General features: G+C 47.9%; 1 protein-coding gene and 1 non-coding gene across 4 annotated transcripts; one reads left to right on the forward strand and one right to left on the reverse strand.

Annotated features, from left to right (window-relative positions):
* The first annotated feature begins 19652 nt into the window (after nt 1-19652).
* Nucleotides 19653-60231, forward strand: golga7bb (golgin A7 family, member Bb). Of its 3 annotated transcripts, XM_070876454.1 has the most exons (7): nt 28166-28203; nt 28859-28988; nt 32366-32491; nt 41034-41186; nt 46974-47075; nt 53980-54635; nt 58961-60231. In XM_070876454.1, exons 2-6 carry the CDS (start codon nt 28926-28928, stop codon nt 54067-54069), a joined length of 534 nt encoding a protein of 177 aa, XP_070732555.1. In that variant the 5' UTR covers nt 28166-28203; nt 28859-28925; the 3' UTR covers nt 54070-54635; nt 58961-60231. The 3 variants fall into 3 exon arrangements, with proteins under 3 accessions (XP_070732556.1, XP_070732555.1, XP_070732557.1); XM_070876455.1 differs by lacking the exons at nt 28166-28203; nt 28859-28988 and adding an exon at nt 19653-19719; XM_070876456.1 differs by lacking the exons at nt 28166-28203; nt 28859-28988 and adding an exon at nt 30694-30742.
* On the reverse strand, nt 26192-26280 carry trnar-ucg (transfer RNA arginine (anticodon UCG)). Its single transcript is given in 2 exon segments — nt 26192-26227; nt 26244-26280. It is a non-coding gene; the product is annotated as a tRNA-Arg (tRNA).
* Nucleotides 60232-72089: the final 11858 nt, after the last annotated feature.

The following is a 72089-nucleotide window of genomic DNA, read 5'->3' on the forward strand; positions in this document are numbered from 1 at the left end:
GGCGGGGAGGAAGAGATGAAAATAATATACGCGCGCAATTCTGCCTCTAACGCGGCGGTGAATCATAGAGTCAACATCATCAATGCGATTCAGAGCCCCGCAGGCAGGCTTGGGGCAGTCCAACACTCCCCAGGCAGCAATAGACCCCAAAGTAGTACCTCAACAGAAACAATGGCAGGCTGAACGGACATTCACACCATTACAGTGGACAATGCGGCCCGGGATGGGGCCATTGACACCCACCAATTGGGTACTTAAGAGCAGTCAAAGGGACAGTCAGCGCGGAATGCCTGGCCATAGTCCCTTTGTCCCCAACAATGGAAACTTTAACTTATGCTGGAGGTGTGGGGGAAAATACTCAGCTAGATCTTGCAGATTCCAATAGTTTGTCTGCAGAAACTGCAATCTCAGTGGCCATTTAGCTCGAATGTGCAGAAAGCCTGCAACCAAACTAATATATGAGGCAGATGGACCAGAAGAGGGTTCTGAGAGGCAGGATGACTTTTGGGGCAAATCGATGGACGCCGAGGTTCAGCGGGTCCATGTGGCGAATATTCACAGTTCATACACCAAAACGCCACCAATGATGATGAGGGTTTTATTAAATGGTATCCCAGTACGCATGGAGCTGGACACTGGGCCCAGCCAGTCATTCATGGGCATTCAGCAATTTGAAAAACTATGGCCGCTCAAAGCCAGTAGACCCAAATTAGCACGTATTGAGACACAATTGCGGACTTACACCAAGGAAATCATTCCGGTGCTAGGCAGTGCAATGTTGGCTGTCACACACAACGGGTTAGTGAATCGGCTGCCACTCTGGATTGTCCTGGGCAATGGTCCCGCACTATTGGGGAGGAGCTGGTTAGCCAAGATGAACTGGAAATGGGGGGATGTTCACGTAATGTCATCGGTGGAGCGAAGTTCATGCTCACAAGTCCTACAACAATTCAAGTCACTATTCCAACCTGGCGTCAGGACTTTCAAAGGCACTAAAGTAGTAATACACATCACCCCAGACGCCAGGCCGGTGTACCACAAAGCCAGAGTGATGCCGTATGTGATGCGGGAAAAGATCGAGAGCGAATTGGACCGGCTGTTGAGAGAGGGCATCATCTCGCCTGTTGAATTCAGCGACTGGGCGAGCCCCATCGTTCCCGTCCTAAAAGCGGATGGCTCTGTCAGGATCTGTGGCGACTACAAGGCCACCATCAATCGGGTGTCCCTACAAGACCAATACCCGCTCCCAAGAGTGCAGGACCTTTTCGCCATGCTGGCAGGCGGCAAGCTGTTCACCAAGTTGGACCTCACTACAGCCTATATGACCCAGGAACTGGCCGAGGAATCCAAACTACTGACCACCATCACCACGCACGAGGGACTATTCGCTTATAATAGGTACCCGTTTGGCATTCGATCAGCGGCCGTGATTTTTCAACGTAACGTGGAAAGCCTGCTTAAATCCATTCCTGGAATGATCGTATTCCAGGACGACATCCTCATCACGGGTCGAGACACCGAGGAACACCTCCACAACCTGCAGGATGTGCTACGCCGACTGGACCGGGTAGGCCTGCGACTCAAGAAGTCTAAATGTGTGTTCTTAGCTCCTGAGGTTGAGTTTCTGGGCAGGAGGGTTGCTGCAGATGGGATTCGGCCGACCGAATCCAAAACAGAGGCAATTCGACGAGCACCCAGGCTCTGCAACACATCGGAGTTGCGTTCATTCCTGGGACTGTTGAACTATTTCGGCAACTTTCTGCAGAACTTGAGCACGTTGTTGGAGCCGCTACACATGCTCCTGTGTAAGGGTTGCGATTTGGTTTTGGGGGGACTGTCAGGAATAGGCTTTTGATCGGGCGCAAAACCTATTTTGTTCAAACAAGTTGTTGACCCTGTACGACCCCTGTAAAAAACTGATTCTGACATGTAACGCATCATCCTATGGGGTTGGGTGCGTGTTGCAGCAGGGCAATGCTGAGGGTCAGCTACAACCTGTGGCTTATGCCTCCAGGTCGCTCTCTCAAGCAGAACGGGGATATGGGATGGTTGAGAAGGAAGCGCTTGCATGTGTCTATGGTGTAAAAAAAATGCATCAGTACCTCTTTGGTAGGAAGTTTGAATTAGAGACGGACCACAAGCCATTAACATCCCTGTTGTCAGACAGCAAGGCTGTCAATGCCAACGCATCAGCTCGCATACAGCAATGGGCTCTCACTCTGGCTACTTATGACTACTCCATCCGGCACCGGCCCAGCACTGAAAACTGCGCTGACACGCTAAGCAGGCTCCCACTGGCCACCACTGAGGGGGCAGCTGAGCAAAGCGCTGAGATGGTCATGGCTGTCGATGCCTTTGACAGTGCAGGCTCCCCCATCACAGCCCGCCAGATCAAAATCTGGACAAACAGAGATCCCATCCTATCACTGATTAAGAAATGTGTCCTGACTGGGGATTGGGCGCCCGCACACGGAGCATGCCCTGAGGAGGTCAGACCGTTCCACAGACGGATGGATGAGCTCTCCATCCAGGCTGACTGCCTACTATGGGGCAGCCGGGTAGTTATGCCCCAGAAGGGCAGGGAGGCATTCATCAGGGAACTCCACAGTGAGCACCCAGGCATTGTGCTGATGAAGGCCATTGCCCGGTCACACGTTTGGTGGTCTGGAATTGATGCAGACCTGGAACACTGTGTTCGCAGGTGCACGATGTGTGCCCAGCTGGATAATGCCCCTAGGGAAGCTCCGCTCAGCCAGTGGCCTTGGCCCACCAAGCTGTGGTCACGCATTCATGTTGACTACGCGGGCCCGTTCATGGAAAAGATGTTCCTTATTGTAGTAGATGCGTACTCAAAATGGATCGAGTGCATCATTCTGAATTCATGCACGACATCCACCACGGTGGAAAGCCTACGTGCGATCTTTGCAACCCATGGCTTGCTGGACATCCTGGTTAGTGATAATGGCCCATGTTTCACAAGCTAGGAATTCCGGGAGTTTATGTTGGGCAATGGCATCAACCAGGTCAGGACTGCGCCATTCAAGCCGGCCTCCAATGGCCAGGCGGAACGTGCGGTCCAAATCATTAAGCAAGGTATGCTCAGGACTCAGGGACCCTCCTTACAATGCCACCTATCGCGCCTCCTGCTGGCCTATAGATCCTGACCGCACTCGCTCACGGGGGTCCCGCCCGCAGAGCTACTAATGAAACGGACACTCAAAACTCGGTTGTCCCTCATTTACCCAGTCCTGACCGACATAGTTGAGGGCAAGCGCAATTCACAAAACGAGTACCATGACCGAAATTCGAGAGGGAGATGTATAGAAATAAATGATCCTGTATTCATCCTCAATCACGCCATGTGGCCCAAATGGCTTGAGGGTACTGTAATTGACAAAGAGGGGAATAGGGTCATTGTAGTAAAACTCAACAATGGCCAGATATGCCGCAAACATCTGGACCAAGTTAAAAAAAAGGTTAAGCGTCGACACAGAGGAACCTGAAGAAGACCATGAGATGGAGCTCACACTACCGCTAGTGAACTCTCTCTCCTGCGACAGTTGGAACTGGTGCTCTCCACTCTCTCTCCTGCGACAGTTGGTACTGGTGCTCTCCACTCTCCCGTCATGCAACAGTTGGAACTGGTGCTACGTGTGCGGGAAGTGTGTCCACCTCCAGCTCCTGACAGACCGCGTTGCGGAGCTGGAGCTGCAGTGGATTCACTCTGGAGCATGCACGATGCAGAGAATGACGTGAATAGCACGTTTAGTGAGTTGGTCTTACCACAGGTAAAGGGTCCACAGCCAGATAGGGAATGGAAGACCAACAGGAAGAGCAGTGCAAGGAAGGTAGTGCAGGGGTCCCCTGCGTTCATCCCCCTGCAAAACAGATACACCGCTTTGGGTACTGTTGAGGGGGATGACTCATCAGGGGAGAGCAGCAGCAACCAAGTTCATGGCACTGTGGCTGGCTCTGCTGCACAGAAGAGCAGGAAAAAGAATGGGAGAGCGATAGTGATCGGGGATTCAATTGTGAGGGAAATAGATAGGTGTTTCTGTGGCCGCAACCGAGACTCCAGGATGGTATGTTGCCTCCCTGGTGCAAGGGTCAAGGATGTCTCGGAGTGGGTGCAGGACATTCTGAAAAGGGAAGGTGAACAGCCAGTTGTCGTGATGCACATTGGTACCAACGACATAGGTAAAAAAAGGGATGAGGTCTGACGAGACGAATTTAGGGAGCTAGGAGTTAAATTAAAAAGTAGGACCTCAAAAGTAGTAATATCAGGATTGCTACCAGTGCCATGTGCTAGTCAGAGTAGGAATCGCAGGATAGCTCAGATGAATACGTGGCTTGAGAAATGATGCAGAAGGGAGGGATTCAAATTCCTGGGACATTGGAACCGGTTCTGGGGGAGGTGGGACCAGTACAAACCGGACGGTCTGCACCTGGGCAGGATCGGAACCAATGTCCCAGGGGGAGTGTTTGCGAGTGCAGTTGGGGAGGAGTTAAACTAATATGGCAGGGGGATGGGAACCTATGCAGGGAGACAGAGGGAAATAGAAAGGGGGCAGAAGCAAAAGATAGAAAGGAGAATAGTAAAAGTGGAGGGCAGAGAAACCCAAGGCAAAAAGCAAAAAGGGCCACATTACAGCAAGATTCTAAAGGGACAAAGTGTGTTAAAAAGACAAGCCTGAAGGCTCTGTGCCTCAATGTGAGGAGTATTCGGAATAAGGTGGATGAATTAACTGCGCAGATAGCAGTTAATGGATACGATGTGATTGACATCATGGAGACATGGCTCCAGGGTGACCAAGGCTGGGAACTCAACATCCAAGGGTATTCAGCATTTCGGAAGGATAGACAGAAAGGAAAAGAAGGAGGGGTGGCATTGCTGGTTAAAGAGGAAATCAATGCAATTGTAAGGAAGGACATTAGCCTGGATGATGTGGAATCGGTATGGGTGGAGCTGCGGAATTCCAATGGGCAGAAATCGCTAGTGGAAGTTGTGTATAGACCACCAAATAGTAGTAGTGAGGTTGGGGACAGCATCAAACAAGAAATAAGGGATGTGTGCAATAAAGGTACAGCAGTAATCATGGGCGACTTTAATCTACATATAGATTGGGCTCAACTAACTGTTAACAATGCGGTGGAGGAGGATTTCCTGGAGTGTATTAGCGATGGTTTTCTAGACCAATATGTCGAGGAACCAACCAGGGAGCTGGCCATCCTAGACTGGGTGATGTGTAATGAGAAGGGACTAATTAGCAATCTTGTTGTGCGAGGCCCTTTGGGGAAAAGTGACCATAATATGGTAGAATTCCTTATTAAGATGGAGAGTGACAAAGTTAATTCGGAAACTAGGGTCCTGAACTTAAGGAAAGGTAACTTCAACGGTATGAGGTGTGAATTGGCGAGAATAGACTGGCAGAGGATACTTAAAGGGTTGACGGTGGATAAGCAATGAAAAACTTTTAAAGATCACATGGATGAACTTCAGCAATTGTATATCCCTGTCTGGAGTAAAAATAAAACTGGGAAGGTGGCTCAATCATGGCTAACAAGGGAAATTAATAATACTGTTAAAACCAAGGAAGAGGCATATAAATTGGCTAGAAAAAGCAACAAACCTGAGGACTGGGAGAAATTTAGAATTCAACAGAGGAGGACTAAGGGTTTAATTAAGAAGGGGAAAATAGAGTACGAGAGGAAGCTTGCAGGGAACATAAAAACTGACTGCAAAAGCTTCTATAAATATGTAAAGAGAAAAAGATTAGTAAAGACAAACGTAGTTCCCCTGCAGTTGGATTCAGGTGAATTTATAATGGGGAACAAAGAAATGGCAGACCAATTGAACCAATACTTCGGTTCTGTCTTCACAAAGGAAGATACAAATAACCTTCCGAATGTACTAGGGGACAGTGGGTCTAATGAGAATGAGAAACTGAAAGATATCCTTATTAGGTGGGAAATTGTGTAAGGGAAATTGATGGGATTAAAGGCCGATAAATCGCCGGGTCCTGATTGTCTGCATCCCAGAGTACTTAAGGAAATGGCCCTAGAAATAGTGGATGCATTGGTGATCATTTTCCAACAATCTATCGACTCTGGATCAGTTCCTATGGACTGGAGGGTAGCTAATATAATGCCACTTTTTAAAAAAGGAGGGAGAGAGAAAGCGGGTAATTATAGACCGGTTAGCCTGACATCAGTAGTGGGGAAAATGTTGGAATCAATCATTAAGGATGAAATAGCAGCCCATTTGGAAAGCAGTGACAGGATCGGACCGAGTCAACATAGATTTATGAAAGGGAAATCATGCTTCTGGAATTTTTTGAGGATGTAACTAGTCGAGTGGACAAGGGAGAACCAGTGGATGTGGTGTATCTGGACTTTCAAAAGGCTTTTGACAAGGTCCCGCACAAGAGATTGGTGTGCAAAATCAAAGCGCATGGTATTGGGAGTAATGTACTGATGTGGATAGAGAACTGGTTGGCAGACAGGAAGCAGAGAGTCGGGATAAACGGGTCCTTTTCAGAATGGCAGGCAGTTACTAGTGGGGTGCCGCAGGGCTCAGTGATGGGACCCCAGCTCTTTACAATATACATTAACAATTTGGATGAAGGAACAGAGTGTAATATCTCCAAGTTTGCGGATGACACTAAACTGGGTGGCGGTGTGAGCTGTGAGGAGGACGCTAAAAGGCTGCAGGGTGACTTGGACAGATTAGGTGAGTGGGCAAATACACGGCAGATGCAGTAAAATGTGGATAAATGTGAGGTTATCCATTTTGGGGGCAAAAACATGAAGGCAGAATATTATCTGAATGGTGGCAGACTAGAAAAAGGGGAGGTGCAACGAGACCTGGGTTCATCAGTCACTGAAAGTGGGCATGCAGGTACAGCAGGCAGTAAAGAAGGCAAATGGTATGTTGGCCTTCATAGCTAGGGGATTTGAATATAGGAGCAGGGAGGTCTTACTGCAGTTGTACAAGGCCTTAGTGAGGCCTCACCTGGAATATTGTGTTCAGTTTTGGTCTCCTAGTCTGAGGAAGGATGTTCTTGCTATTGAGGGAGTGCAGCGAAGGTTCACCAGACTGATTCCAGGGATGGCTGGGCTGTCATATGAGGAGAGACTGGATCAACTGGGCCTTTATTCACTGGCATTTAGAAGGATGAGAGGGGATCTCATAGAAACATAGAAGATTCTGACGGGACTGGACAGGTTAGATGCGGGAAGAATGTTCTCGATGTTGGGGAAGTCCAGAACCAGGGGACATAGTCTTAGGATAAGGGGTAGGCCATTTAGGACTGAGATGAGGAGAAACTTCTTCCTCAGAGAGTTGTTAACCTGTGGAATTCCCTGCCACAGAGAGTTGCTGATGCCAGTTCATTGGATATATTCAAGAGGGAGTTAGATATGGCCCTTACGGTTAAGAGGATCAAGGGGTATGGAGAGAAAGCAGGAAAGGGGTACTGAAGGAATGATCATCCATGATCTTATTGAATGGCAGTGCAGGCTCGAAGGGCCGAATGGCCTACTCCTGCACATATTTTCTATGTTTCTATGTTTCTATGAATGAGCAACAAGAGCAATCAGAAGAATGCACAGTCCCTGCGGTCAGCCCGGACAGGCCGGAATCACCACAGGTGACAGACACTCACTTCAGTGTCCAACAACCAGAGTCCCAACTGCGGTGCTCCACGAGGGAGCGTAGACCACCTGAAAGACTAAATCTATGATTCCAATAAGACTTTGGGGGGGAAGGTGATGTCATGTTTGTAACCACAATGTAACACCACTGTATTACTGTATACACTCAACCTAGATGCACACCTTGACCACAAGGGGTGAACTTGTGGGAGACACTCCTTACCTGATGACTCAGGTATATAAAGGGAGATCCCACACAGGGTCATCACTTCTGGAGTCCTGCAATAAAGAGTTAAGGCCACAGAGTGACCTTGTCCCCAGAATGTGCCTCGTGTGGTTTCATGCTGTACAGTAAGGACTTTAGAACACCAACCTCTGTCGTTGAGTTACTGTACGCAGACGATGCCTGCGTTTGTGCACGTTCTGAGGCTGAACTCCAGGACATAGTCGATGTATTTACTGAGGCATACGAAAGCATGGGCCTTATGCTAAACATCCGTAAGACAAAGGTCCTCCACCAGCCTGTCCTCGCCGCACAGCACTTCCCCCCAGTCATCAAGATCCACAGTGCGGCCCTCAACAATGTGGACCATTTCCCATAGCTCGGGAGTCTCTTGTCAACAAAGGCAGACATTGAGGCGGAGATTCAACACTGCCTCCAGTGCACCAGTGCAGCCTTCGGCCGCCTGAGGAAAAGAGTGTTCAAAGACCAGGTCCTCAAATCTACCACCAAGCTCATGGTCTAAGGGCTGTAGTAATACCCGCCCTCCTGTATAGCTCAGAGGCATGGACGATGTACAGAAGACACCTCAAGTCGCTGGAGATATATCACCAACGATGTCTCCGCAAATTCCTGTAAATCCCCTGGGAGGACAGGCGCACCAACATCAGTGTCCTCGTCCAGGCTAACATCCTCAGCATTGAAGCACTGGCCACACTCAAACAGCTTCGCTGGGCAGGCCACATAGTTCGCATGCCAGACGCGAGACTCCCTAAGCAATTGCTCTATGCGGAGCTCCTTCACAGCAAACGAGCCAAAGGTGGGCAGCGGAAACATTACAGGGACACCCTCAAAGCTTCCCTGATAAAATGCAACATCCCCACTGACACCTGGGAATCCCTAGCCAAAGACCGCCCTAAGTGGAGAAAGTGCATCCGGGAAGGCACTGAGCACCTTGAGTCTCAACGCCGAGAGCATGCAGATGTCAAGCGCAGGCAGCAGAAGGAGCGTGCAGCAAACCAGTCCCACCCACCCCTTCCCTCAACAACTATCTGTCCCACATGTGACAGAGTCTGTGGCTCTTACATTGGACTGTTCAGCCACCAAAGAACTCACTTCAGGAGTGGAAGCAAGTCTTCCTCAATTCCGAGGATGATGACGATGACTCCCTCAGTCCTGCTCATCCGACAGTGCAGCGCTCCCTCAGTATTGCCCCTCCGACAGTGCAGCACTCCCTCAGTCCTGCCACTCCAATAATGCCACACTCCCTCTGTACTGCTCCTCCGACAGTGCAGCGCTCCCACAATACTGCCCTTCCGACAGTGCAGCACGCCCTCAGTATTGCCCCTCGACAGTGCAGCGCTCCCTCAGTACTGCTCCTCTGACAGTGCAGCGGAGCTCAGTACTGCCCCTGAGACAGTGCAGCACTCCCTCAGTACTACCCCTCCAACAGCGCCACACTCCCTCTGTACTGCCCCTCCGACAGTGCAGCGCTCCCGTAGTATTGCCCCTCCGACAGTGCAGCACGCCCTCAGTACTGCCCCTCCGACAGTGCAGCGAAGCTCAGTACAGCCCCTCTGACAGTGCAGCGCTCCCTCAGTACTACTCCTCCAACAGTGCAGCGGAGCTTAGTACTGCCCCTCTGACAGTGCAGCACTCCATCAGCACTGCACTTGGAGTGTTAGCCTAGATTTTTGTGCTCAAGTCCCTGAGAGTGAGACTTGAACCCACAAACTCCTGACCCAGAGGCGATAGTGCTGCCCACTGAGCCACAGCTGACACATGCTCTGAAAGTCATGCTTAAGAAGGTGCAACTGATTTCTAAATAGCTCCGCTCTCACATCCTGCAGACAGTACCAGTTGGTTTATCTTCTCGACTTTTCAAATGTGATTAATCAACAAAATATGGCCACCATCCTGTCAATGCCAGCTGTAGCTCACTCTTGCCTCTGAATCAGAAGGTTACATAAGAACATAAGAAATAGAAACAGGAGTCGGCCATACGGCCCCTCGCGTCTGCTCCGCCATTCAATAAGATCATGGCTGATCCGATCATGGACTCAGCTCCACTTCCCTGCCCACTTCCCATAACCCCTTATCCCCTTATCGGTTAAGAAACTGTCTATTTCGGTCTTAAATTTATTCAATGTCCCAGCTTCCACAGCTCTCTGAGGCAGCGAATACCACAGATTTATAACAGAAGAAATTTCTCCTCATCTCAGTTTTAAATGTGCGGCCCCTTATTCTAAGATCATGCCCTTTAGTTCTCATCTCCCCCATCAGTGGAAACATTCTCTCTGCATCCACCTTGTCAAGCCCCCTCATAATCTTATACATTTCAATAAGATCACCTCTCATTCTTCTGAATTCCAATGAGTAGTGGCCCAACCTACTCAACCTTTCGTCATAAGTCAACCCCCTCATCTCCGGAATCAATCCAGTGAACCTTCTCTTAACTGCCTCCAAAGCAAGTATATCCTTTCATAAGTATGGAAACCAAAACTGCATGCAGTATTCGAGGTGTGGCCTCACCAATACCGTATAGAAACATAGAAACATAGAAAATAGGTGCAGGAGCAGGCCATTCAGCCCTTCTAGCCTGCACCGCCATTCAATGAGTTCATGGCTGAACATGAAACTTCAGTACCCCCTTCCTGCTTTCTCGCCATACCCCTTGATCCCCCGAGTAGTAAGGACTTCATCTAACTCCCTTTTGAATATATTTAGTGAATTGGCCTCAACTACTTTCTGTGGTAGAGAATTCCACAGGTTCATCACTCTCTGGGTGAAGAAGTTTCTCCTCATCTCGGTCCGAAATGGCTTACCCCTTATCCTTAGACTGTGACCCCTGGTTCTGGACTTCCCCAACATTGGGAACATTCTTCCTGCATCCAACCTGTCCAAACCCGTCAGAATTTTAAACGTTTCTATGAGGTCCCCTCTCACTCTTCTGAACTCCAGTGAATACAAGCCCAGTTGATCCAGTCTTTCTTGATAGGTCAGTCCCACCATCCCGGGAATCAGTCCGGTGAATCTTCGCTGCACTCCCTCAATAGCAAGAATGTCCTTCCTCAAGTTAGGAGACCAAAACTGTACACAATACTCCAGGTGTGGCCTCACCAAGGCCCTGTACAACTGTAGCAACACCTCCCTGCCCCTGTACTCAAATCCCCTCGCTATGAAGGCCAACATGCCATTTGCTTTCTTAACCGCCTGCTGTACCTGCATGCCAACCTTCAATGACTGATGTACCATGACACCCAGGTCTCGTTATACCTTCCCTTTTCCTAATCTGTCACCATTCAGATAATAGTCTATCTCTCTATTTTTACCACCAAAGTGGATAACCTCACATTTATCCACATTATACTTCATCTGCCACGCATTTGCCCACTCACCTAACCTATCCAAGTCACTCTGCAGCCTCATAGCATCCTCCTCGCAGCTCACACTGCCACCCAACTTAGTGTCATCCGCAAATTTGGAGATACTACATTTAATCCCCTCGTCTAAATCATTAATGTACAATGTAAAAAGCTGGGGCCCCAGCACAGAACCTTGCGGTACCCCACTAGTCACTGCCTGCCATTCTGAAAAGTACCCATTTACTCCGACTCTTTGCTTCCTGTCTGCCAACCAGTTCTCAATCCACGTCAGCACACTACCCCCAATCCCATGTGCTTTAACTTTGCACATTAATCTCCTGTGTGGGACCTTGTCGAAAGCCTTCTGAAAGTCCAAATATACCACATCAACTGGTTCTCCTTTGTCCACTTTACTGGAAACATCCTCAAAAAATTCCAGAAGATTTGTCAAGCATGATCTCCCTTTCACAAATCCATGCTGACTTGGACCTATCATGTCACCATTTACCAAATGCGCTGCTATGACATCCTTAATAATTGATTCCATCATTTTACCCACTACTGAGGTCAGGCTGACCGGTCTATAATTCCCTGCTTTCTCTCTCCCTCCTTTTTTAAAAAGTGGGGTTACATTGGCTACCCTCCACTCGATAGGAACTGATCCAGAGTTAATGGAATGTTGGAAAATGACTGTCAATGCATCCTCTATTTCCAAGGCCACCTCCTTAAGTACTCTGGGATGCAGTCCATCAGGCCCTGGGGATTTATCGGCCTTCAATCCCATCAATTTCCCCAACACAATTTCCCGACTAATAAAGATTTCCCTCAGTTCCTCCTCCTTACTAGACCCTCTGACCCCTTTTATATCCGGAAGGTTGTTTGTGTCCTCCTTAGTGAATACTGAACCAAAGTACTTGTTCAATTGGTCTGCCATTTCTTTGTTCCCCGTTATGACTTCCCCTGATTCTGACTGCAGGGGACCTACGTTTGTCTTTACTAACCTTTTTCTCTTTACATACCTATAGAAACTTTTGCAATCCGCCTTAATGTTCCCTGCAAGCTTCTTCTCGTACTCCATTTTCCCTGCCCTAATCAAACCCTTTGTCCTCCTCTGCTGAGTTCTAAATTTCTCCCAGTCCCCAGGTTCGCTGCTATTTCTGGCCAATTTGTATGCCACTTCCTTGGCTTTAATACTATCCCTGATTTCCCTTGATAGCCACGGTTGAGCCACCTTCCCTTTTTTATTTTTACGCCAGACAGGAATGTACAATTGTTGTAATTCATCCATGCGGTCTCTAAATATCTGCCATTGCCCATCCACAGTCAACCCCTTAAGTATCATTCGCCAATCTATCTTAGCCAATTCACGCCTCATACCTTCAAAGTTACCCTTCTTTAAGTTCTGGACCATGGTCTCTGAATTAACTGTTTCATTCTCCATCCTAATGCAGAATTCCACCATATTATGGTCACTCTTCCCCAAGGGGCCTCGCACAATGAGATTGTTAATTAATCCTCTCTCATTACACAACACCCAGTCTAAGATGGCCTCCCCCCTAGTTGGTTCCTCAACATATTGGTCTAGAAAACCATCCCTTATGCACTCCAGGAAATCCTCCTCCACCGTATTGCTTCCAGTTTGGCTAGCCCAATCTATGTGCATATTAAAGTCACCCATTATAACTGCTGCACCTTTATTGCATGCACTCCTAATTTCCTGTTTGATGCCCTCCCCAACATCACTACTACTGTTTGGAGGTCTGTACACAACTCCCACTAACGTTTTTTGCCCTTTAGTGTTCTGCAGCTCTACCCATATAGATTCCACATCATCCAAGCTAATGTCTTTCCTAACTATTGCATTAATCTCCTCTTTAACCAGCAATGCTACCCCATCTCCTTTTCCTTTTATTCTATCCTTCCTGAATGTTGAATACCCCGGATGTTGAGTTCCCAGCCCTGATCATCCTGGAGCCACGTCTCCGTAATCCCAATCACATCATATTTGTTAACATCTATTTGCACACTTAATTCATCCATCTTATTGCGGATACTCCTTGCATTAAGACACAAAGCCTTCAGGCTTGCTTTTTTAACACCCTTTGTCCTTTTAGAATTTTGCTGTACAGTGGCCCTTTTTGTTCTTTGCCTTGAGTTTCTCTGCCCTCCACTTTTCCTCATCTCCTTTCTGTCTTTTGCTTTTGCCTCATTTTTGTCTCCCTCTGTCTCCCTGCATAGGTTCCCATTCCCCTGCAATATTAGTTTAACTCCTCCCCAACAGCACTAGCAAACATTCCCCCTAGGACATTGGTTCCGGTCCTGCCCAGGTGCAGACCGTCCGGTTTGTACTGGTCCCACCTCCCCCAGAACCGGTTCCAATGCCCCAGGAATTTGAATCCCTCCCTGCTGCACCACTGCTCAAGCCACGTATTCATCTGCGCTATCCTGCGATTCCTACTCTGACTAGCACGTGGCACTGGTAGCAATCCCGAGATTACTACTTTTGAGGTCCTACTTTTTAATTTAGCTCCTAGCTCCTTAAATTCTTTTCATAGGACCTCATCCCTTTTTTTACCTATGTCGTTGGTACCAATGTGCACCACGACAACTGGCTGTTCTCCCTCCCATTTCAGAATGTCCTGCACCCGCTCCGAGACATCCTTGACCCTTGCACCAGGGAGGCAACATACCATCCTGGAGTCTCGGTTGCGGCCGCAGAAACGTCTATCTATTCCCCTCACCATCGAATCCCCTATCACTATCGTGCTCCCAATCTTTTTCCTGCCCTCCTGTGCAGCAGAGCCAGCCACAGTGCCATGAATTTGGCTGCTGCTGCCCTCCCCTGATGAGTCATCCCCCCCAACAGTACTCAAAATAGTGTATCTGTTTTGCAGGGGGATGACCACAGGGTACCCCTGCACTATCTTTCTTGCACTGCTCTTCCTGCTGGTCTTCCATTCCCTATCTGGCTGTGGACCCTTCTCCTGCGGTAAGACCAACTCACTACACGTGATACTCACGTCATTCTCAGCATCGTGGATGCTCCAGAGTGAATCCACCCTCAGCTCCAATTCCGCAAAGCGGACCATCAAGAGCTGGAGGCGGATACACTTCCCACACACGTAGCGCCCAGGGACACCGGAAGTGTCCCCGAGTTCCCACATGGTACAGGAGGAGCATATCACGTGACCGAGCTCTCCTGCCATGTCTTAACCCTTAGATACCCTTAAATTGGTAGTAACAATGCTAAAGTTCACTTACTGATATAAAAAATAAAAAGAAAAGCTACTCACCAATCACCAGCCAATCACTTACCCCATTGGCTGTGACGTCACTTTTTGATTCCTTTCTCCTTCTATTTTGCTTTCTCTCCCGCTGTAGCTGCACCGGTACGCCTTTTATAGGCCGCTCCGACACTGCTCCCACCTCTCACCAACTGCAGCTGGCTCTCGATCTCCCGCTGGGCTTTTTATAGGCCGCTCCCCTCTCACCAACTGCCGCTGGCTCTCGATCTCCTGCTGGGCCTTTTATAGGCCGCTCCGACACTGCTCCCACCTCTCACCAACTGCCGCTGGCTCTCGATCTCCCGCTGGGCCTTTTATAGGTCGCTCCCCTCTCACCAACTGCCGTTGGCTCTCGATCTCCCGCTGGGCTTTTGATAGGCTGCTCCCCCTCACCAACTGCCGCTGGCTCTCGATCTCCCGCTGGGCTTTTGATAGGTCGCTCCCCTCTCACCAAATTATATAGCTGTAGCAAGACTTCCCTGCTTCTATACTCCATCCCCTTTGCAATAAAGGCCAAGATTCCATTGGCCTTCCTGATCACTTGCTGTACCTGCATACTCACCTTTTGAGTTTCATGCACAAGTACCCCCAGGTCCCGCTGTACTGCGGCACTTTGCAATCTTTCTCCATTTAAATAATAACTTGCTCTTTGATTTTTTTCTGCCAAAGTGCATGACCTCACACTTTTCGACATTATACTCCATCGGCCAAATTTTTGCCCACTCACTTAGCCTGTCTATGTCCTTTTGCAGATTTTTTGTGTTCTCCTCAGTGCTTTTCCTCCCATTTTTGTATCGTCAGCAAGGTTATGGGTTCAAATCTCATTTGAGCACACAATTTGGGCTGACACTCTCAGCGCATTACTGAGGGAGTGCTGCACTGCCGAAGGTGCCATTGTTTGGATGAGATTTGAAACCCAGGCCCCATCTGCCATCTCAATTGGACGTAAAGGATTCCATGGCACTATTCGATGAAGAGCAGGGGGAGTTATCACTACTTTGAAGAATGTCATGGTAATGTTGATTGAGGGATAAATATTGGCCCAATCCTGAATTGTCCCCTGTGTCCTGGGGCCGATATTTATCACTCAACCAACATCACTAAAACAGATTGTCTGTTCACTTATCTCATTGCTGTCTGTGGGAGCTTGCTGTGCATTTGGAAGTCACCAGCTGCCAATTTAAGGGGCATCAGGCACCAGGGATCATGCCCAGAAATCGGTCCCCACCACCACCTATATTTTGCCCAGAAATCAGTGCGATGAGGGACAATTTTTCTCAACCCACTCCGACTAGTTGTATCTCAATCAAAACAGTACCTCCAACTGCATCAACCCGACATTTCCACTTCCCACCTGAGTCACCTCCATGGCCCCTCTGAGTGACCGTAAGAACATAAGCATTAGGAGCAGGAATCGGCCATATAGCCCTTCGAGCCTGCTCCGCCATTCAATAAAATCAACAACAACAACAACTTTTCAATTGGGAATTGATTTGTTAAGTTTCATTTAAATTTGGTTTAATTTGCAGTTTATTGGTTATGCCCCATTAAAAAGGGGACACTTGCTTACTGCCCTATTAGCGATAGCATCAATCACCGAATATCAACATAAAAGGCTGTATTTGTACTCTTATCCAGCCTCACCACCCCCCGAGATGTCTGCGCTCCTCTAATTCTGCCCCCTTGAGCATCCCTGATTATAATCGCTCAACCACTGGTGGCCGTGCCTTCTGTTGCCTCAGCCCTAAGCTCTGGAACTCCCTGCCTAAACCTCTCCGCCTCTCCACCTCTCTTTCCTCCTTTAAGAAGCTTCTTAAAACCTACCTCTTTGACCAATCTTTTGGTCACCTGTGCTAATTTCTCCTTATGCGGCTTGGTGTCAAATTTTTTGTGATATAATACTCCTATGAAGCGCCTTGGGACGTTTCACTACATTAAAGGCGCTATATAAATACAAGTTGTTGTTGTTGATGAACCTATATAAAACACTGGTTCGGCCTCAACTGGAGTATAGTGTCGAATTCTGGGCACCTCACTTTCGGAAGGACGTGAAGGCTTTGGAGAGGGTGCAGAACAGATTTACGAGAATGATTGCAGGAATGAGGGACTTCAGTTATGTGGAGAGAGTGGAGAAGCTGGGGTTATTCTCCTTGGAGCAGAGAAGGTTGAGAGGATATTTGATAGAGGTGTTCAAAATCATAATGGGTCTAGACAGAGTAGAAAGTCTAGAAAGTAAACTAGCATGAAATATAAAAACAAATAGCAAGAGTTTCTATAGGTATATAAAAAGGAAAAGAGTGGCTAAAGTAAATGTTGGTCCCTTAGAGGACGAGACCGGGGAATTAGTAATGGGGAACATGGAGATGGCAGAAACTCTGAACAAATATTTTGTATCAGTCTTTACGGTAGAGGACACTAACAATATTCTGACAATGGATAGTCTAGGGGCTATGGGGGGGGAGGAACTTAACACAATCACAATCACTAAGGAGGTGGTACTCAGTAAGATAATGAGACTAAAGGCAGATAAATCCCCTAGACCTGATGGCTTGCATCCTAGGGTCTTGAGAAGTAGTGGCAGGGATTGTGGATGCATTGGTTATAATTTACCAAAATTCCCTGGATTCTGGGGAGGTCCCAACAGATTGGAAAACTGCAAATGTAATGCCCCTATTTAAAAAAGGAGGCAGACAAAAAGCAGGAAACTATGGACCAGTTAGCCTAACATCTGTGGTTGGGAAAATGTTGGAGTCCATTATTAAAGAAGCAGTAGCAGGACATTTGGAAAAGCAAAATTCAGTCAGGCAGAGTCAGCATGGATTCATGTTTGACAAATTATCTAGAATTTTTTGAGGATGTAATAAACAGGGTGGATAAAGGGGAACCAGTGGATGTAGTGTATTTGGACATCCAGAAGGCATTGGACAAGGTGCCACATAAAAGGTTACTGCACAAGATAAAAGTTCACGGGGTTGGGGATAATATATTAGCATGGATAGAGGATTGGCTAACAAACAGAAAAGAGAGTCAGGATAAATGGTTCATTCTCGGGTTGGCAATCAATAACCAGTGGGGTGCCGCAGGGATCAGTGCTGGGATCCCAACTATTTACAATCTATATTAACGACTTGGAGGAAGGGATTGAGTGTAACGTAGCCAAGTTTGCCGACGATACAAAGATGGGAGGAAAGGCAATGTGTGAGGAGGTCACAGAAAATCTGCAAAAGGATATAGACAGGCTAAGTGAGTGGACAAAAATTTGGCAGATGGAGTATAATGTAGGAAAGTGTGAGGTCATGCATTTTGGCAGAAAAAATCAAAGAGCAAGTTATTATTTAAATGGAGAAAGATTGCAAAGTGCCGCAGTACAGCGGGACTTGGGGGTACTTGTGCATGAAACACAAAAAGTTCGTATGCAGGTACAGCAAGTGATCAGGAAGGCCAATGGAATCTTGGCCTTTATTGCAAAGGGGATGGAGTGTAAAAGCAGGGAAGTCTTGCTACAGTTATACAGGTGATGTTGAGGCTATACCTGGAATACTGTGTGCAGTTTACATTTCCATATTTACAAGAGGATATACTTGCTTTGGAGGCAGTTCAGAGAAGGTTCATAAGGTTGATTCCAGAGATGAGGGGTTTGATTTATGAGGAAAGGTTGAGTAGGTTGGGCCTCTACTCATTGGAGTTCAGAAGAACAAGAGGTGATCTTATCGAAACGTATAAGATTATGAGGGGGCTTGACAAGGTGGATGCAGAGAGGATGTTTCCACTGATGGGGGAGACTAGAACTAGAGGGTATAATCTTAGAATAAGGGACCGCCCATTTAAAACTGAGATGAGGAGAAATTTCTTCTCTCAGAGGGTTGTGAATCTGTGGAATTCGCTGCCTCAGAGAGCTGTGGAACCTGGGACATTGAATAAATTTAAGACAGAAATAGACAGTTTCTTAAATGATAAGTGAATAGGGGGTTATGGGGAGCGGGCAGGGAAGTGGCCCTGAGTCCATGATCGGATCAGCCATGATCTTATTAAATGGCGGAGCAGGCTCGAGGGACCGCATGGCCTACTCCTGCTCCTATTTCTTATGTTTTTATAGAGAACAGTTCCCATTGGTGGAAGGGTCGAGAACCAGAGGACACAGATTTAAGATAATTGGCAGAAGAACCAAAGGCGACATGAGGAAAAACCTTTTTACGCAGCGAGTGGTTAGGATCTGGAATGCACGGCCTGAGAGGGTGGTGGAGGCAGATTCAATCATGGCTTTCTAAAGGGAGTTGGATAAGTACCTGAAGGAAAAACATTTGCAGACTACGGGGAAGGGGCGGGGGAGTGGGACTATCTGAAGTGCTCTTGCAGAGAGCTGGCACGGGCACGACGGGCTGAATGGCCTCCTCCTGTGCTGTAACCATTCTATGATTCTATAAAAGATCCCATGGCACTATTTCAATGAAGAGCAGGGGAATTATCCCCGGTGTTCTGGGCTAATATTTATCCCTCAATCAGCATCACTAAAAAAAACAGATTATCTGGGCATTGCCACAGCTGTGGCTCAGTGGGTAGCACACTTGCCTCTGAAGTCAGAAGGTTGTGGGTTCAAGCCCCACTCCAGGGACTTGAGCACATAAATCTAGGCTGACTCTCCCAGTGCAGTGCTGAGGGAGCGCTGCACTGTCGGAGGTGCCATCTTTCGGATGAGACGTTAAACCGAGGCCCCGTCTGCTCTCTCAGGCGGACGTAAAAGATCCCATGGCACTATTTCTAAGAAGAGCAAGGGGCGGGGGGGAACTTATCCCCGGTGTCCTGGGGCCAATATTTATCCCTCAATCAACATAACAAAAACAATGGAATATCTGGTCGTTATCACGTTGCTGTTTGTGGGAGCTTGCAAGTGCACAAATTGTCTGCCGTGTTGCCCACCTTACAACAATGACTACACTCCAAAAAAGCACTTCATTGGCTGTAAAGGCGCTATATAAATGCAAGTCTCTCGTTCCATCATCTGGATAAGTTGCAGCCTCTGAGCTGTCAATCAATCACTCCCAGGGATGTTCCCCCCTCTCGGGCCCAGGTGCGGCTGTCAATCACAGCGGTTGCCCTGGGTGACGGGGGTTTCCCCGGGGATCCGGGGCAGGTGCAGGCCTCGCCTTGTCAATCAAGCGGCCGTCGGCCCGGGGAATGCGCTGCGGAGATGGCCGAGGTAAGGAAGCATTCGCTCGTTCTGCGTCCGCCCCTGCTGTATTTCCCCGTCTCAATGCATTCCCTTCAATACAACATCCCCCCTCCTCCCAGCCTAAGCTACGGGCACAGGCGATTGCACGTTCTTTTGCAATTTTGAAACAAACAAAATCCTCCTCTACATCCCCGCTCATTGCATGCCTGACATACAGCCGGGGACAAGATCTCTCCTAACGGGGACAATCTCATCCTTTATGCTCAGGACTGAATTCAAAGTGCGGCCTGTCGAATATAAAAACAAATGCAGAAATGCTGCAAACTGTTACTGCATTTTAAATTTTGCACGTTTTAAAAATAAAAATTGCATCTGTTTAGCCCAGACGTGTATTTTTTTATTTTATGGTGGGGCATCGGCACTCCCTAATGGGCCCTAGTCTATTGCTGCACGCACAGAAAGACAGTTGTGTTTCTCCGGCGGTTATCGAGCAATTTCTCTTTATTTTTAAAAACAGATTTTGCTTGCAAAGGGTTTGAGAGTGGGAAAGGGGCATGATAGCTGTTTTGCAACACAAAGGTTGCTGAAATGTGGTCCAACATGACCTTCGTACTGTTCCAGGGGGCATGTGATCTGTAGGAGTGCAGTGTTCTTAGCAGGCTTGCTTTTTAAAAAAACAAAAATTCCTTTGGCTCCAAAGTGGAGCGTGGCAATAAATAGCAAATGTTGAATCAGCTGCTATTTTAGCTCTAGATGTGGGCAATGCAGTATTCAGTGCTTCAGTGAGGTTGTGTTCCTTGTACTGTGAAGATTTATATCTACACAACGCCTTTCCTCAAAATCCTTATCCTTAAATGACTTTCTGAGGGGCGGTTTGTGTATAAATGAATGGCGGATAGGGTTATCTTTAGCTGAGGGCGTAGCCAGCTGCCTTGGACTGCATGCTTGCAGAAATATGACTTGCTTTTCCTTGCATACGATATAAAAAATGGCCAAGGTCCATCCAGTTCATCTTCTACCATCCTGGTAGTTGAATGATCCAACAATAATGGGGTTGACCAATCACACTGCCTGGAAGAGTGGTGGATGCAGAAAACCCTCACCACTTTTAAGAGATGGTTGGATGGACACTTAAAGTGCAGTAACCTGCAGGGTTTATGGACCTAGAGCTGGTAATTGGGATTAGACTGGATGACCTTTTGTTGGCCGGTGCAGATATAATGGTAAGTACTGCAGGGAATCAAATACAGCCAGGGTGATGATCTGGACTAGTTTCAATCGCCTGGATGGGTTGGAGAGGAATTTTCCCAGATTTTTTTTTCTCCCTAAATTGGCCTAGGTTTTTAGCTGGCTTTTGCCTTTCCCAGGAGATCACATGGCTCCGGTTGGGGTGGAGTGTAGAATGTTTCAGTATAAGGGGTGCCACAGTTGTGTGGGGCGGACTGGCTGTGCTGGCATGCTCTTTACCTTTCCGCTTTTGTTCATTGTTCATAGGTTTATATGTAACCTTCAGGGCTGCTGACCGAGGGCCGTATGGCTCTTTGTCGGCCGGCATGGACACGATGGGCCGGAATGGCCTCCTTCTGTGCTGTTATTTTTCTATGTTTCTACAACAATCGCTCTCTATCAATGCGCCTACAACTGACCTAAACACGAGGTGAGGAAAACCCTCAGTGGTGGAGAGCTTTGGGAACCACAGGTCCACAGGCACCTGATCCTCCCGAGCATCGCTACACTCACCACACGTCAAGTCTCCAATTACCCATAGACTGTGTCCCAAAATGTTATTTCCCAAAATTAATCTCCAAATTGCATTTGAATGAATCGACACTAACTGCTTCCACTGTCGCTCTCAGGAGCCTGTTCCACAGATTGACCACTCGCTCACTGAGAGATTGTTTCTGCAGATTGGTTTTAATTTTTACTCCCCTTTCAAGCGCAGGCCATGTATCCTATTTGTGTCTTCCTTAATGAAGACAGAACCAAAGTAGTTGTTCAATTGGTCTGCCATTTCTTTGTTCCCCATTATAAATTCACCTGATTCTGACTGCAAGGGCTCTACATTTGTCTTCACTAATCTTTTTCTCTTCACAAGGTTGTGGGTTCAGGTCCCACTCCAGAGACTTGAGCACAAAAAAAATCTAGGCTGACACTCTCATCATAGGCAGTCCCTCGAAATCGAGGGCGACTTGCTTCCACTCTAAAAGTGAGTTCTCAAGTGACTGAACAGTCCAATACGGGAATTACAGTCTCTGTCACAGGTGGGAAAGATAGTCATTGAAGGAAAGGGTGGGTGGGACTGGTTTACCGCACGCTCCTTCTGCTGCCTGAGCTTGTTTTCTGCATGCTCTCACTGACGAGTCTAGGTGCTCAGCGCCCTCCCGGATGCTCCTCTCCTACTTGGGGCGGTCTTTGGCCAGGGACTCTCGGGTGTTGGTGGGGATGTTGCATTTTATCAAGGAGGCTTTGAGGGTGTCCTTGAAACGTTTCCTCTGCCCGCCTGTGGCTTGCTTGCCATGTAGGAGTTCGAAGTAAAGCGCTTGGTTTGGGAGTCATGTCAGGCATGCGAACAATGTGGCCGTGTGTGGTCAGTGCTTCGATGCTGGGGATGTTGGCCTGATCGAGGACGCTAACGTTGGTGCATCTGTCCTCCCAGGGGATTTGCGGAAACATCGTTGATGGTATTTCTCCACTGATTTGAGGTGTCCACTGTATGTGGTCCATGTCCCTGAGCCATACAGGAGGGCAGGTATCACTGCAGCCCTATAGACCATGAGCTTGGTGGCAGATTTGAGGGCCTGATCTTCGAACATTTTCTTCCTCAGGCGGCCAAAGGCTGCGCTGGCACACTGGAGGCAGTGTTGAACCTCGTCGTCGATGTCTGCTCTTGCTGATAATAGGCTCCTGAGGTATGGAAAGTGGTCCATGTTGTCCAGGGCAATGCAGTACTGAGGGAGTGCTGCACTGTCGGAGGTGCTGTCTTTCCGATGAGACGTTAAGCCGAGGTGCTATCTACCCCCTCAAGTGAACGTAAAAGATCCCACGGCACTATTTCGAAGAAGAGCAGGGGAGTTATCCCGGTGTCCTGGGCCAATATTTATCCCTCAGTTAACATAATGATCAGATAATCTTTTTTTTTGTTATCATATTGCTGTTTGTGGGAGCTTGCTTGTGCGCAAATTGTCTGCCGCGTTTCCCACATTACAACAGTGACTACACTTCATTGGCTGTAAAGTGTTTTGAGCCGTCCGGTGGACATGAAAGGCGCTATATAAATCCAAGTCTTTTTTCTTTCTTTCATAGGTACAGGCCATTGAGCCCCTCGAGCCTCTTCTGCCATTCGCTGAGACCATGGCTGATCTGCGACCGATCTCCATATACCCACCTTTGCCCCATATCCCTTAATTTAATACCTTGCATAACACAGTTAACGTTTCAGGTCGATGGCTTTTCATCAGAACCGACTAAAGCTTCTCGACCTGAAACGTTAACTCTGTTTCTCTCCCCACAGATGCTGCCTGATCCGCTGAATATTTCCAGCATTTTCTGTTTTTATTTCAGATTCCAGCATCCGCAGTATTTTGCTTTTGTATTAGCAACAGGAGGAGGCCACTTAGCCCCTTGAGCCTGTTCCACCATTCAGTGAGATCATGGCTGATCTGTGACCTAACTCCATACACCTGCCTTTGCCCCATATCCCTCAATACCTTTGGTTAACAGAAATCCAGCAATCACAGATTTAAAATTAATTGATCTAGCATCAATTGCTGTTTGCGGAAGAGAGTTCCAAACTTCTACCACCCTTTGTGTGTAGAAGTGTTTCCTAATTTAACTCCTGAAAGGTCTGGCTCTAATTTTTAAACTCTGTCCCCTAGTTCTAGACTCCCCAACCAGTGGAAATAGTTTCTCTCTCTCTACCCTTAATCTGTTCCCCTTAATATCTTGAATACTTTGATCAGATCACCCCTTAACCTTTCCAATTTGAGGGAATACAACCCTAATTTGTGCCATCTCTTGTAACTTAACCTTGGAGTTTGGGTATCATTCTGGTATATCTAGGGTGCCTTGGTTGTGTTGAGCTAACAGCACAGACCAGCGACTTAATCCGATTTGTATGGTGTATTGGGAAGACTGAAGCCATTGTTTTCGATCCCCGTCACAAACTCCGTTCCCTAGCCACTTACTCCATCCCTCTCCCCAACTTTTTTCTGAGGCTGGACCGCACTGCTCGTAACCTAGGTGTCATATTTGACCCTGAAATGAGCTTTCGACCACAGATCTGCAGTATAACTAAGACCGCCTATTTCCACCTCCGTAACATCGCCTGTCTCCGCCCTTGCCTCTGAAACCCTCATCCATGCCTTTGTTACCTCTAGATTTGACTATTCCAACGCACTCCTGGCTGGCCTCCCACATTCTACCCTACGAAAACTAGAGGTGATCCAAAACTTGACTGCCCCGTGTCCTAACTTGCACCAAGTCCTGTTCACCCATCACCCCTGTGATCGCTGACCTACATTGGTTCCCGGTTAAGCAATGCCTCGATTTCAAAAATCTCATCCTTATTTTCAAATCCTTGCATGGCCTTTCCCCTCCCTATCTCTGTAATCTCCTCTTGCACCACAACCCCCCCCCCCGAGATGTCTGCGCTTATCTAATTCTGCCCTCTTGAGCATCCCGATTATAATCGCTCAACCATTACTGGCCGTGCCGTCTGTTGCCTGGGCCCCAAGCTCTGGAATTCCGTCCCTAAACCTCTCCATGTCTCTACCTCTCTCTTCTCCTTCAAGATGCTCCTTAAAACATATCTCAAGCTTGGCCTCAACTCCACTTTCCCTGCCCGCTCCCCATAACCCTTGATTCCTGTGTCAAGGTGATATGTTGAGGCTCGAGTTCAGCATGGGGAGGAGGAGGAGGAGTCTGTGGAGCCTGAACCCAGTGCTTAAACAAAGGGGACTACAGTGGGATGAGGGCAGAGTTGGCTAAAGTAGACTGGAAACACAGACTAAACGGTGGCACAATTGAGGAACAGTGGAGGACTTTTAAGGAGTTCTTTCATAGTGCTCAACAAAAATATATTCCAGTGAAAAAGAAGGGCGGTAAGAGATGGGATAACCAGCCGTGGATAACCAAGGAAATAAAGGAGAGTATCAAATTAAAAACCAAAAATTAATAAGGTGGCCAAGGTTAGTGGGAAACTAGAAGATTGGGAAAATTTTAAACGACAGCAAAGAATGACTAAGAAAGCAATAAAGAAAGGAAAGAAAGATTACGAAAGTAAACTTGCACCAAACATAAAAACAGATCGTACAAGCTTTTACCGATATATAAAACGGAAAAGAGTGACTAAAGTAAATGTTGGTCCCTTAGAAGATAAGAAGGGGATTTAATAATGGGAAATGTGGAAATGGCTGAGACTTTAAGCAATTATTTTGCTTCGGTCTTCACAGTGGAAGACACAAAAACCATGCCAAAAATTGCTGGTCACGGGAATGTGGGAAGGGAGAACCTTGAGACAATCACTATCACTAGGGAGGTAGTGCTGGACAGGCTAATGGATCTCAAGGTAGACAAGTCCCCTGGTCCTGATGAAATGCATCCCAGGGTATTAAAAGAGATGGCAGAAGTTATAGCAGATGCATTCGTTATAATCTACCAAAATTCTCTGGACTCTGGGGAAGTACCAGCGGATGGAAAGCAGCTAATGTAACGCCTCTGTTTAAAAAAAGGGGGCGGACAAAAGGCAGGTAACTATAGGCCGGTTAGTTTAACATCTGTAGTGGGGAAAATGCTTGAAGCTATCATTAAGGAAGAAATAGCGGGACATCTAGATAGGAATAGTGCAATCAAGCAGACACAACATGGATTCATGAAGGGGAAATCATGTTTAACTAATTTACTGAAATTCTTTGAGGATATAACGAGCATGGTGGATAGAGGTGTACCGATGGATGTGGTGTATTTAGATTTCCAAAAGGCATTCGATAAGGTGCCACACAAAAGGTTACTGCAGAAGGTAAAGGTACGCGGAGTCAGAGGAAATGTATTAGCATGGATAGAGAATTGGCTAGCTAACAGAAAGCAGAGAGTCGGGATAAATGGGTCCTTTTCGGGTTGGAAATCAGTGGTTGGTGTGCCACAGGGATCAGTTTACAACTGTTTACAATATACATAGATGACCTGGAAGAGGGGACAGAGTGTAGTGTAACAAAATTTGCAGATGACACGAAGATTAGTGGGAAAGCAGGTTGTGTAGAGGACACAGAGAGGCTGCAAAGAGATTTAGATAGGTTAAGCGAATGGGCCAAGGTTTGGCAGATGGAATACAATGTCGGAAAATGTGAGGTCATCCACCTTGTGGGTGGGGGGGGGGGAGGGGGAAACAGTAAAAGGGAATATTATTTGAATGGGGAGAAATTACAACAGGCTGCGGTGCAGAGGGACCTGGGGGTCCTTGTGCATGAAACTCTTTTGGAGAAATTTCGTGCTGTAAGTGAATTGACCGCGGCAGGACTCGAACCTGCAATCTTCTGATAACGTTGAGGGTAGAACCGAAGTCAGATGCCTTATCCATTAGGCCACGCGTCCGATTCCCAAAAAGTTAGTTTGCAGGGGCAGCAGGTAATCAGGAAGGCAAATGGAATGTTGGCCTTCATTGCGAGAGGGATGGAGTACAAAAGCAGGGAGGTCCTGCTGCAACTGTACAGGGTATTGGTGAGGCCACACCTGGAGTACTGCGTGCAGTTTTAGTCACCTTACTTAAGGAAGGATATACTAGCTTTGGAGGGGGTACAGAGACGATTCACTAGGCTGATTCCAGAGATGAGGGGGTTACCTTATGATGATAGATTGAGTAGACTGGGTCTTTACTCGTTGGAGTTCAGAAGGATGAGGGGTGATCTTATAGAAACATTTAAAATAATGAAAGGGATAGACAAGATAGAGGCAGAGAGGTTGTTTCCACTGGTCAGGGAGACTAGAACTAGGGGGCACAGCCTCAAAATACGGGGAGCCAATTTAAAACCGAGTTGAGAAGGTATTTCTTCTCCCAGAGGGTTGTGAATCTGTGGAATTCTCTACCCAAGGAAGCAGTTGAGGCTAGCTCATTGAATGTATTCAAATCACAGATAGATAGATTTTTAACCAATAAGGGAATTAAGAGTTATGGGGAGCAGGCGGGTAAGTGGAGCTGAGTCCACGGCCAGATCAGCCATGATCTTGTTGAATGGCGGAGCAGGCTTGAGGGCCTAGATGGCCTACTCCTATTCCTAATTCTTATGTTCTTATGAATGAAGACCCAAAGCGCAGGATTGAGAACAGCAGTAGGGAAGATCAGGAAGTTAGCTATTAGGCAATGCCAAGTTTGCGTCAAAAAGCCTCCTAATTGTGGCAGGCAAACTCTGATGGGGAATAAATCGGAGTAATAGATGTTTAAAAAGAAAAAACTTGCATTTATATAGCGTTTTTAATGACCACCAAGTGTCCCAAAGCGCTTTACAGCCAATGAAATACTATTTGAAGTGCTGTCACCCAATTTGTGCACAGCAAGCTCCCACACACAGCAATGTGATGATGACCCAGATGATCTGATATTTTTCGTGATGTTGATTGAGGAATAAATATTGGCCAGGCCACCAGGGCGTACTCCCCCTGCTCTTCGAAATAGTGCCGTGGGATCTTTTACCTCCACCTGAGAAAGCAGACAGGGCCCCGGTTTAACGATCTGTTCAAAAGACGGCACCTCCGACAGTGCAGCACTCCCTCAGCACTGCACTGGGAGTGTCAGCCTGGATTTTTTGTGCTCAAGTCTTTGGAGAGGGACTTGAACACACAACCTTCTGACTCAGAGGCAAGAGTGCTACCCACTGAGCCACAGCTTGGTATCTTGCAAACGCAGTGAGGATATTTGAATATGTAATCTATTTACTAATCGTATTGAATAATTTTTTGCAAAGCTCTGGCTCTCAAGGCATTTTGCACAAGCTGGGGCCATTTTGTGCACAGAAAGATCCGACAAACTGCAATGCAATGAATGATCGGCAGTGCTTTTTTTTGGTGTCGTTGCTTGGGAGGGGAATATTGACCAGGATAGCCAACATTTCAATGCAATCCTTTACACCTGAACTATCTCTGTAATCTCCTTCGGCGCTACTAGCCTCCGAGACCTTTGCGCTCTTCCAATTCTGGTCTCTTGTGCATCCCCGATTTTAACCGCTCCACCATTGGCGGCCCCAAGCTCTGGAATCCCCTCCCAAAACCCCTCCTCCTCTCTACGTCTCTTACGATGCTCCTTAAAACCTACCTCTTTGATCAACCTTTTTGGTCATCTGACCTGCTATCTCTGGCTCCGTGTCAGAAATGTCTTTTTTATTGCTATCGCGCTTGTTAAGCACGTTGGGATGTTTTACTACGTTAAATGATGAAGAAAGCTGTAGACTGCAGGAAGATTTCAATTGACTGGTCAGGTGGACAGAACAGCGGCAAATGGAATTCAATCTGGAGGAGTGCAAGGTAACGCATTTGGGGAGGGCTAACAAGGCAAGGGAAGACACATTAAATGGTAGGACACTGAGAAGTGTAGAGGAACAGAGAGACCTTGGAGTGCACGTCCACAGATCCCTGAAGGGAGCTGGACAGGTAGATAAGGTGGTTAAGAAGGCATATGGGAATCATGGCTTTATTCGCCGACGCATAGAATACAAGAGTAGGGAGGTTATGTTTGAACTGTATAAAACACTAATTAGGCCACAGTTAGAGTACTGCATGCAGTTCTGGTTACCACATTAAAGGAAAGATGTGATTGACTGGAAAGGGTTCAGAGGAGATTTACGAGGATGCTGCCTGGAGTGGATAATTTTAACTGACGAAAGATTGGCTAGGCTGGGGTTGTTTTCTGTGGAACAGAGGAGGCTGAGGGGAAATTTAATTGAGGTGCATAAAATTATGAGGAGCCTGAATAGAGTGGATAGGAAAGACCTATTTCCCTTAGAAGAGGGGCCAAAACCAGGGGCATAGTTGTAAATTCATTGATAGAAGGATTAGAAGGGAGATGAGAGATATTTTCACCCAGAGGGTGGTGGGGGTCTGGAACTCACTGCCTGAAAGGGTGGTAGAGGCAGAAACACTTATCGCATTTAAAATGTACTTGTAATGTCGTAACTTACAGGTCTACGAACCAAGAGCTGGAAAGTGGAATTGGGCTGGATAGCTGTTTTTCAACCGGCATAGAGACAATGGGTCGAATGACTTCCTGTGTTGTAAATTTCTATGAATGTATGAAAATGCATGATATAAATGTAAGTTGTTCAATAGGGAGACAGGGTCTGGGTTTAAAATCCTATCAGTATCTCAGATAATGTAGCACCCCCTCAGTATTGTTTTGGAATGTCAATCTATGAGCTCGCCTCTTGGTGTGAAACTGCAACCTTCTAACTTAAAGAGCTTCATTATAACCTAACTTAGGGGCGGGACTCCCACGGGATCAGGTGGAACGCTGGTTTTAGGCCCCACTCAGTATTGCATATTACAGAGAATGTACAGCATAGAAACAGACAATTTGGCCCAACAGGTTCATAGTCATGAATCCACAGTCAGAAGGTTGTGGGTTCAAGTCCCACTCCAGGGATTTGAGAACAAAAATCTAGGCTGACACTCCCAGTGCAGTGCTGAGGGAGTGCTGCACTGTCGGAGGTGCCGTCTTTCGGATGAGACGTTAAACCCAAGCCTCGTCTGCTCTCTCCGGTGGATGCAAAAGGTCCCATGCCACCATTTTGAAGAAGAGCAGAGGAGTCATCCCCTGGTGTCCTGAGGCCAATATTTATCCCTCAATCAACATAACAAAAAAACAGATTATCTGGTCATTATCACATTGCTGTTTGTGGGAGCTTGCTGTGCGCAAATTGGCTGCCGCGTTTCCTACATTACAACAGTGGACTATACTCCAAAAGTACTTCATTGGCTGTGAAGTGTTTTGAGACGTCCGGTGGTCATGAAAGGTGCGATATAAATGTAAGTCTTTTTAGATCAAGTCTGATCTGCACCTTAACTCCCATTTCCCCAGTGCAGCGCCGTATCACTTGATACCCTTACCAATGTTCCCCTTAATTATTTTTTGGATGCGTGGCCCCTTTAACGGCCTATTCAAAATTTCACATTGAAAAGCCTGGGATAGACGAGACAGACGCGCAGCTCAGAGGGAACACTGACCCTGACCCAACAAAATCTATCGACCGTCTTGAAAGCTCCAATTTACCCCCAGCACCCACAGCCTTTTCGAAGAACAACATGAGAAATAAGAGCAGGAGTAGGCTATTCGGCCCCTTGAGCCTACTCCGCTATTCAATGTCATCATCATCATAGGTAGTCCCACAAAATCGAGGAAGACTTGCTTCCACTCAAAGTGAGTTCTCCGGTAACTGTACAGTCCAATACGGGAATTACAGTCTCTGTCACAGGTGGGACAGATGTTGGTTGAGGGAAAGGGTGGGTGGGGAGTCTGGTTTGCCGCACGCTCCTGCTCCCTGCGCTTGATCTCTACACGCTCTCGGCGATGAGACTCGAGGTGCTCAGCACCTTCCCAGATGCTCTTCCTCCACTTTGGGCGGTCTTTGGCCAGGGATTCCCAGATGTCGGTGGGGATGTTGAACTTTTATCAGGAAGGCTTTGAGGGTGTCCTTGAAACGTTTCTTCTGCTCACCTGGGGCTCGCTTGTCGTGTAAGAGTTCCGAGTAGAGCGCTTGCTTTGGGAGTCTCGTGTCGACCATGCAAACAATGTAGGGCAATGTATGACCCTGTGATTAATGAGCATCTATAAGAACATAAGAATTAGGAGCAGGAGTGGGCCATGCGCCATTCAATAAGATCATGGCTGATCATCGAACACAACTCCACTTTCCCGCCTGATCCCCATATCCTTTGATTCCCCAGACTCAAAATCTATCTATTTCAGCCTTGAATATATTCAGAAACTCAGCATCCATAGCCCTCTGGGACAGAGAATTCCAAAGATTCACCACCCTCTGAGTGAAGAAATTCCTCCTCATCTATGCAGGTAAAGCAGGCGGTGAAGAAGGCAAATGGTATGTTGGCCTTCATAGCTAGGGGATTTGAGTATAGGAGCAGGGAAGTCTTACTGAAGTTGTACAGGGCCTTGGTGAGGCCTCACCTGGAATATTGTGTTCAGTTTTGGTCTCCTAATCTGAGGAAGGACGTTCTTGCTATTGAGGGAGTGCAGCGAAGGTTCACCAGACTGATTCCCGGGATGGCTGGACTGACATATGAGGAGAGACTGGATCAACTGGGCCTTTATACACTGGAGTTTAGAAGGATGAGAGGGGATCCCGTAGAAACATATAAGATTCTGACAGGACTGGGCAGGTTAGATGCGGGAAAAATGTTCCCGATGTTGGGGAAGTCCAGAACCAGGGGACACAGTCTTAGGATGAGAGGTAGGCCATTTAGGACTGAGATGAGGAGAAATTTCTTCACTCAAGAGTTGTTAACCTGTGGCATTCCCTACTGCAGAGAGTTGATGATGTCAGTTCATTGAATATATTCAAGAGGGAGTTAGATATGGTCCTTACGGCTAAAGGGATCAAGGGGTATGGAGAGAAAGCAGGAAAGGGGTACTGAGGGAATGATCAGCCATGATCTTATTGAATGGTGGTGCAGGCTCGAAGGGCCGAATGGTCTACTCCTGCACCTATTTTCTATGTTTCTGTGTTTAAATGGCTGACCCCTTATCTTGAGACTGTGACCCCTTGGTTCTAAACTTTCCACCCAGGGGAAACAACCTTTCAGCATCTACCCTCTCAATCCCCTTTTGGCGACGTGAGTCCCAGATTTCTACCACCCTTTGCGTGGAAAGATTGCTTCCTAACTTTGCTCCAGAATGGCCTGGCTCTAGTTTTATTACGATTATATCCCCATGTTCTTGATTTCCCAAATCAGAGGACATAGTTTCACCACATCTACCCTATGGAATCCTTTGAATGTTGTAAACCACAGACCAGGGATAGGACCTTGCACTTCAGGACTGTGTGGCTCAATACAGCCTTCTGTAGTGCATTGGGAGATCAGTGAGAAAATTGAAAAAAAGAAAGACTTGGATTTATATAGCGCCTTTCACGATCATCCGACGCCTCAAAGCCAATTAAGTACTTTTGGAGTGTAGTCACTGTTGTAATGTGGGAAACACGGAAGCCAACTTGCACACAGCAAGCTCCCACAAACAGCAATATGATAATGAAAAGATAATCTGTTTTTATGTTGATTGAGGGATAAAAATATTAGCCAGGACACCGGGGATAACTCCCCGACTCTTCTTCAAAATGGTGCCACAGGATCTTTTACGTCCACCTGAGAGAGCAGACAGGGCCTTGATTTAACGTCTCATCCAAAAGACACACCTCCGACAGTGCAACACTCCCTCAGCACTGCACTGGAGTGTCGGCAGTGAGACTTGAACCCACAACCTTCTGACTCCGAGGCGAGGGTTCTGCCCACTGAGCCACGGCAGACACTGACTTGGTCAAGTGTTTCATGTGGGTCCTGTGTCTTGGGCCCAACTGCTTGCACGCAGCCTGGCCTGAGGGTACCCGTGAGCATTTATCTGGGGATTGACCAAGAGCCTTGCATCACCTTTAACTCACAAAATTGCTTCTCTCTCTTCCAGGTGCACAATCTTCAGGAGTTAAGACCGAGCGCCTCATTGGCAACAAAGGTGTTCATCCAGCGAGACTACACTGATGGCATCCTGTGCCAGTTTCAATCCAAGTTCCCGCCAGAGTTGGAAAGTCGGGTATTTTAAAACCACCATTTTTTTTAAGAACATAAGAAATAGGAGCAGGAGTAGACCACACGGCCCCTCGAGTCATTCAATAAGATCATGGCTGCAATTCTACCTCAACTCCACTTTCCTGCCATATCCCTTAATTCCAAAAATCTATCGATCTCCGCCTTGAATATACTCAACGACAGCCTCCACACCCTTTGGGGGAGAGAATTCCAAAGATTCACCACCCTCCGAGTGAAGAAGTTTCTCCTCATCTCAGTCCTAAATGGCCGACCCCTTATCCTGAGACTGTGACCCCTGGTTCTAAACTCTCCAGTCAGGCGAGAGAGAGATAGATTTTTGGATATTAAGGGAATCAAGGGATATGGGACAGTGCAGGAAAGTGGAGTTGAGTGGGAGATCAGTCATGATCTTAGTGAATGATGGAGCAGGCTCGAGGGGCCGAATGGCCTACTCCTGCTCCTATTTCTTATGTTATGACTAATTCCACAACTCCCTTGTTGTACAGTTACGAGAACTCCACTTTGCTCCTCCCATATCTAATTTGCATACCCTGCCTAGGACCTGTACTCCAACGTAGCTGCTCTAACTCTGCGGGGGTCAGTATCTCTGACAGTTCACTCACGTTCCCTTCTCACTGTATAATATATTAAGGGTAAGGTAGCACAGTGGTTATGTTACTGGGCTAGTAATCCAGAGGCCTGGGCTAATGATCCAGAGACATGAGTTCAAATCCCACCACGGCAGCTGGGGGAATTTAAATTCAGTTAATTAAATAAATCTGGAATAATAAGCTGTTATCAGTAATGGTGAGCATGTAATTGTTGTAAAAACCCATCTGGTTCACTAATGTTCCTTTAGGGAAGGAAATCTGACCTGGTCTGGGCCAACATGTGACTCCAGACCCACAGCAATATGGTTTACTCTTAACTGCCCTGTGAAATGGCCCAGCGAGACACTCCGTTGTATAAGGTGGCTCACCACCACCTTCTCCAGGGGCAATTAGGGACGGGCAATAAATGCCGACCTTGCTGGCGACGCCCACATCCCGTGAACAGCTAAAAACAAAATGATGTGAACGACTCTGGGGCTGTCTGTTTCCAGGGTTTGAGGCACATCGGGTCCGAATTAATCGGACAAATAGCAATTCACAGACCCAACTGACTAATTGCAACTTTTCAGCCCTGACGAAACTAATGGATTCCTTATTGAGATCACAATCTTCAAAGACCGAAGCCCCTCAGGTTTCACTGCCAAGTTATGTTACGACAGGCCCTTGTTTAATCATCACTCCAGTCGTCAGTTTACTTAGCTGCTTGAGTCAGCAGTGAACATTTCACATCGGTGTTGACACTGATTCCGCCCTGTGATATGCCCCACGTACCTTGGCACAAATTTAAAGAGAAACTTCATTTCTAGCTTTTAAAAAGCAACAAATCTGTTGCTCCTAAGCAGAATTATGAAGTTTGGAGAATGTATTGTTGGATAACTCTTAGATATGCTGAAACAGTAATTTCCTGCAGATTTTTTAAGGGAGGTCGAGGGTGATAGGGAATTAGCAGGGAAGATCAGATCAGCCATGATCTTATTGAATGGCGGAGCAGGCTCGATGGGCTGAATGGCCTGCTCCTATTTCTTATGTACTATAGCGATTGGAGAAAAAAAGACTTACATTTATATAGGGCTTTTCACGACCACTGAATATATCCATGCGCTTTACAGTCAATGAGGTACTTATTTTTAAAATGTAGTCACTGTTGTAATGTGGGAAACGCGGCAGCCAATTTGCGCACAGCAAGCTCCCACAAACAGCAATGTGATGACCATATAATCTGTTTTTGTGATACTGGTTGACAGAGAAATATTGGCCCAGGACACCGGGGTTAACTCCCCTGCTCGTCTTTGAAATAGTGCCATGGGATCGTTTATGCCCACCTGACAGAGCAGACGGGTTTAACGTCTCATCTGAAAGACGGCACCTCTGATGGTGCGGCACTCCCTCAGCTCTGCACTGGGAGAGTAAGTCTGGATAATGCGTTCAAGTCTCTGAAGTGGGACTTGAACCACAACTTTCTGACTCTGAGGCGAGAGTGCTACCCACTGAGCCACGGCTGACACACGAGGCAGGAACCTTTTTGAACGCCCGAGCTCAAGGGCACTGAGGTCAATCATAGTCCCCACCGACCCCACCCCAACCTAGTGTCATTCAGGGTGAGGTCGGATCGCTCCGTACAGGTCGAGTATGAACCCCCAGGACCTTTTTAGTCTCGGCTACAGGCAGTCTCATAGAAACATAGAAAATAGGTGCAGGAGTAGGCCATTCGGCCCTTCGAGCCTGCACCACTATTCGATAAGATCATGGCTGATCATTCCCTCAGTACCCCTTTCCTGCTTTCTCTCCATACCCCTTGATCCCCTTAGCCGTAAGGGCCATATCTAACTCACTCTTGCATGTATCCAATGAACTGGCATCAACAACTCTCTGCGGTAGGGAATTCCACAGGTTAACAACTCTCTGAGTGAAGAAGTTTCTCCTCATCTCAGTCCTAAATGGCCTACCCCTTATCCTAAGACTGTGTCCCCTGGTCCCCTGGTTCCCCAACATCGGGAACAATCTACCCGCATCTAACCTGTCCCGTCCCATCAGGATCTTATATGTTTCTATGAGATCCCCTCTCATCCTTCTAAACTCCAATGTATAAAGGCCCAGTTGATCCAGTCTCTCCTCATATATCAGTCTAGCCATCCTGGGAATCAGTCTGGTGAACCTTCACTGCACTCCCTCAATAGCAAGAACGTCCTTCCTCAGATTAGGAGACCAAAACTGAACACAATATTCCAGGTGAGGCCTCACCAAGGCCCTGTACAACTGCAGTAAGACCTCCCTGCTCCTATACTCAAATCCCCTACCTATGAAGGTCAACATACCATTTGCCTTCTTTACTGCCTGCTGTACCTGTATGCCAACTTTCAATGACTGATGAACCATGACACCCAGGTCTCGTTGCACCTCCCCTTTTCCTAATCTGCCACCATTCAGATAATAATCTGTCTTTGTGTTTTTGCCTCCAAAGTGGATACCTCACATTTGCCACATTATACTGCGTTTGCCCACTCACCTAACCTGTCCAAGTCACCCTGCAGCCTCTTAGCGTCCCCCTCACAGCTCACACCGCCACCCAGTTGAGTGTCAACTGCAAACTTGGAGATATTACACTCAATTTTTTCATCCAAGTCATTGATGTATATTGTAAAGAGCTGGGGTCCCGGCACTGAGCCCTGCGGCACTCCACTAGTCACTGCCTGCCATTCTGAAAAGGACCCGTTTATCCCGACTCTCTGCTTCCTGTCTGTCAACCAGTTCTCTATCCACGTCAGTACATTACCTCCAATACCATGTGCTTTGATTTTGCACACCAATCTCTTGTGTGGGACCTTGTCAGAAGCCTTTTGAAAGTTCAAATACACCACATCCACTGGTTCTCCCTTGTCCACTCTACTAGTTACTTCCTCAAAAAATTCCAAAAGATTTGTCAAGCATGATTTCCCTTTCATAAATCCATGCTGACTTGGACCGATCCTGTCACTGCTTTCCAAATGTGCTGCTATTTCATCCTTAATAATTGATTCCAACATTTTCCCCACCACTGATGTAATTCAGACTCCTAGAAACAGGAGGAGGCCATTCAGTCCTTCGAACCTGTTCTGCCATTCAATGCAATCATCGCTGATCTGCGACCTAACTATCGACTCGCCTTTGGCCCATATCCCTTAAAAGCTTTGATTACCAGAAATCTTATCAAACTCAGATTTAAAATTAACAATTGATTTAACATCAATTGCTGTTTACAGAAGAGAGTTAAAAAACATAGAAACATAGAAAATAGGTGCAGGAGTAGGCCATTCAGCCCTTCGAGCCTGCACCACCATTTAATATGATCGTGGCTGATCATTCCTTCAGTACCCCATTCCTGCTTTCTCTCCATACCCCTTGATCCCTTTAGCCGTAAGGGCCACATCTAACTCACTTTTGAATATATCCGATGAACTGGCCTCAACAACTTTCTGTGGTAGAGAATTCCACAGGTTAACAATTCTCTGAGTGAAGAAGTTTCTCCTCATCTCAGTCCCAAATGGCCTACCCCCCATCCCTAGACTGTGTCCCCCAGTTCCGGACCCTCCCAACATCGGGAACATTCTTCCCACATCTAACCTATCCAATCCCGTCAGAATTCCATACGTCTCCACGAGATCCCCTCTCATCCCTCTAAACTCCAGTGAATACAGGCCCAGTCGATCCAGTCTCTCCTCATATGTCAGTCCTGCCATCCCGGGAATCAATCTGGTGAACCTTCGCTGCACTCCCTTAATAGCAAGAAGGTCCCTCCCCAGATTAGGAGACCAAAACTGCACGCAGCACTCCAGGTGCGGCCCCACCAAGGCTCCGTACAACTGCAGTAAGACCTCCCTGCTCCTATACTCAAATCCTCTCGCTATGAAGGCCAACATACCATTTGCCTTCTTCACCGCCTGCATGGCAACTTTCAATGACTGATGTACCATGACACCCAGGTCTCGTTGCACCTTCCCTTTTCCTAATCTGCCGCCATTCAGATAATATTCTGCCTTCGTGTTTTCGCCCCTGAAGTGGATAACCTCACATTTATCCACATTATACTGCACCTGCCATGCATTTGCCCACTCACCTAACCTGTCCAAGTCACCCTGCAGCCTCTTAGCTTCCTCCTCACAGCTCACGCCACCACCCAGCTTAGTGTCATCTGCAAACTTGGAGATATTAATTCCTTCATCTTAATCGTTAACATAAGAATTAGGAACAGGAGTAGGCCATCTAGCCCCTCGAGCCTGCTCTGCCATTCAACAAGATCATGGCTGATCTGGCCGTTGACTCAGCTCCACTTACCCGCCCGCTCCCCGTAACCCTTAATTCCCTTATTGGTTAAAAATCTATCTATCTGTGATTTGAATACATTCAATGAGCTAGCCTCAACTACTTCCTTGGGCAGAGAATTCCACAGATTCACAACCCTCTGGGAGAAGAAATTCCTTCTCAACTCGGTTTTAAATTGGCTCCGCCGTATTTTGAGGCTGTGCCCCCTAGTTCTAGTCTCCCTGACCAGTGGAAACAACCTCTCTGCCTCTATCTTGTCTATCCCTTTCATTATTTTAAATGTTTCTATAAGATCACCCCTCATCCTTCTGAACTCCAACGAGTAAAGACCCAGTCTACTCAATCTATCATCATAAGGTAACCCTCTCATCTCTGGAATCAGCCTAGTGAATCGTCTCTGTACCCCCTCCAAAGCTAGTATATCCTTCCTTAAGTAAGGTGACCAAAACTGCACGCAGTACTCCAGGTGCGGCCTCACCAATACCCTGTACAGTTGCAGCAGGACCTCCCTGCTTTTGTACTCCATCCCTCTCGCAATGAAGGCCAACATTCCATTCGCCTTCCTGATTACTTGCTGCCCCCAAAGTGGATAACTCACATTTATCCTCATTATAAAGTGCGACATCACCACTGATAGCTGGGAGACCCTCGACCACCGCCTGAGGTGGAGAAAGTGCATCGGGGAGGGTGCCGAGCTCTTCGAGTCTCAACGCAGAGAGCGTGAAGCGGTCAAGCGCAGGCAGCAGAAGGAGCGTGCGGCAAAACAGTCCCGCCGACCCCTTCATTTGACGAATGTCTATCCCACCTGTGACAGTCTGTGGCTCTCGTATTGGACTGTTCGGCCACCAGAGAACTCACTTTGGGAGAGGAAGCAAGTCTTCCTCGATTCCGAGGGACTGCCTATGACGAGGATGGCCCTCATTGGCAACACCTCCGCCCACGATGTTCCAGGCCTCGGCACTCCGTATAGCCCCGACCTGCGGTGGTGATCTCACACGGGTCTGGGCGGCCCACAATGTTCCGGGAAGAACATTGCAACGTTGGAGAAGCAGAGTTTGCTCCAAGCCTTTGTCAGTGAAGCAGTTCCAAACTTCTACCACCCTTTCTCTGTGTAGAAGTGTTTCCTAATTTCACTCCTGAAAGGTCAGGCTCCAATTTATAGATTCTGCCCCCCTAGTCCTAGACTCCCCAACCAGCGGAAATAATCCCTCTCTACTTGCCCTATCAGTTCCCCTTGATATCTTGAAATCAAATCACCCCTTAACCTTATAAAACCTGCTGGGGAAGTCCAGAACCAGGGGTCAGTCTAAGAATAAGGGGTAAGCCATTTAGGACCGAGAGGAGGAGAAACTTCTTCACTCAGAGTGGTTAGCCTGTGGAAATCTCTACTGCAGAAAGTTGTTGAGGCCAGTTCGTTAGATATATTCAAAAGGGAGTTAGATATGGCCCTTACAGCCAAAGGGATCAAGGGGTATGGAGGGAAAGCAGGAAAGGGGTACTGAGGTTGAATGATCAGCCATGATCTTATTGAATGGCGGTGCAGGCTCGAAGGGCCGAATGACCTGCTCCTGCACCTAATTTCTATGGGCTCAAGTTTCAGCCTGAGTTGCTCCTATTTTTTTGGAGCAACTAGTTTAGAATGGAGCATCTTAGAAATTGCAATTCTCGGTATTTAGTTTGCCCCAGTTCTAGTGAGTTAGAATAGTTTCATTGTGGAACAGATTTTTTTTTTCAAAAGAAGCTGTGTCCAGCCACTTACGCCTGTTTTGCAAGTTTAGGCAGCGAAAGCTTACTCCAAACTAACTTAGAATGGAGTAAGTGTAGATTTTTTACGCTCAGAAAAACCTTGCCTGTACTTATAAATTAGGCGTAGAGAACGAGAGATGGGGGGGAAGTTTACAAACATTAAACACTTCATTTTTACAAATAAAGAGCCATCATCAATAATAAATGATCAATAAATCAAAAAAATTAAAAATTAAAATAATAAAAAATCAATCAATAAATAAAAAATTAAGTTTCTACTCATCGACTGCAGCACCGGGAGGCCTCCAACAGCATGCTGGGACAGGCGCCCCCCCCCCCCCCCCCCACCCCCAGTGTCTGTGTCTCTCTCTCTCTCTCTCTCTCTCTCTCTCTCTCTCTGTCAGTGTGTCTCTGTGTATCTGACAGCGAGAAGGAGAAGGAGAAGGAGAAGGAGGAGGGAGAAGAGGTACGAGGACGAAAGTGGGAGCTAAATGGAGGGGAGGGAAGGAGGCCCGAGTTTGATCTTCGCCCTCCCAGCCCATTCGGCCCCTTCCACACAGCTTCTGGGGTCTGGAGCTACTGCACATGCGCGCGCACTCTAGCACGCATGTGCAGAGGTCCCAGCACTGTTCTCAGCGCCGGGACCTGGCTTCGCCCTTCATGCGTTCTGCTGCGCTGTGCCAAGGGCCTGGATCAATCAGACGGAGGGGAGAATACCAAGGTAAATAATAGGTGCCGTTTCTGTTCTTAAAAAGTTGGCGCACCACAAGGAGATACGCCATTCTAACCCTGGGGGCAAACTTGGGCCGTATGTTTCTATATTCCTGTATTCCAGTGAGGATCAATTCTTATCGATGAATTCAAAAGTAAGTCGGATAAGTGCCTGGCGAAAAATTTGAGAGGGTTATGCTATTTCCGAAACATTGGGACTGGTCAGATAAACCCTCCATGGTCTTCCTGTCCTGTACATTCCTGTCTAAGAAATAGGAGCAGGAGTTGACCATACTACCCCTCGAGCCTGCTCCGCCATTCAATAAGATCATGGCTGATCTGATCCTGGCCTCAACTCCACTTCCCTGCCCGCTCTCCATAACCCTTTACTCCCTTATCGCTCAAAAATCTGTCTATCTCCGCCTTAAATATATTCAATGACCCAGCCTCCACAGCTCTCTGGGGCAGAGAATTCCAAAGATTCACAACCCTCTGAGAGAAGAAATTCCTCCTCATCTCCGTCTTAAATGGGCGACCCCTTATTCTGAAACTATGCCCCCCTAGTTCTAGATGTCCCCATGAGGGGAAACCTCCTCTCAGCATCTACCCTGTCGAGCCCCCTCAGAATCTTGTGTCTTATTTAGTCAACTGACTATTTAATAAAAGCCTAGTTAAGCCGTATCTTAACTCTCTCCGAGTTCTGTTCACTCATCAGCCTTGTGCTCGCTGACCTACATTGGCTCCCGGTCTGGCAGCACCTCAATTTTAAAAATTGCAGATAAGCGAGTCTTAAGAAAAAGCCCTCAACACCGAAGTAAAGAGCTTCCTCTCTGTCAATGACAGACGTCCTCGAGTTTTCCATAGCATCCAATAGCATGGCCTCTCAGCTGGTTGTGTGTTGGGAGCTCAACAGGCTAAGCCAACCACTACTGCCTGTGTCTTGGTTGCGGTAAATTGGCCAATAAAGGCCTGGTGTCCTCCATGAGCAGCGGGGCTCGGAGTGAAAGGGGAAAGTGAACAGAGATGCTCTTGCACGACTCTCGCTAATCCTGGCTGGGTGTGACTTCTGGGGCAGATCGCTACCTTGTCCTCAGCCTTGAGAGGTGTCTGCATGAGGAGACCATGGAAGAGAGTTATAGAGGCTCCCAAATTATCCGTTTCTATTTCTCTACGTTTCAGGTTGAAAGGCACTACTTTGAAGAAACAGTGAAGACCTTAAACAATTATTATGCGGAAGCAGAGAAGATTGGGGGAACATCCTACTTCGAAGGCTGCCTGGCTTGCGTTACTGCCTACGTCATCTTCATGTGTATGGAGACTCGATATGAAAAGGTATCAAGGGACCTTCAGAAGCCTCAATTTATTTTACATAGAGGTTACGACTGAGCTGGTGAGCCTGAGAGAGTAGTGAGTAGGAGACTGGTTGCTGCGGTGTGTTAGGTGCTGGCCTCTTAACTCTGTCATAGTTCAGCCCAGCCCCGTCTTTTCTCTTGGTCTTTATGACTCGATGTTGGCTCAATGGAAGCACTCTTACTTCTGAGTCAAAAGGGTGTGGCTTCAAGTCCCAACCAAGCAACTTGAGTATAAAAGTAGGGCTGACACTCCAGTGCAGTGCTGAAGGAGTGCTGCACTGTCGGAGGTGCCGTCTTTCAACAACAGCAACTTGAATTTATATAGCGTCTGTAACGTAGTAAAACGTCCCAAGACTCTTCACAGAAGTGTTATAAGATAAAAAAATTTTAACACCGAGCCACATAAAGATACCAGGCCTTCATTGACCAATTCACCAAAAGCTTGGTCAAAGAGGTAGGTTTTAAGGAGGGTCTTGAAGGAGAAAAGAGAGGCAGAGAGGCTTAGGGAGGAAGTTCCAGAGCTTGGGGCAAAGGCAGCAGAAGGCACGACCACCAGTGCTTGAGCGATTAATAATCAGGGATGCTCAAGAGGGCAGAATTAGAGGAGCGCAGACATCTCTGGCAGTGTTGTGGGGCTGGAGGAGATGACAGAGATAGGGAGGGGTGAGAACATTGGAGGGATTTGAAAACCAGGATGAGCATTTTGAAATCGAGGTGTTGCTTAACTGGGAGCCAATGTAGGTCAGCGAGCACAGGCGGTGATGGGTGAGTGGAACTTGGTGCGAGTTAGGACACGGATAGCCGAGTTTTGGATGACCTCAAGTTTACGTCGGGTAGAATGTGGGAGTCCAGCCAGGAGTGCATTGGAATAGTCAAGTCTGGAGGTAACAAAGGCAGGGATGAGGGCTTCAGCAGCGGATGAGCTAAGGCGGGGTGGAGGCGGACGATGTTACGGAGGTAGAAATAGGCAGTCTTGGTTATGTTGCGGATATGTGGTTAGAAGCTCATTTCGGGGTCAAATATGATACCTAGGTTGCGAACAGTGTGGCTCGAGGCTGAGAAGCTCGCATGCTTGGCTCTGAGCCATGGTGCGTGACACAATGGAGGACCTAGAGGGGGCGGGTGCTGGATGGTTGATATCCACACTATCTCGCAGCCCTACGAAGGCACCAGAATTCTTTGCGTCTGGCCGCTGGAGATGGCTTGTCCTGATTAACTGGAATCTGTTGCATGCAGGAGCCCAGACACTAAGACATTGTGCTGCCTGGTGGTCACAGCTGAGCTGTTTCTTGCTCAGGATATTCTTGGAGCTGTCTTACAGCTCCTTTTAACAAGCAGTCACTGGAGAAGGCCTGTTGGCAACCAGAAGCCTACTCTAGCCAGCAAGAGGCCAGGGCAGTAGCCTGTTTGGTCTGCTTACAGCGACTCGACTTTCTCCAGATAACACAGCCATTGTTGATGGCAACACAAGCTGCATGAGAACATTTTTTTTTTCTCCCCTCTTTTGAAAAGTAGGGTTTTAAGTCCAGGATAAAAAAACAAATAAGATATAGATTAGTCAGAAAGAACTCTGGCAACAGGCTGAAAAGTGAAAGGGGAGAGTCCAGATTTGGCATTGTTTTTCATACGATGCATATAATTAATGTGTTGTGTTTGCCAAAATTTTAGAACAGGTATGTAAGATATCGGATCACAGGTCACACACAGACACCCAAAGGGTCTTAGGAGTTATAAGGCATTTTATTCAGGGAGCGGTAGTTCAAGTATAGTCAAACACAACACACAATCAGGATAAGCATACGACAAGTAGCTGGTACTAGTCCCGATCAGACAGACGGCTGGTGGTACGAACAGTTCTTATCTTCACTGTCTGCCCTGAAAAGCCTTCTGGGTCTTTTATTCTCTTAGGAGTGGCCCTGGTGTAGGATATTGGGCAGGACCATTTAACATAAGAACATAAGAAATAGGAGCAGGAGCAGGCCATGTGGCCCCTCGAGCCTGCTCCGGCATTTAATACGATCATGGCTGATCCGATCATGGACTCGGTCCACTTCCCCGCCCACTCCCCATAACCCCTTATTCCTTTATCATTTAAGAAACTGTCTGTTTCTGTCTTAAATGTCCCAGCTTCCACAGCTCTCTGAGGCAGCAAATTCCACAGATTTACAACCCTCTTGAGAGAAGAAATTTCTCCTCATCTCAGAATAACGGGCCGCCCATTTAAAACTAAGATTATGCCCTCTAGTTCTAGTCTCCCCCATCAGTGAAAACATCCTCTCTGCATCCACCTTGTCAAGCCCCCTCATAATCTTATACGTTTCAATAAGCTCTCATTCTTCTGAATTCCAATGAGTAGAGGTCCAACCTACTCAACCTTTCCTCATAAGTCAACCCCCTCATCCCCAGAATCAACCTAGTGAACCTTCTCTGAATTGCTTTCAAAGCAAGTACATCCTTTCGTAAATATGGAAACCAAAACTGCACGCATTATTCCAGGTGTGGCCTCACCAATACCCTGTATAACTGTAGCAAGACTTCCCTGCTTTTATACTCCATCCCCTTTGCAATAAAGGCCAAAATTCCATTGGCCTTCCTGATCACTTGCTGTACCTTCATGCTAACCTTTTGTGTTTCATGCACAAGTACCCCCAGGTCCCGCTGTACTGTGGCACTTTGCAATCTTCCCTGTGACATGTCGGGTTTTTGTCTCAACTCTTGGGTGAAACCCTCCTCTTCACATTTACCCTCCCACGGTTGGAGTCAGACATGCCGTTCTTGGGAAGCTCCAAACATCTGAAGGCCAATATCAGTTATTTATGCTCACGCTGTTCAAGCAGCTTTAGCTATTGCACCGTGGAATGAATCTTCAATTCTAACACCAGTCTGAAGAGACTTTTTGGTCTCAAGTTATTTCTTCCAATCCACCATTTCTCACACTTAGTTATTTTTTTTTTTATAAGTGATCAGGCTCTAAGATTAGCAGGGAGTAGATGGTTAAACATTTACATAGGCCCTGAAATCCTGGCCTCTCCGGGTCCATACGGAGTGTGTACGGACCCGGGAAGGCAGCGCAAAAGCTGGTTTTTGACGCACCATGCGCATGCGCCGAAAATTGGCGCTTCCCATCTGTCAAGTTTCTGGCATCTCGGGGAAAAAGGACATTCCCACGGCAGAGATTGGGTTATTTGCCCATCTCTTGCCCAGCAAATGTCCTTAAAACTCTTGCGCCTGGTAAAAGCAGGCGCATAGCCTACTTTTACCAGCATAAGAGTTTTAAAACATATCAAAAACATATAAAAAATAAAATTTTTATATATATTTGTTATAAACCCTGCCCACTCAGGTAATTTTATTTTAAACCATAATTAAAACGTTTTTTAAAAAAAAATCAGCAAATGTTTTTTTCCAAAAACATTTCTATCAACTTTAATTTTTATAATGTATTTATGAGAGGTGCTTTTTAAATTTTATTATGTGGTGTTTGGGGGTGTTTCTCACTCATCGTAATCGGAGTTTTGTAATTCCAAAACTATGAATGAGAAAATGCTTTACCGTGATAGGGTGTCCAGACCCACGTGACTCCTACGGACGTCCCAACGTGAATGTGCTCTGTTCCGTTGTGCGAGAAGAGGAGGCCTTGGGACTGGGATCTCTGGTAAGCGTTTGACCAAAGGGTAAGTGCGCATCTTCTGTCCTATTTTTATTCGAACGCCCGTGGGAAGAAGAATTTGAGGGCCATAATTTTTACAGGAGCAGGCCATTCGGCCCAACTGGTCCGTGCCGGTTTTTATGCTCCACACGAGCCTCCTCCCTCCCTACTCCACCCTACCCCACCAACATATCCTTCTACAATATTCATTGATGAGTGATAAATGTTCCTTTAGGGTCTTCATTCAGATTCCAGGCAGGATGGCTTCCTTTGGCACACCTGGAGTACTGATGCAGTTTTGATCTCTGTATCTAAGGAAGGATATATTTGCATTGGAGGCAGTTCAGAGAAGGTTTACTGGGTTGATTCCAGAGATGAGGGGGTTGACTTATGGAGGTTAGGTTGAGTAGGTTGGGCCTATACACATTGGAGTTCAGAAGAATGAGAGGTGATCTTATTGAAACTTATAGGATAATGAAGGGGCTCGACAAGGTGGATGCAGAGAGGATATTTCCACTCATAGGGGAAACTAAAACTAGGGGACATAGTCTTAGAATAAGAGGCCGCCCATTTAAAACTGAGCTGAGGAGGAATGTCTTCTCTCAGACGGTTGTAAATCTGTGTAATTCTCTGCCCCAGAGAGCTGTGGAGGCTGGGTCATTGAATATATTTTAAGGCAGAGATAGACAGATTTTTGAGCGATAAGGGAATAAAGGGTTATGGGGAGCGGGCGGGGAAGTGGAGCTGAGTCTATGATCAGATCAGCCATGATCTTATTGAATGGTGGAGCAGATTCGAGGGGCCAAATGGCTGACTCCTGCTCCTATTTCTTATGTTCTTATGTTCTACTGGTTTTAGTACCAGTGCATCAATAGGATTCTCGCCAGAATGTGCAGGAACACTCCTACAAGACCATTCATCAGCGAATGGACAATCCTAAAGGATCTCTCCTTGGTATCAATGAGGTATTGGCCTCCAGAATGGATACGATACTTTGTCCCATCTAATGAGAGATGTGACCATAGATTTTCTAATCTGGCAGCATCCAACAGCCCATTATCAAAAAGCCTCTTCAAAACCACCTCTTCAACCTCACTTCTGATCACAACCATGCTCTGACAAAGAGTCATCGGCCTAAAATGTTAACTCTGTTTCTCGCTCCACAGATGCTGCCTGACCCGCTAAGTATTTCCAGCTTTTTCTGTTTTTTCAGATTCCAGCATCCGCAGTATTTTGCTTTTGTTCATTTTTTAATGAAAAAAAAGCTATTATTGAATCTGCTTCCACCGCCCTTTTAGATAGAGTGTGCCAGATCATCATAACTCGCTGCATTAAAAAAAAAGGTTTCCTCCTGTTGCCTCTGGTCCTTCCCCACGCGCAGCCCTGAAACTCTGGCTTGGCCACACATGGAATTTGCCACGGCTGATCTCCAGGCTCTGTCGTCTCAACATGGTTTGCTGACGATTGTTTGACCTGCATATAACCCGTGTATTGTATGCAGTTTTGGTCTCCTTACCTAAGAAAGGACATACTTGCCATAGAGGGAGTGCAGCGAAGGTTCACCAGACTAATTCCTGGGTTGGCAGGACTGTCGTATGAGGTGAGATTGGGTCGACTGGGCCTGTATTCGCTAGAGCTTAGAAGAATGAGAGGAGATCTCATTGAAATGTATAAAATTCTGACGGGGTTGGACAGACTGGATGCAGGGAGGATGTTTCCCCTGGCTGGGAAGTCTAGAACAAGGGGTCACAGTCTCAGGATACGGGGTAGGAAATTTAGGACCGAGATGAGGAGAAATGTTTTCACTCAGAGGGTGGTGAACCTGTGGAATTCTCTACCACAGAAGGCTGTGGAGGCCAAGTCACTGAATATATTTAAGAGGGAGATAGATAGATTTCTAGAAACAAAAGGTATCAAGGGGTATGGGGAAAAAACGGGAATATGGTGTTGAGATAGAGGATCAGCCATGATCATATTGAATGGCGGTGCAGACTCGAAGGGCCGAATGGCCTACTACTGCTCCTATTTTCTACTTTTCTATGAGATTACGCTGTTGCGCTCGTGCTACTGGAGTTATGATGTCGCTTGTTTGTCGTGTTTTTAAAACATTTTTTTTAGGTTTTAAAGAAGATTTCTAAATACATTCAAGAACAAAATGAGAAAATCTATGCCCCTCGTGGATTGTTGGTTACAGACCCCATCGAACGGGGTCTGCGTGTTGTATCCTTTTAGCCGGTCTCATTTGGGTGTGACATTGTAGGACAATAGAAGAATGAGAGGTGATCTTATCGAAACGTATAAGATAATGAGGGGGCTCGACAAGGTGGATGCAGAGAGGATATTTCCACTCATAGGGGAAATTAAAACTAGGGGACATAGTCTCAGAATAAAGGGTCGCCCATTTAAAACTGAGATGAGAAGGAATTTCTTCTCTGAATGTTGTAAATCTGTGGAATTCTCTGCCCCAGAGAGCTGTGGAGGCTGGACCATTGAATATATTTAAGGCGGAGATAGATTTTTGAGTGATAAGGGAGTAAAGGATTATGGGGAGCGGGTAGGGAAATGGAGCTGAGTCCATGATCAGATCGACCATGATCTTATTAAATGGCGGAGCAGGCTCGAGGGGCCAAATGGCCGACTCCTGCTCCTATTTCTTATGATCTTATATTCTTAAATTTAACTCCGAATGCAGCCTCGGCAGATAGGGCATTGGGTCTATACATCGAGTCTGCTGCACAGAAACAGGCCATTGGGTCCAGCTGCTCTATGTTGGAGTTCATGCTCCACACGAGCCTCCTCCCACCCCTCTCGCCCTAACAATGTATCCTATTTCTTTCTCCCTCATGTACTTATCTAGCTTCCGCTTAGTGTCAGCCAATGGCTCAGTGGATAGCACTCTTGCCTCTATGAGCCAGAAGTTTGTGGGTTCAAGTCCCACTCCAGGGACTTGAGCACATAAATCTAAATCTAGGCTAACATTCCCAATGCAGTGCTGAGGGAGTGCTGCACTGTCGGAGGTGCCGTCTTTCAGATGAGACGTTAAACCGAAGCCCCGTCTGCCCTCTCAAGTGGGTGTAAAAGATCCCGTGGCACTATTTCAAAGAAGAGCAGGGGAGTTATCCCCGGTGTCCTGGGCCAATATTTATCCCTCAATCAACATAACAAAAAACAGATTCTCTGGTCTTTATCACATTGCTGTTTGTAGGAGCTTGCTGTGCGCAAATTGGTTGCCGCGTTTCCCACATTACAACAGTGACTACACTCCAAAAAGTACTTAATTGACTGTAAAGTGTTTTGAGACATCTGGTGGTCATGAAAGGCGCTATATAAATGCAAGTCTTTAAATGCATCTATGCTATTTGCCTCAACGACTCCCTGTGGTAGCGAGTCCCACATTCTCACCATTCTCCGGGTAAAGAACTTGCTCCTGAATTCCCTATTGGATTTATTAGTGACTCTTATATTTATCACCTCTAGTTTTGAACTTCCCCGCAAGAGGCAATATTTTTTATCCTCTACCCCTATCCTATTAAACGCTTTCATTATCTTAAAGAAAAATGGAAGTTGAGACAGCCAGTTTGCGCACAGCAAGATCCCCCAGTAAGCGATGTGGTAACAGCCAGATTTTCTGTTTGTGATGTGGGTTGAGAGATAAATATTGGCCAGGACACTGCGGAGAACCTTCAAACTTGCGTATAGCTTGAGTTTAGAGAGCTGTACTAGTGGTACTGGAGTAATTGATATAAAGACAATGCCTTCGGAAGGGAGTGAAAGATGTGTAGGGAAGGAAGCTGGGGTTGAGAACCCATCAAAAGGGATTGGCTTGCTAGACCTGAGCTTACCACGTTCCTCAAGATTCTTATTTATCAAATAGCTGAGGAAAAAATAATCTGGAAAGTGAATTATCTATTAAATGCACACAGATAGTTAGATTCAGCTCTGTACTGATCAAGGATATAGTTGCTCAAAAAGCAAGACTTGTATTTATATCGCACCCTAACAGCGCAGCATCCCCTCAGTACTGCACTTGAGTGTCAGCCTAGATTAGGTGCTCAAGCCTCTGGAGTAGGGCTACCGGCAGTGACAGGCCCTATGTAAATACAAGATCGATCTTCAACATAGAATCAAAGAATGATGCAGCACAGACGGAGGCCATTCGGCCCATCGTTCCTGTGCCTATCCAATTAGTCCCACTCCCCCTCTCTTTTCCCCATAACCCGACAAATGTTTCCACTTCAAATATGAATTCAGTTTGCTTTTGAATGTGCTTCCACCGCCCTATCCGGCAGCACGTTCCAGATCACAACAACCCGCTGCCTAAATAATGTTTTCCTCGTGTCGCCTCTGGTTCTTTTGCCAAGCACCTTAAATCTGGTTCTTCTGGTTACCGACCCTTCTGTCAGTGGATACAGTTTCTCCCGATTTACTCAATCAAAACTCTTCAGAATTTTGAGCACCTCAATTAAATCTCCCAATAACCTTCTCTGCTTCAAGGGAGAAACACTCCAGCTGCTTCAGTCTGTCCACATAACTGAAGTCCCTCATCCCCGGTACCATTCTGGTAAATCTCCTCTGCAGCCCCTCCAAGGTCTTGACATCCTAAAGTGTGGTGCCCAGAATTGGACGCAATACTCCAGCTGAGGCCTAACCAGTGTTTTGTAAAGGTTTAACATAACTCCTTGCTTTTGTATTCTATGCTGTGTCAGCCGTGGCACAGTGGGCAGCACATTCGCCTCTGAGTTAGGAGGTTGTGGGTTCAAGTCCCACTCCAGGGACTTCTGCACAAAATCTAGGCCGACACTCCCAGTGCAGTGCTGAGGGAGTACTGCACTGTCAGGTGGTGCCGTCTTTTGAATGAGACATTAAACCGAGGCTCGGTCTGCTCTCTCAGGTGGGCGTAAAAGATCCCATGGCACTATTTTGAAGAAGAGCAGGGGAGTTCTCCCTGGTGTCCTGGGGCCAATATTTATCCCTCAATCAACATGACAAAAACAGATTATCTGGTCATTATCACATTGCTATTTATGGGAGCTTGCTGTGCACAAATTGGCTGCCACGTTTCCTACATTACAACAGTGACTACATTCCAAAAGTACTTCATTGGCTGTAAAGCACTTTGAGACGTCCGGTGGTCGTGAAAGCTGCTATATCATAGTATCATAGAAATTTACAGCATGGAAGGAGGCCATTTCAGTCCATCGTGTCCGTGCTGGCCTACAAAGAGCTATCCAGACTAATCCCACTTTCCAGCTCTTGGTCTGTAGCCCTGTAGGTTACAGCACTTCAAGTGCACATCCAAGTACTTTTTAAATGTGGTGAGGGTTTCTGCCTCTACCGCCCTTTCAATGAGTTCCAGACCCCCAACACCCTCTGGGTGAAGACATTTCCCCTCAAATTCCTGGTTGTTGACCCCTCTGCTATGGGAAATAGGTCCTTCCTATCCATTCTGTCTAGGCCCCTCATAATTTAATACACCTCATTAAGATATCCCCTCAGCCAAAGAAAACAAACCCAGCCAAAGAAAACAAACCCAGCCTATCCCATCTTTCCTCATTGCTAATATTCTCCAATCCTCCAACATCCTCGTAAATCTCCTCTCCTGGTGCAATCACATCTTTCCTGTAATGTGGTGACCAGAACTGCAAGCACTATTCCAGCTGTGGCCTAACTAGTATATAAATGCAAGTCTTTCTATTGTAGGGTGTTCGTTTTCCACTCTACTCTGATTCATAGACCTCGGGAATTACAGGAAGGACTCCACGTAACGCAAAGTTTAGACTTTACTACACAAAACCCAACTGTTATTACACAAAAACTAACTAAAAATGACACATAAGAACATAAGAATTAGGAACAGGAGTAGGCCATCTAGCCCCTCGAGCCTGCCCTGCCATTCAACAAGATCATGGCTGATCAGGCCGTGGACTCAGCTCCACTTACCTGCCCGCTCCCCGTAACCCTTAATTCCCTTATTGATTAAAAATCTATCTATCTGTGACTTGAATACATTCAATGAGCTAGCCTCAACTGCTTCCTTGGGCAGAGAATTCCACAGATTCACAACCCTCTGGGAGAAGAAATTCCTTCTCAACTCTGTTTTAAATTAGCTCCCCCATATTTTGAGGTTGTGCCCCCTAGTTCTAGTCTCCCCGACCAGTGGAAGCAACCTCTCTGCCTCTATCTTGTCTATCCCTTTCATTATTTTAAATGTTTCTATAAGATCCTCCCTCATCCTTCTGAACTCCAACGAGTAAAGACCCAGTCTACTCAATCTATCATCATAAGGTAACCCCCTCATCTCTGGAATTAGCCTCGTGAATCGTCTCTGTAGACCCTCCAAAGCTAGTATATCCTTCCTTCAGTAAGGTGACCAAAACTGCACGCAGTACTTCAGGTGCGGCCTCACCAATACCCTATACAGTTGCAGAAGGACCTCCCTGCTTTTGTACTCCATCCCTCTCGCAATGAAGGCCAACATTCCATTCGCCTTCCTGATTATCTGCTGCACCTGCAAACTAACTTTTTGGGATTCATGCACAAGAACCCCCAGGTCCCTCTGCACCGCAGCATGTTGTAATTTCTCCCCATTCAAATAATATTCCCTTTTACTGTTTTTTTTTTTTCCCCAACGTAGATGACCTCACACTTTCCGACATTGTATTCCATCTGCCAAACCTTAGCCCATTCGCTTAACCTATCTAAATCTCTTTGCAGCCTTTCTGTGTCCTCTACACAACCCGCTTTCCCACTAATCTTTGTGTCATCTGCAAATTTTGTTACACTACACTCTGTCCCCTCTTCCAGGTCATCTATGTATATTGTAAACAGTTGTGGTCCCAGCACCGATCCCTGTGGCACACCACTAACCACTGATTTCCAACCCGAAAAGGACTCATTTATCCTGACTCTCTGCTTTCTGTTAGCCAGCCAACTCTCTATCCATGCTAATACATTTCCTCTGACTCCGCGTACCTTTATCTTCTGCAGTAACCTTTTGTGTGGCACCTTATTGAATGCCTTTTGGAAATCTAAATATACCACATCCATCGGTACACCTCTATCCACCATGCTCGTTATATCCTCAAAGAATTCCAGTAAATTAGTTAAACATGATTTCCCCTTCATGAATCCATGCTGCGTCTGCTTGATTGCACTATTCCTATCCAGATGTCCCGCTATTTCTTCCTTAATGGCTTCAAGCATTTTCCACACTACAGATGTTAAACTAACCGGCCTATATTTACTTGCCTTTTGTCTGACCCCTTTTTTAAACAGGCGTGAGTTACATCAGCTGTTTTCCAATCCGCTGGTACCTCCCCAGAGTCCAGAGACTTTTGGTAGATTATAACGAATGCATCTGCTATAACTTCCGCCATCTCTTTTAATACCCTGGGATGCATTTCATCAGGACCAGGGGACTTGTCTACCTTGAGTCCCATTAGCCTGTCCAGCACTACCTCCCTAGTGATAGTGATTGTCTCAAGGTCCTCCCTTCCCACATTCCTGTGACCAGCAATTTTTGGCATGGTTTTTGTGTCTTCCACTGTGAAAACCGAAGCAAAATAATTGTTTAAGGTCTCAGCCATTTCCACATTTCCCATTATTAAATCCCCCTTCTCATCTTCTAAGGGACCAACATTTACTTTAGCCACTCTTTTCCGTTTTATATATCTGTAAAAGCTTTTACTATCTGTTTTTATGTTTTGCGCAAGTTTACCTTCCTAATCTATCTTTCCTTTATTGCTTTCTTAGTCATTCTTTGCTGTCGTTTAAAATTTTCCCAATCTTCTATTTTCCCACTAACCTTGATACTTTCCTTTATTTCCTTGGTTTTCCACGGCTGGTTATCCCTTCTCTTACCGCCCTTCTTTTTCACTGGAATATATTTTTGTTGAGCACTATGAAAGAGCTCCTTAAATGTCCTCCACTGTTCCTCAATTGTGCCACGTTTAGTCTGTTTTACCAGTCTACTTTAGCCAACTCTGCCCTCATCCCACTGTCGTCCCCTTTGTTTAAGCATAGTACACTCATTTGAGACACTACTTCCTCATCCTCAATCTGTATTACAAATTCAACCATACTGTGATCACTCATTCTGAGAGGATCTTTTACTAGGAGATCGTTTATTATTCCTGCCTCATTACACAGGACCAGATCTAAGATAGCTTGCTCCCTTGTAGGTTCTGTAACATACTGTTCTAAGAAACAATCCCGTATGCATTCTATGAATTCCTCCTCCAGGCTACCCCGTGCGATTTGATTTGACCAATCGATATGTCGGTTAAAATCCCCCATGATTACTGCCGTTCCTTTTTCACATGCCTCCATTATTCCCTTGATTATTGTCCGCCCCACCGTGAAGTTATTATTTGGGGGCCTATAAACTACACCCACCAGTGACTTTTTCCCCCAAGACTTCTTAAGAGAATTGACCGAAGACATACAATCACCCATCCAGCCAGTTGCTGCTGTTGTCGATTGTAGGCTCGCGGTCGTTGTTCCTCACCGATGTTCCCTCCTTCTGCTTGTCGATCTGAGGTGTTGTTCTCAGCTCTTGCATATATATCCATTTGATGAACCCATCTCCTGCTGGGCTGCTTTTCAGTTAATGCGTCGGGATGAGTCTCGATGGCTGTGATGATGGGTCTGAATCTGTTTGGATCTGTTGAGATGGCCACAATTTGCACACGGAATCGACAGGGCAAAAGGTAACTCCTTATCTTTTGTGTCCAGTTATCGAACAATGCACGCCTTTTGCGATCCTTTGTTGTCCTGGGTTTTGGCAGACTTGTCGTCTCCGTAGGGAACTGTTTTTTCCCCTCCGGCCAATTAATCCAGGGGCTCCTCTGCTTGATTGTATCAAAACCCTTAGCCAGGTCTCGCTCCTGACCGCAGCTATGAGTCACCACCTGCCCCCACCCCCCCCCGGACTGAACCCCTTTTTCCAGTCCAACTGCCCCCCCCCCCAAAGGTTTTCTTTTCAACCCTCGTGAAATGTGTAAACCTTATACTATCAATAAAGCCAAGGATCCCATACGCTTCTTTAACAGCCTTCTCAACTTGTCCTGCCAGCTTCCCTCTCCACCCAGGTCGGTTTTCCTTAACCCGGTTCCCCCTGCCTCAGATTGAGATCGCCATCTACGAAGACCGATGCAGCAGCGGGAGCAGCAGCAGCGGGAGTGGGAGCAGCACGAGCAGCTGCAGCGGTCGGTGACGGCAGAGCGGGGTGTCGAGGGGGCGCCCGCGGCGGGCTACGCCCAACCCCCGCCCTTTTTCTTTTTTTTTTGAAAACTAAATCGTCTTTTTTTTTTTTGCAATAACAACATTTTAAACGACTTTTACTGTATTTAAAACCCGTTTCTACGCAAATCATTGAGCTCAGGCTCCCGAGGAGTTGACGAGAACACAAAGTTCGCAAGTGAGCGAAAGAGTATCGACGTGGTCCCGTCCGACGAGAGCCTTTTGTTTAACCCTGAGTGAAATGTGGTGCGTGAAGAATTGTTTTTGCATGCCGGGAGACCTCAGAAATGCAGTGATCGTGACCATCTTTAAAAAAAAAAAGGCGGGGGGACAAACCGACTGCGGCAACTGCAGAGGAATATCCCTGTTATCAGCCACTGGGAAAGCCATCACGAGAGTCCTCCTCAACCGTCTTCTCCCCATGGCCGAGGAGCTCCTCCCGGAGTCACAGTATGGATTTCGTCCTCTACGGGGCACAACAGACATGATTTTTACAGCGCGACAGCTGCAAGAAAAATGCAGGGAACAGCACCAACCCTTGTATGTGGCCTTCTTTGGTCTTGCAAAGGCCTTTGACACTTTTTATTTTAATGTATACGATGTTAGTTAACAGTAACTGGATCTCCCAAGTCTGCACTGAGGCAGCGTATCTCAGCCGAGCCTGCAATAGTTCTCCAACTCCCCCCACCCCCACCCCTCGCCACTAGGTCTAGATGGGATTAAATCCGACGTGTTTCCCGCTCCGGATCCCACTCGCGGCACAGCAGTGTCTTTGGTAGGGCTGTTACCTTGTGGTTGGAGGTATTTCTCGAGGTTCCGTCACCCACCGGTTAAACGGCTACTTCTTTCCATTGCCAATATTTCTAGAGGGACATAGTCTCAGAATAAGAGGGTTGCCCATTTAAAACTGAGATGAGGAGGAATTTCTTCTCTGAGGGTTGTAAATCTGTGGAATTCTCTGCCCCAGAGAGGCTGGGTCATTGAATATATTTAAGGTGGAGATACAGATTTTTGAGCGATAAGGGAGTCGAGGGTTATGGGGAGCGGGCAGGGAAGTGGAGCTGAGTCCATAATCAGATCAGCCATGATCTTATTAAATGGCAGAGCAGGCTCGAGGGGTCAAATGGCCGACTCCTGCTCCTATTTCTTATGTTCTACAGTGTTCAAGGAAAACACAATTATTTTTAATGCCCACCCCCTAAGATTTCTCTCCCGGGTTTTTGCTCACAGCAGTATGCTGGCGATTAATCTTCAAATCCTGACGGGTGCAGGCCAATCCTGGAGGAGTTGACAACCTCGAGTCTGTGTGGATTATGGATTAAGGACTGGAATGCTCCCATCTCCTCACCCCCCGCCCACCTGGTACTGGAGTAAAGGTTGCCAACTCCTCCAGGATTGGCCTGGAGACTCCAGGAATTAAACTCTAACCCCCAGTGAGCAAAACCCTGGGAGAAAAACCATAGGGGGAAATTAAAAAAAAAAATGTTTTTTCTTTGCACACTTATTAGTTATAAAAAATATTGGGGGGTGGAAGGCTATTTAGCTGGGCAGGATGCTTGGAGGCGAGAGTCCATGTGATGAAGCCACCAGGAATATGTCCGCCAGAGTTGGCAACCATATACCGGAAGGTACAGACACCCAGTCTGGGCACACTGCGGCAGGGGAAAGGGGAAAGAAACAAATATGGCCGTGGTGTCGATTGTCTTAAATTTCCAATTCACAAACCATTTGCATTTGGAATTAGAGGCCGTTTGCGAGTCGGTGACCATGTGTGGCGTTAAGCGCTCGAAGGGGAAGGGGTCTGTGCCAGAGGCTTTCTGCTCAAACTGCAGGGAGCATCAGCTGCTTTTCAATGGGTTTTTAAGAATGCGGTCTGGATGGTCAGACGGTCAGACGCAGGTCTTTGTTGCAGAACAGAAGTGGCAAGAAATATAGTGGACCTATTGGAGACAATACTCCACGTGAAATTTTCAATGTTTTCACATTTGGAAATATGGTAAAGAAAAAGCTTGCATTTATACAACAACAGCTTGTATTTATATAGCGCCTTTAACTTAGAGAAGCGCTTCACAGGCATGTTATGAGATTTAAAAATTTGACACCGAGTCGCCCAGGTGTCCTCGGCCAACATTCCTCCCCCAACCTACAGTGGCTACACTTCAAAAGTACTTCATTGGGTGTAAAATGTTTCGGGACGTTAGGGCAGATCAAAGAAGTTTTAAGGAGCATCGTGAAGGAGGAAAGCGAGGCGGAGAGGTTTAGGCAGGGAGGTCCAGAGCTTGGGGTCTTATCACGGCCTCGGGACGTCCCGAAACGTTTTACACCCAATGAAGTACTTTTGAAGTGTAGCCACTGTAGGTTGGGGGAGGAATGTTGGCCGAGGACACCTGGGCGAACTGGCTCCTCTACAAACAGTGCCACCAGATCTTTTACATCCAGGCAGGCGGGGCCTCGGTTTAACGTCTCGTCCGAAAGGTGGGACATAAGAAATAGGCCATACGGCCCCTCGAGCCTGCTCCACCATTTAATACGATCATGGCTGATCCGATCATGGACTCTGCTCCGCTCCCCATAACCCCTTATCCCCTTATCGGTTAAGAAACTGTCTATCTCTGTCTTAAATTTATTCAATGTCCCAGCTTCCACAACTCTGAGGCAGCGAATTCCACAGATTTACAACCCTCGGAGAGAAGAAATTCCTCCTCATCTCAGCTTTAAATGGACAGCCCCTTATTCTATGCCCCCTAGTTTTAGTTGCCCCTATGAATGGAAACATCCTCTCTGCATCCACCTTATCGAGCCCCCTCATAACCTTATACATTTCGATAAGATCACTTCTCATTCTTCTGAATTCCAATGAATAGAGGCCCAACCTACTCAACCTTTCCTCATAAATCAACCCCCTCATCTCCGGAATCAACCTAGTGAACCTTCTCCGAACTGCCTTTGAAGCAAGTATATCCTTTTCGTAAATATGGAAACCAAAAACTGCTGCAGTATTCCAGGTGTGACCTCACCAATATCCTGTATAACTGCTTTTATACTCCATTCCCTTTGCAATAAAGGCCAAGATTTCATTGGCCTTCCTGATCACTTGCTGTATCTGCATACTATCCTTTTCTGTTTCATGCACAAGTACCCCCAGGTCCCACTGTACTGCAGCACTTTGCAATCTTTCTCCATTTAAATAATAACTTGCTCTTTGATTTTTTTTCTGCCAAAGTGCATGACCTCATACTTTCCAACATTATACTCCATCGGCCAAATGTTTGCCCACTCACTTAGCCTGTCTATGTCCTTTTGCAGATTTTTTGTGTCCTCCTCACACATTGCTTTTCCTCCCGACAGTGCAGCTCTCCCTCAGTAACAAATTGGAGACGTCTGCCTAAATCGAGCCGGCGCTTGAATGAATGTTTGTCAGTGGCTCTAAATTGGAGGATCAGCTCTTCTTGTAGGAAGCTGTTTTTTAAAAACCTGTAACGAGTGGGCCTCTCCAATGTTTCCACCTGAAGGTTGAAGGCATGTGACGGAAGGAGCGAGACGCAGGTGGACCTCCAAAGCCGCATTGGCCAACCTCAAAATGATTGGGAGGGTTTGAGGGGTCATGACCCACACATCTCTTTCCCCTGCCCCCCGACCCTCCACTGGATCAGTGCCACCGGTTTGGTAAATTTGGTGTGTCCAGAGATTTTAATTGCTCCACCATTGGTGGCCATGCCTTCAACTGCCTGGGGCCCTAAGCTCTGGAATCCCCTCCCTAAACCTCTCTGCCTCTGTCTCTCCTCCTTTAAGACGCTCCTTAAAACCTACCTCTTTGACCGAGCTTTTGGGTCAACTGTCCCTAATATCCCCTCATGGCTCGCTGTCAAATTGTGTTTGATCGCTCCTGCGAAACGCTTTGGGATGTTAAAGGTGCTATATAAATACAAGCTGTTGTAGTTCAGCCACTGTCTGTTATTGGATCATGATTGGTCAGTTATTGTAAGCTAAGGGAGAGATGAGCAGGGCTGCTGGTTTACCAAGATGGAGTAAATCAAAATCTGTGTCTGTTGTGTGGGATTCCCGGCTTGCTGCCACGGTTTTGGGGATTGTATTGATCAGGAGCATTTCTCAATCGAGTTGCGTCTCAGTAAAAAGCAGGATTGGTCAGAACGTCTTCCATTTAACATATCCGATGTCTCTCCCGCAAAGCTCGACTTTTACCGAATGTAAATCATGTCTTAAACGGCACCTCCCATAGCTCCGGTGGTGGGCGTGGGACAGACGAACGGTGTCCGAGGTTCAATCCCTTATCTGTGCTTAGGCACCAGGTCAGGGCGAGGTCTGCCTGGACTCAGAACTCCCCACCCCCGGGGCAACAAAAACTACAACTTGTATTTATATAGCGCCTTTAACGTAGTGAAACGTCCCAAGGCGCTTCACAGGAGTATTATGCAATAGAAATTTGACACCGAGCCACATAGAAATTAACGCAGGTGACCAAAAAGAGGTAGGTTTTAAGGAGCGTCTTGAAGGAGGAAAGAGAGGTAGAGAGATGGAGAGGTTTAGGCAGGGAGTTCCAGAGCTTGGGGGCACAGGCAGCTGAAGGCACGGCCACCAATGGTTGAGCGATTATAATCAAGTGGTCAGAATTAGAGGAGCGCTGACATCTCGGGGGAGGGAGGTGTTGTGAGACCGGAGGAGATTGCAGAGTTAGGGAGGGGCGAGGCCATGGATGGGTTTGAAAACAAGGGTGCGAGTTTTGAAATCGCGCAGTTGGATAGCTGCCGACACACTGTCCAGGCTTGTGCTCGAAAGATCATCTTGAGTAAGGTGGCACTGTGCCCCAGCATTTGAATGTGTCTTTTGTTTGTTAACCTGTTCAGGCGGACTTGAAAAGCCCTCTGTTCTGCCTCCCTCACGTGGAAGAGTAAGGATTACACAGGATATACGGCACAGAAACTGGCCATTCGATCCAACCAGTCCAAGCCAGCATTTATACTCCACTCGAGCCGCTTCCCATCTTTCCTCACCTAAATATCAGCAAGAAAAGAAAGACTTGCATTTATATACCGCCTATCACGACCACCCAGTGTCTCAAAGTGCTTTACAGCCAATTAAGTACTTTTTTGGAGTGTAGTCACTATTGTAATGTAGGAAATGCAGCAGCCAAATTGCACACAAGCAATCAGCAACGTGATAATGACCAGAGAATATTTTTTTTTGTTATGTTGATTGAGGGATAAATATTGGCCAGGACACCGGGGATAGCTCTTATGCAAAATAGTGCCGTGGGATCTTTTACGTCCACCTGAGAGAGTATAATATTTCATCCGAAAGACAGCATCTCCGAAAATGCAGCGCTCCCTCAGTACTGCACTAGAGTGTCAGCGTAGATTCATGTGCCAAGTCCCTGTCCCTGACGTGGGACTTGAACCCACAACCTTCTGACTCAGGCAAGAGTGCTACCCACTGAGCCACGGTTGACATAACCCTTGATTCCCTTCTCCCTCATATGCTTGTCTAGCCTCCCCTTAAATACATCTATCATCATCATCATAGGCCGTCCCTCGAACGAGGATGACTTGCTTCCACATGGGTTCACAGATGTTGCAATGAAGGACCCGATATTCCAATCGAGGGGGTGGAAGATGCCTGCACCTGGATTTTTTTAACATGTGACCGTTGCACACTAGCCACCACACGGGCTTGACAGAGCTAGGCCTTTATCCAGTGGCAAGGGTTAACCAGGACGACGAGACCTGCTCTGCTGCACGAACCTAGTGCGCGCACACATCACACACACAATACAGAAGCATTAACTTGAAGAGAAAGGGCTCCTTGCTCCTTGCAGTTAAGCTAACGTTCAGTGTCAGTCACACAATGCTGGGAATTAGTGTGCACGCTGTTAGCATACTGAAGCTTAATGCATTTATCAACATATCCGTTACATAGTGCAGAGAGAATTTGATCTGGATGTGTTATGTGCCCAATAACATCCTCACAGAGCTCACCTGTAGTGTCCCGAGCACCTGTGTGATCTTGTCTGTCTGTCCCGGTTGAAGTTGCATGTTTCTCTGTTAGTGTGTCCAATGTAATCAGTATATGCTCTGGCTCTGTACTGTAACATACAATGAATAAAGGACACGGAATGGCAGCGCTGTCTGACACTGCTGACGAGAGAGTGCGTTCTGAGGTTGTGATGTGTGTGGGATTGTCTTGCTGTGAACCATTTTTTATTGGCCAGTGTCTCTGAGGCCACATCAGCCAGTCCGTCAGCATCACTGGACGGCATTCTCCCAACTGCTGCCCATCTTACTCTTCAGAGCTCTGTCCCAACAGCACTCCCTCACTCCACTCAAACCTACTTAAAATCAATACCCTTCCACCTCACCACCTGCCCCTTCACCCTCCCGCGATCCTTTCTAGCTCCTGGTTCCAATCTTTCTTCCCCCTCTCCTGCTCCCTCCCTCTTTCTCTTGCCACCCACTCTAACTCCTCTCTCTGCCCCTCTCCCATTCTTCTCTCTCCTGCTCTCTTTCCCCTGTCCCCCCCTCCCCTTTTCTCTCCTCTTCACTCTTTCTCTCCCCTTGATCCTTTCTCTTGGCCCCCTCTCTCCTATTCCTCTCCCTCCTCCTCTCTTGCCCCCCCCCTCTACTGCCATCTGTCTCCAACTCCCCCTATCTCTCCCAGTAAAGTTTTCTGTGACATTCCTCTACTTGAGCCCTGTGCGAGTAAGTTATTGGTAATGCATGAGACCAGGGGCCCTGAGGTTCGGAGGGAGGCCCTTGGGGCTGGACCTGGGGTGGGGTGGAAATTCAGTCCGCCAACTGCTGCTGACCCCCAACCACCTTCCCGGGAGTGCCCAGCTCGGACCGGGGAACATTTTGGGTGGGTGCTGGCCTTGCTCTCGGCATAGTCGGGGCACCCACCTAACCAGAGGGCTAAACAAGTCTCAGTACAGCGAGATAAGGTTCTTTTCATTGCAGTCACTCCCACAATTATGTACGTGATGTACCTATGAATGACTCCACGAGGCAATGTGTTGTACTTAAACTGTAGTAACCTTGGTCCTTTATTCCTAACTCCAGAGTGAGGCAGCCGCACGGTGGCTCCCCTTTTATACAGCCCCTGCCACAGTGTAAACCTTATTGATAGTACACCAGGTAAACAAGTCTCCATCCCATGCAACCATACAGCGACCACACAGAGAGGACATCTATAGTCTGCATACAAAACATCACTCTCCCACAAGTCCTTTGTGCCAGTTACCTTTGCACTATGTTCTCTGGCTTCGCTCTCCCCAGACTTAAGTGACAATAACCCTTGCACCTTGGCTGTGCTTTGGTTTGGCTCTCTCCCTGTTAACCCCCAAGTCCTTTTGCCACAATGTTGGGTGGTGATTACCAGATTGGATGGTTTGATGATGCAGTGGAGGTTCCAGTGGGTTTGGGTGTGATCCATGTGTGTGTCCATGGCTACATACATCCATTTACCACTCCCTCACAGCGAGATCAAGCAGCTGGCCCGTTATATTAACATACAGGATCAGACACCGTGCAAGTACAAAGAAAGGAAGATAAAAGCTTTTTTTTTACAGTTTGTATCGTGACACCTTGGTTCAGTGACTTACATTCGTTATGTTTTACGGTCGTGCCCAGAATTGGGTGGATTGCATTCATGGTTCAGTCATGGTCAGTACTGAGGTAGCAGTACAGGTATGCGAGGACGCTAGTTCCAGAGCAACCGGACGGGGTCCTAGTCGTCTGATAGTGGCGCTGCCCCCCCTGCTCGCGAGGTGGGCTTGGTTCGCTCACCTAGCCAGGACTCGGGGCCTTTGCCGTTGCCTAGTGGTGGGCAGAGCCACAGATGTGTGTGGCCTCCCTGTCATCCTTTGAGGGCTGCAGAATCTTCTGCCTGCTCTCTAACAGTGATGGGGGCCTGGCTGTTCCAGCTCCCGGACATGGCCGAGGTAGTGACTGGGTCTGGGGGCTGCATCGTCTTCACCCGAGTAGTGGGCAACGGCGGCCGACTGTGTATTGGTGCTTCGTTTCCAGGTCCGTGGCGAATAGTGCCATCGGGTGCCTGCAGCATGGGATAGGCCTGGGGCAGGGTATCAGACTCAGTGCCTTTACCTTCCCGAATTCACTCACTTGCTACTTTTGGGGACACTCTATTCCCGACATCTCGCAACACATTTTGTCCTTTACATTCTTAATCGGTTTGTTACATTGATTGCCATTCATGCAATGTCTCTTTAAATTCAGTTGGTTGCAGGTCTACTTTAAGAGAACCCTGCCACACCACGCTGCCCCTCGCTGCAGCAGGGATTCCATCTTGCCTCTGTCCTCAAGGTCAACTGCCTTGGTCATTCTCTCTCCCACGATTCTGCCACAAAAGCTGGAAGAGTGCCTGTGAATTTGATTTTCCTCCCCAAGAGTCCTGCCACTGGAGCCGGGAAGGTACTTTTAGGTCGTTCCGGTCAGATAATTGCCATGCAGTTATGATGGACGGTCTGTGCCTCAGGTGCTGCGCTGGTCTGTTCTCTGGTGCCTGGCCCAAGTGAAGGTGAGAGTTTGCTCTGCCTCTGAGCACGGGGGACATCGATTGCTGGAGGGAAGAGGTCTTCCCATTTCCACTGGATCTTCCCCATCCATCTTCTTCCGAGTAGCATTGGACCATCACCTACAACAATCCACAGAGGTAACTTGTGCACCATGACATTATGGATTACATTTACATCCGCACTACCAAGGACTGGGATCAGCTCCTTGATGTAGGTGTGCAACTTTTCCTGTACTGGAACCAACTCGAGTCGTTTTTTGTTCCATAGCTTCTCAAAGGCATCCTGGCTCATCACTGACTGGCTCGCTCCCGTGTCCATTTCCATGAAGACTGGAATGCCATTTATCTTGACTTCTATCTTCACTGGAGGATAATCGGTGGTGCAGGTATACACTCCATACACTTCTTCTTGGGGCTGAGCTGCCTCTCTGGCCAAATCATCATACTCCCCACTGGATTCAGTCATCCTCCGACTCGTCTGCTAGACGGTGAGTCGTATTTCTTTTACACATACGCTGGAGGTGGCCCTTCATGTTATAGGCTTTGCATACGTGCTCAGCAAACTTTGCCCTATGGTTTTCTTGGCAACACCAGCATGGTGCTACTCGATTAGCACCCCTCGGCGAACTCTGAGTTCTGGAACCCTGAGGTCTGTGCTCTCTGCCCTGGGCAGAGCCACGTTCTACAGCCTTGCCTGTGAAAGGCACTGTGTACGGTACTTGCCGGGTTTAAGTCCACAGGATGAGTAATTTGCTTGATGCTGCAGGTTGAGGTCATGAACGCCTGACTGATGCTGATGGCCTTCTGCAGGTTGACTGTGGTGTCGGCAGATAACAGTTTGTGAAGGAGGCCGTCGTGACCAATTCCTATAATGAAGATGTCTCGCAATGCTTCGTTGAGGTGCGTGCCAAAATCACACAGTGCCGCAAGTCTCCTGTGGTCGGCAGCATATTTTGTAATCTCCTGGCCCTCAGGCCTGTGGTGAGTGTAGAATCTGTGCCTGGCCATGAGGATGCTCTGTTTTGGTTTTAGTTGATCGCGAATTAGTTTAGTCAGCTCATCGTATGACTTATCCTTGGCCTTCGTGGGTGCCAGCAAGTCCCTGACGAGGCGGTAGACCTCGGGCCCACAACTGGTCAGCAGTATAGCCTTGGGCTTCTCCGCCAATGTGTCCGTCTCCCCTGCCAGGTCGTTTGCCACGAAATATTGCTTGAGCCTTTCCGTGAAGGCATCCCAATCATCATCCTCTACGAAGTCTTTTAGTGTGCCAAAGGTAGCCATAATCGCGTTAAAGTCTGTATTCTCGGCGCCAGTTATTATGTCTGTAATGTACCTATGAATGACTCCACAAGGCAGTTGTACTCAAACTGTAGACCTTGTCTTTTATTCGTAACTCCAGAGTGAGGCAGCCACATGATGGCTCCCCTTTTATACAGCCCCTGCCACCAGGGCAGGAAACCTCGGTCTCCATCAGTTGCAACCTCTCGTGGTGCCAGCATGTATATACACAGTGCAAACCTTATTGAAAGTACACCAGGAAAACAAGTCTCCATCCCATGCAACCGTACAGCGACCACACACAGAGCACATTTATAGTCTGCATACACAACACCCACGCTCCAAGGTTATTTGTTAAACCTGTGTGTCGTCAATCATAAAAATGGATTCTCTTTTGCTGTTATCACCCCTCGCTGAACCTTCGCAGCCATTAGTCTGAATCCTCTTGTCCTGGTGTATGCAAAAGTATTGTTCCGGTTCTACTGTCTCTATCCTGTTTAGTACCTTAAATACCTCTGGCCCGGATTTTGTGGTCAGCAGTGTACAAATGGCGCTCGCTGTTCATTACGCTTACAGCTGCCCACTGACTAGTCCTGTGGCAACTTACGGTATTTAGAAAGGTGTTTTGGTGTGGTGCCCTCTACAGGGGATTGCTGGCGAGTGTGAGCAGGGTGTCTCTTTAGCTAATCAGATTGAAGCATCCTCACTGAGGTACGCAGAGTTTAAATCAGGAAGTGGATGTTTGAATTAAAATATTCTATGTGAAATCGTGAACAGAAAGCAAAACAAAGGGAGTGTATGAAAGATCGGATTAAGAGAGTGCGATAAAAGAGTCAGAAAGAAAAAGTAAAAAAATGTATATTTTTTTATTTTTTATAAATCTCCAACAATATTTAAATTCTGAAGGAATGAGACTCCACACTTGTAAAATTAAATTTTCAGGGCCAGAGAGGTTGTTTGGGAGTAGTAAAGACTTATCATGCCGTTAAAAATTCACTTACACCTGACTGGACCAGCCCTAACTTTTTCTGGCATGTTTCGTGGGGAAGCACAGCAACTTCATGTGTTTTAATGCTGAGTCTCCCGGCGAGGTACCAGTGTAGTGCAGTCTGTGGAAGAGTGGGGTAAATCCGAACAGTGTCAGATTTACGCGTTTAACTGCGTATGTGTTTTTTTTATTCGTTCATGGGATGTGGACGTCGCTGGCAAGGCCAACAATTTTTGCCCATCCCTAATTGCCCTTGGGAAGGTCGTGATGAGCTGCACCTTGAACTGCTGCCGTTTTCTCAGAGCAATTTGTTACAATTGAGGCCATTTCAGAGGGCAGTTCAGAGTCAACTGCATTGCTGTGTCACATATAGGGTAAGGACGGCAGATTTCCTTCTCTGAAGGACATTAGTGAACCAGATGGGTTTTTCCAAAAAAAAACATTTAGTTTCATGATTACCATTACTTTTTATTCCAGATTTATTTAATTAACTAAATATAAATTCCCCAGCTGCCGTGGTGAGATTTGAACTCACGTCCCTGGATCATTAGTCGAGCCTCAGGATTAGTAGTCATGTAACATTGCTGCTATGCTACCCTTTCCCTGGATGTTGGCCCAATCTGCACATGGATACTGGAAGTTGCTGTCTGATTTTCTCCATAAATAATGGTGATATCATCTTGTGAAGCATCTTGGGACATATTACTGCACCTAAAGGTGCTATATAAATACAGTTTGTTGTTGTAAATTAATACAGTTACTAATTAGATAGATGGGCTAGAAGATTTGGGACTCTCTTACCTTAAAGCAACGTAGACTTATGGGGTGATCTGATTGAGGTTTATAAGATAATAAAGGGAATAGACGGTGTTGCAGCTGACAGTTTATTTCAATTAAATAGGTTAGGCAGGACCAAGGGGCACAAATTGAAGTTGTGTAGGGCTAGATCTAGATTAGACGGCAGGATGTGGTCCTTTTCTCAGAGAATAGTAGACCTCTGGAACAAGCTGTCGTTTCATGTGGTGGATGCAGACTCACTGAATCCCTTCAAACAAAAGCTGGATTTGTTTCTGGCTGCGGTGGAGATCACCTCCTACAGAAGGGCAGGTACTACAGGGAATTCAAGGCCAGGGTGATCTCCTGGACTAGTTTCGATTGCCTAGATGGGTCGGAGAGGAATTTCCAGATTTTGTTTGCCCAAAATTGGCCTGGGTTTTTTTAATCTGTTGTTTTGCCTCTCCGAGGAGATTGCATGGTTTCGGCTGGGGTGGAGCGCGTATATATTATGATGCACGAGGTATTGCAATTGTGTGAACATAAGAACACAAGAAATAGGAGCAAGAGTCGGCCCCTCGAGCCTGCTCCGCCATTCAGTAAGATCATGGCTGATCTGATCATGGACTCAGCTCCACTTCCCCGCCGGCTCCCCATAACTCTTGACTCCCTTATCACTCAAAAATCTCTCTATCTCCGCTTTAAATATATTCAATGACCCAGCCTCCACAGCTCTCTGGGGCAGAGAATTCCACAGATTTACAACCCTCTGAGAGAAGAAATTCCTCCTCATCTCAGTTTTAAATGGGCGGCCCCTTATTCTAAGACTATGTCCCTAGTTTTAGTCTTCCATTTGAGTGGCAATATCCTCTCTGCATCCACCCGTGGGACAGGCTCGATGGACCAGAGGGTCTTTACCTGTCCGTCATTGTTCGTATTAGTTGGGTATAGTGTTTCCTCTTCCCCCACCCCCCACCCCCCTCACCCTGCATTACAGGCTCCAGCATCCATTTGGAGAATCTCTGAAGATATATTTCATTTTAGGGATGACTGAGTTTCAATTAAAATCTTTCCGCAGTGCACGGTCTATTGATCTGGGATGGTTTGTAAGGACCCATTTTTTGGGGGGAAACCAAATCTGCTTGAGAAGCTCGGAATCACTTCAGCCTGACCCGAGAGCAGAGGTGAACTCTTCGTAAGCTGTCGCGGCCTTGCAAGGTTCTGTTAGAGCCCCACTCACGCTCCAAGAGGCTTGAATAGCAAATGCCGACTGGAGAAGTAATCAAGCCTGGCGAGGAACCTTTGGCCGCTGACCTTTGATCAAGTGCCCACGGTGGGAGGAGAGAAAGAAGGAAAAAGGAAATGGGTGGGGAAAAAAAGGAAAAAAACAACGCTGTAAAATTGGCACGTATGCAAGAGGCATTGCAATGTGATTAAAAGACCTGACTGTGACAGCGAGACGCAGAGAAAGACTCAATCACGTCATGCCCCCGTCTCCCCTGCGTGACAGGACACCCCTCCTCCATTCTTGGCTGTTGTGTGAAAGCAGATAGTGCACCTGTAAGTTTCTGCAAAAGGCCACGTCACGCATCAACCCTACCCCCAGGCCTCAGCCAAATCAGGCAAGGCTGAGATGGTGGCGATAGAGCAGGAGGACAAGGGCTCTATTTACAACCGAAGTATCTTTATTGGAAAGGGATCAGTCGTTTGAGGGGAGGGGGAGGGCTGACTAATTCGAAGGCAATCAGGTCGTGCCTATAACACGCTGTAGCCTTGGTATTTTACAGCAAGGCTGCCTTTGGCCTACTGACGGGGATATAATTCAATGTGATGCAGCTGGTTCAGTGGATTAATGTTAAATGTTGTCTGCCGAGCTCAGTGGGTGCATGTAGGAACAGCAGTCAGCCATTCAGCCCCTCGAGTCTGTTCCGCCATCCAATTAGATCAAGGCTGATCTGTTTCTTAACTTCACCTACCTGCCCATCCTCCGTAACCCTTAATATTTTTGCCTAACAAAAAAATACCAATCTTGGTTTTGAAATTTTCAATTAAGAACATAAGAAATAGGAGTAGGAGTAGGCCATACGGTCCCTCGAGCCTGCTCCGCCATTTAATACGATCATGGCTGATCAGGTCCACTTCCCTGCCTGCTCCCCATAACCCCTTATTCCCTTTTCGGTTAAGAGACTGTCTATTTCTGTCTTAAATATATTCAATGACCCAGCTTCCACAGCTCTCTGAGGCAGCGAATTCCACAGATTTACAACCCTCTGAGAGAAGAAATTTCTCCTCATCTCTGTTTTAAATGGGCGGCCCCTTATTCTAAGACTATGCCCTGCAGTTCTAGTCTCCCCCATCAGTGGAAACATCCTCTCTGCATCCTCCTTGTCAAGCCCCCTCATAATCTTATATGTTTCGATAAGATCACTTCTCATTCTTCTGAATTCCAATGAATAGAGACCCAACCTACTCAACCTTTCCTCATAAGTCAACCCCCTGATCACCAGAATCAACCTTGTGAACCTTCTCTGAACTGTCTCCAAAGCAAGTATATCCTTTTGTAAATATGGAAACCAAAACTGCACGCAGTGTTCCAGGTGTGGCCTCACCAATACGCTGTATAACTGTAGCAAGACTTTCCCGCTTTTATACTCCATCCCCTTGGCAATAAAGGCCAAGATTCCATTGGCCTTCCTGATCACTTGCTGTACCTGCATACTAACCTTTTGTGTTTCATGCACCAGGAAAAGCCCTCCCCCCACAACCTCAACACCATTTTGGAGGGAGAGAATTGCAGATATTCATTACCCGTTCTATGAATAAATGTTCCCTCACATCACCCCCTGAACAGGCATAGTGATGTTATTGTGAGAGGTCTGGACAGAGTGGATCGAGAGATATAAAAGCAAAATACTGCAGATGCTGGAATCCAAAATAAAAACAGAGAATGCTGGAAATCTCAGCGGGTCAGGCATCATCTGTGGAGAGAAAAACAGAGTTAACGTTCCAGGTCGATGACCCCTCGACAGAACTGGTGAATGTTCGAAAAGAGCATATTCTTAAGCACTGAAAGGGGGAGGGGAAGGGAGAACAAAAGGGAAGATGAACAAGGTAAAAGAGATAAACGGAAATCCTGCCTGATGGAAGAGCAGAACAACTTCTAGGTGGCCGTTCCTAGAAGAGAAGTGGCAGTGAATTAAACACATATAAAAACAAAATACTGCCGATGCTGGCATCGGAAATAAAAACACCGAATGCGAGAAATCTCAGTGGAAAGAGAGAAACTGTTTCCATTGGCGGAAGGGTAGAGTACCAGAGCTCACAGATTTAAGGCGACATGAGGAAAAACATTGTTATGCAGCGAGTGGTTAGGATCTTGAATGCACTGCCTGGAAGGGTGGTGGAGGCAGACTCAATCATGGCTTTCAAAAGAGAATTGGATAAGTACCTGAAGGAAAATAAATTGCAGGGCTACGTGGAAAAGGCGGGGGGCGGGGGGGGGGGAGGGAGTGGGACTGGCTGAAGTGCTCTTGCAGAGAGCCGGCACAGGCTCCTGTGGCCGATTGGCCTCCTTCTGTGCTGAAAGCATTCTATGGGCTCAAGTTTCGGACTCCCGCTAGAACGGCGCACATCGGAGAGGCCCGCCTAATTTGTAGAACAAAAATTGCGCCGAATACTTACCTCGTGATTCTCCGATATCTGTAGGCCCGTTTCCAGCTCAGCGCTGCTGGGGGCGGAGCTACAGCCCTGCGCCAAAAACCGTGCCGGCAGCTGCGCACGTGCGCAGTAGCTCTTGGCCTTCCCAGCACGTCCTGTCTCCGGGGCGACGACCCTATCCCTGGCCGAAGGGACGTCGCCCCTATCCTGGGCCGAGTGGCCTGACGCATCTTACCTCGTCGGCGGCTCCGCCCGGCCTCCCGCTGGGGGCAGGCCCCACCCGAAGAGGAGTCGGCACGGCAGCCTGGCATCTGCTGTGTGCGGGCCGCGCCCGAAGTCCTCGACGGGGCCCGTTCATCATCATCTCCCCCCGCCCCCCCCCCCCCGTTCATCATCATCTCCCCCCCCCCCCCCCTTCATCATCATCTCCCCCCCCCCCCCCCCCCCGTTCATCATCACCTCCCCCCGCCCCCCCCGTTCATCATCATCGCCCCCCCGTTCAACATCATCTCCCCCCCGCCCCCCCGTTCAACATCATCTCCCCCCGCCCCTCCCGTTCATCATCATCTCCCCCCCGCCCCCCCCCCGTTCATCATCACCTCCCCCCCGCCCCCCCCGTTCATCATCATCTCCCCCCCGCCCCCCCCCCGTTCATCATCATCTCCCCCCGCCCCCCCCGTTCAACATCATCTCCCCCCCGCCCCCCCCGTTCATCATCATCTCCCCCCGCCCCCCCCCGTTCATCATCATCTCCCCCCCGCCCCCCCCCGTTCATCATCATCTCCACCCGCCCCCCCCCCGTTCATCATCATCTCCACCCGCCCCCCCCCCGTTCAACATCATCGCCCCCCGTTCAACATCATCACCCACCCGCCCCCCGTTCATCATCATCTCCCCCCGCCCCCCCCCCGTTCATCATCATCTCCCCCCGCCCCCCGTTCAACATCATCTCCCCCCGTTCATCATCATCTCCCCCCCGCCCCCCCGTTCATCATCATCTCCCCCCGCCCCCCCCCCGTTCATCATCATCTCCCCCCGCCCCCGTTCATCATCTCTCCCCCCGCCCCCCCGTTCATCATCATCACCCCCACTGCCCCCCCCGTTCTTCATCATCTCCCCCCGCCCCCCCCCGTTCATCATCATCTCCCCCCCGCCCCTCCCGTTCATCATCATCTCCCCCCGCCCCCCGTTCATCATCATCTCCCCCCGCCCCCCCGTTCATCATCATCACCCCCACTGCCCCCCCGTTCTTCATCATCTCCCCCCGCCCCCCCCGTTCATCATCATCTCCCCCCGCCCCCCGTTCATCATCATCTTCCCCCCGCCCCCGTTCATCATCATCTCCCCCCGCCCCCCCCCCGTTCATCATCACCTCCCCCCGCCCCCCCGTTCATCATCATCTCCCCCCCGCCCCCCCCCCGTTCATCATCATCTCCCCCCGCCCCCCCCGTTCAACATCATCTCCCCCCGCCCCCCGTTCACATCATCGCCCCCGTTCAACATCATCCCCCCCCGCCCCCCGTTCATCATCATCTCCCCCCGCCCCCGTTCATCATCATCTCCCCCCGCCCCCCCCGTTCATCATCATCTCCCCCCGCCCCCCCGTTCATCATCATCTCCCCCCCGCCCCCCGTTCATCATCATCTCCCCCGCCCCCCCCGTTCATCATCATCTCCCCCCCGCCCCCCCGTTCATCATCATCTCCCCCGCCCCCCCGTTCATCATCATCTCCCCCGCCCCCCCGTTCATCATCATCGCCCCCCGCCCCCCCCGTTCATCATCATCTCCCCCCGCCCCCCCCGTTCATCATCATCGCCCCCCGCCTCCCCGTTCATCATCATTGCCCCCCCCGTTCAACATCATCTCCCCCCGCCCCCCCGTTCATCATCATCTCCCCCCCGCCCCCCGTTCATCATCATCTCCCCCCGCCCCCCGTTCATCATCATCTCCCCCCCGCCCCCCGTTCAACATCATCTCCCCCCCCGCCCCCCCGTTCATCATCATCTCCCCCCCGCCCCCCCGTTCATCATCATCTCCCCCCGCCCCCCCCGTTCATCATCTCCCCCCGCCCCCCCCGTTCATCATCTATCTCCCCCCGCACCCCCCGTTCAACATCATCCGCCCCCCCCGTTCATCATCATCTCCCCCCCGCCCCCTCCGTTCATCATCATCTCCCCCCGCCCCACCCCGTTCCACATCATCTTCCCCGCCCCCCCCCCCGTTCATCATCATCTCCCCCCGCCCCCCCCGTTCATCATCATCTCCCCCCCCCCCCCCGTTCATCATCATCTCCCCCCGCCCCCCGTTCAACATCATCTCCCCCCCGTTCATCATCATCTCCCCCCCGCCCCCCCGTTCATCATCATCTCCCCCCGCCCCCCCGTTCATCATCATCTCCCCCCGCCCCCGTTCATCATCATCTCCCCCCCGCCCCCCGTTCATCATCATCTCCCCCCGCCCCCCGTTCATCATCATCTCCCCACTGCCCCCCGCGTTCATTCATCATCCCCCGCCCCCCCCGTTCATCATCATCTCCCCCCGCGCCCCCCCCCCCCGTTCATCATCATCTCCCCCCGCCCCCCCCCGTTCATCATCATCACCCCCCGCCCCTCCCGTTCATCATCTTCTCCCCCTGCGCCCCCCCCCCGTCATCATCATCTCCCCCGCCCCCGTTCATCATCATCACCCCCCCGCGCCCCCCGTTCAAAATCATCTCCCCCCGCCCCGTTCATCATCATCGCCCCCCCCCCCGT

Source organism: Pristiophorus japonicus, chromosome 3 (assembly GCF_044704955.1).
Source record: "Pristiophorus japonicus isolate sPriJap1 chromosome 3, sPriJap1.hap1, whole genome shotgun sequence".
Taxonomy (NCBI): Eukaryota; Metazoa; Chordata; class Chondrichthyes; family Pristiophoridae; genus Pristiophorus; species Pristiophorus japonicus.

Coding starts and splice junctions, on each gene's coding strand:
- golga7bb (XM_070876454.1), top strand. CDS start 28,926: ATGGGTCGAATGACTTCCTGTGTTGTAAATTTCTATGAATGTATGAAA. Junction 32,492..41,033: donor CGCCAGAGTTGGAAAGTCGG/GTATTTTAAAAC, acceptor TCTACGTTTCAG/GTTGAAAGGCACTACTTTGA. Junction 41,187..46,973: donor TGGAGACTCGATATGAAAAG/GTATCAAGGGAC, acceptor CATTTTTTTTAG/GTTTTAAAGAAGATTTCTAA.